At 35.0% G+C, this 72,089-nt stretch overlaps 3 protein-coding genes across 5 annotated transcripts in view; 1 reads left to right on the plus strand and 2 right to left on the minus strand.

Annotated features, from left to right (window-relative positions):
* The first annotated feature begins 15,720 nt into the window (after nt 1–15,720).
* Nucleotides 15,721–21,939, plus strand: LOC141401020 (uncharacterized). Of its 2 annotated transcripts, none has more exons than XM_073980856.1 (10): nt 15,721–15,950; nt 16,009–16,336; nt 16,403–16,556; nt 16,622–16,870; nt 16,939–17,049; nt 17,115–18,633; nt 18,695–19,630; nt 19,695–20,285; nt 20,342–21,196; nt 21,256–21,939. In XM_073980856.1, the coding sequence occupies exons 1-9, from the start codon at nt 15,825–15,827 to the stop codon at nt 21,182–21,184; spliced, it is 4,857 nt and encodes a 1,618-aa protein (XP_073836957.1). In that variant the 5' UTR covers nt 15,721–15,824; the 3' UTR covers nt 21,185–21,196; nt 21,256–21,939. The 2 variants fall into 2 exon arrangements, with proteins under 2 accessions (XP_073836957.1, XP_073837032.1); XM_073980931.1 differs by having other exon boundaries at nt 15,724–15,950; nt 20,342–21,200; nt 21,256–21,362.
* A 3,647-nt stretch (nt 21,940–25,586) lies between these two features.
* Nucleotides 25,587–31,624, minus strand: LOC141401133 (uncharacterized). Of its 2 annotated transcripts, none has more exons than XM_073981144.1 (4): nt 30,416–31,624; nt 30,051–30,355; nt 29,797–29,996; nt 25,587–28,699 (listed from the first exon to the last, which is right to left on the minus strand). In XM_073981144.1, exons 1-4 carry the CDS (start codon nt 30,481–30,483, stop codon nt 25,856–25,858), a joined length of 3,417 nt encoding a protein of 1,138 aa, XP_073837245.1. In that variant the 5' UTR covers nt 30,484–31,624; the 3' UTR covers nt 25,587–25,855. The 2 variants fall into 2 exon arrangements, with proteins under 2 accessions (XP_073837245.1, XP_073837165.1); XM_073981064.1 differs by having other exon boundaries at nt 30,051–30,361; nt 30,416–30,668.
* A 24,557-nt stretch (nt 31,625–56,181) lies between these two features.
* tx (Helix-loop-helix protein delilah taxi) overlaps nt 56,182–72,089 on the minus strand; it is a 21,805-nt gene continuing 5,897 nt past the window's right edge. Inside the window, exon 2 of the mRNA XM_073981488.1 lies at nt 56,182–58,564. Within this exon, the coding sequence (XP_073837589.1) occupies nt 57,475–58,545 (1,071 nt within the window). The 5' untranslated portion in view covers nt 58,546–58,564 and the 3' untranslated portion in view covers nt 56,182–57,474. The remainder of the gene's footprint in view (nt 58,565–72,089) is intronic.

Genomic DNA, 72,089 nt, shown 5'->3' on the forward strand with positions numbered 1-72,089 from the left:
AATTTTCGGCATTCAAAATGGCCATAAAAATCCACGTTTTCGTATATCCCCATATAACGGTACCACTCGGCTAAGTGTATTTTAAAAGAAGAACAAATCTTTATTGTGCAATTCTCTTTAAATTTGGACCTTGAATACTCAGAGGATATAAAAGTTTAATTTAAAAAATGTCCACTTCAATCCACGTTTATTAGAAGAGATATTTTGAAGATTTAGAGTATTTTGACGATTTTCTGCACATTTTCCAACCGAAATTCGGAATTTGTGGCATGAAAGGTTAGAAAAACTTTTTTACAAAAAATTGTACTTAATGTGCACGGGTATGTCAACCGTATATAACAGAAAATTAGTTTGGAGGCATTTCAATTTAGGCTTTATTTAAATAACATCTAGTTAACAAAATTGTCGCATTGGACCACGTTTTCAAATTAACATACCAAAGCGGTCAGAACAAAAAACATTTTTGAAAAGATACTTCACGTTTGACTACTTAATTTCAGTACATTATTTAGAAACGCCTTGGCGTTAACATCAAATCAATAGAACAATATTCAGTACAATTTTTCACACTCAGGACTTTGTCTCAAATTTTAAAGTGATCTTCATAACAAATATTTTTCCATTTCGTATTTTTTGTACAAATAGCGTATTTCCAAATTATATAATCCCAGCTTTAGTACCTTAACCGCTTACACAATACCAAAATGGTTTTGGTACCAACATGTTACCCATCTCTTCTTATACATAGGTAAACGTTTCAAAAATTACTTCCTTATATTCAACATATGTATATCCTAACCCCAATGCACTTTTCCAGCTTTATCTGTTCCCCTGAAACCCATTACAGTACTATTTAGTACTTTTTGTATAAATAAGTACGAAATTTCAAAACCTCCTCCCTACCTCCACTCTAAACACCAATTGCTAATCTAATACCGAATTTCACAATTCCAGTTCTACCCTTTACAAAATCACAAATTGTACAAAATTCTATACCATATAGCAAATACCAAAAGGTACAATTTAGCACTTTTCGTACACGATTTTCCAAAATGTACTTTCATATCTCAGCTCTATCCGTTCACCTAAACCCAATTTATAGCCAATGTAGTTCCATTTAGCACTTTTCCATAAGTACGAATTTCCAAAACTACCTCAATCCTACACTCACGCAAATAAAAATTGTAGCGAATTCCGTACCATTTTATACTGCTTCGTGCAAATTAGTACGATTTTCCAATGCTACCTCCATATCTCAATTCTATATTGCAACAGTAATCTTAATTCCAAATTTCAGGATTCCAGCTCTTCAAATGCAAATCCAAATCATACTAAACTCACTACCATTTAGGACTTTTCGACCTTTGGTACATCTTTCTTACTCTTCATCAGTGACCACCAATCCAAATTTCAGGATTCCGGCTCTATTCGTTAACCCATATCCAAATTGTACTATATTTAGTACTATTTAGTACTTTTCGTATACTTTTAATTCTCTCCATCAGTGACCTTCATTCCAAATTTTAGGATTCCAGCTCTATTCGTTCACCCAAACCCAAATTGTACTAAATATGGTACCATTTATTACTTCTCCTACTCTTATAGTTCGAATTTCAGAAACCTTTAATTTTTACTCTTCATTAGTGACTCTCATTACAAATTTCAGGATTCAAGCTCAATCCGTTCACCCAAATCCAAATTGTACTAAATTTAGTACCATTTAGAACTTTTCGTGCACTTATAGTTCGAATTTCCAAAAACCTTTCTTTGTTACTCTCCACCAGTGACCCTAATTTCAAATTTCAGGATTCCAGCTCTATACGTTCACCCAAATCCAAATTGTACTAAATTAAGTACCATTTAGAACTTTTCGTACCCTTATAGTTAGAATTTCCAAAAACCGTTCATTGTTACTCTTCATCAGTGACCCTCATTCCAAATGCCTGTATTCCAGCTCTATCCGTTCACCCAAATCCAAATTGTACTAAATTTAGTACCATTTAGTACTTTTTGTGCACTTATAGTTCGAATTTCCAAAAACCTTTCTTTGTTACTCTCCACAAGTTACCCTAATTTCAAATTTCAGGATTACAGCTCTATCCGTTCACACAAATCCAAATTGTACTAAATTTAGTACAGCTCTATCCGTTCACCCAAATCCAAATTGTACTAAATTTAGTACCATTTAGTACTTTTTGTGCACTTATAGTTCGAATTTCCAAAAACCTTTCTTTGTTACTCTCCACAAGTTACCCTAATTTCAAATTTCAGGATTACAGCTCTATCCGTTCACACAAATCCAAATTGTACTAAATTTAGTACTTTTCGTACCCTTGTAGTTCGAAAAACCCTTTGGTACAACTTTCTAGCTCTTCATCAGTTACCCTCACTCCAAATTTCAGAATTCTAGCTCTTACCGTTTGACTAATACAAAGGGTACCATATTTAGTACCTTTTAGTACTTTTCGTACACTTCTAGGTCGAATTTCCAAAAACCCAGCCTTATCTCACCCCTACACACCAACAGCAACCTCCACCCAAAATTTCAACTTTCTAGCTTCAGCGGTTTCGTCTGGGCGCTGATGAATCAGTCAGTCAGTCACTCACATCACTACTCTTTTATATATATAGATATAAATGGTTTTACCATATACATATGCAGTATACATTTATAAGTACGTGTATATATGAGATCAATTTATTCTCAATTCAGTCAAGCTAAACAAAACTTATACAAATATTGTCTTAAGAGGTTAATTAATAAGGTAATTGTTTTTGTATTGGAATTTTGCATAATTAATTTCTTATGCTTATTAATTTCTTGGTTTACAATTAAATTCAATTTCAAAAATACATTTGCATTTGAAAACCCAAAAGTTCTAGGACAGAGAAACCATACCACAGTCGATACGTCTGAAGAGTTGCTCAACTAACAGCAAAACCAGTCACGTATTTTGGTGACTGTGTGGGTTCGAGTCCTCGGCTTTCCTTTTTCACTTGCAAAAAATTTTCGGTCATCAAGCTTAACTCTAAACGAGAAAATTAATAAAAATAAGTAAAAAAGTACCAGTCGGCTTTGCCGACAGAGATATACCCTCAGCCTGTGTATATTGAAAAAATTTTTTCCCAAAAAACGCATGTATTTTGGGCGTTTGAACTGACAAAAATGCTGATTAGGATTAGAGATCAACATTTTGCGGAGGAGATACTAAAAATAATGGATCTCCAGCCACTACATATGGTACCATAGGGGTTTTTTACAACTTCAGGGATGTTTGCTCAAGAAGTATGGACTTACCCCTGAAACAACTTTTACCACCCCAATTGAGGCAGCGAATGCAAGTTGCTTCAACAAAAATCAAAGTGATTCGAGAGCAGGTCTTAAAGTGAACATGTATCCGACATTTTGTGTGGGAGGTTCCGGATGGAGTGGACAAATATATTCCATATTTGAACCTGATCTATATCTGGTAGATATATTAGGATGTGTAAAGTATGGTCCAATTCGGCCACTCTCTTCAAGAGTTTATCGTACGCAAAATTTTTCCGAACATTTTTGAACTTTTGTGGGGGAGGTACCTGAAGGAGTGGACCGATATGGCTTATCTTCGAACTTAAACTATGTTTGGACAAAATATTACTAAGGCCAAAATTTGGACCGAATCGGTAGACCTGTTCGAGAGTTATTTTGCCCTTCAACCTCCTCACACGGTGTCATAGGGGTTTTTTTGCAACTTTCAGGCTATTTTCTCAGGAAGTATGGACTTGCCCCTGATGAAACTTATACCGTCGTATGGAGGGCAGCGAATACAAGTTGCTAAAGCAAAAATCAAAGCGATTCGAGAGATGGTCCTAAACTGAACTTTTCCAAATTTTTGTGTGGGAGGTACCCGACGGAGTGGACCGATTGAGTCCACATTAAAACCTGATCTAAGTCTGGTACACGCTCCACGATGGGCAAAGTATGGACCAAATCGGTTACTCCTTTCAAGAGTTATCGTGCGCACAAATTTTCCGAACATTTTCGAACTTTTGTGGTTCATCCGTTCGAGAGTTATCGTGCGCTCCAGCCAGACAGACAGACGGACGGACATTGCTCAATCGACTCCAAATTGTCTGAAACACATTTCGTCCAAACATACTTGGGGTCTAAAACCATTATTTCGATGAGGCACATTTTGCCCGTATGAAAGTGTATATACCCTCGTTAGCATAAATTCTGAGGGTATAATAATTAAAAATTAACCTCCGCCTAACAAGCAAAATTTCAAAAAAATCAATTTCTTTAATAAATATTTGAATTAAAGTTTTGTAACAAATCATTTTTAATGACAACATCATAACAGTTATGCTTGGTTTACATTTACGAAATCCACTCGATTTCATCTGTCAATTCCTTTATGTATAAGTCAAATGAAAACTCATCTGAAATCGATTGGATTGCATTTGACGTTTGAGCAATGGAATTGACAGTTGAAATCGAGTGGATTTCGTAGATGTAAACATAGTATTAGACTTACTTAATTTTAAGCAAATTTTATGTGAACAAGTTGCCTTAACTAAAAATCCGTTAATTTAATTTTTTCCGTTAATTTAAAAATTTGAATTGTAACGTAAAGTTTTTATTACGCAGTTACTTTATTTAAGCAACAACAACTACCATGTAGAATTCTCTTCATCATTCTAGTTCTTACTTTACCTTTCATTAATTGTTTGTTTTGCCATAATCATGTAATTATCGTTTATTTTGCTCTTTCTTTATTTCTTGCATTTGTTTGTTGTTGTAATTACGTCATTAGTGTGTTTGTCCACGTGTATTGATCTTCCCTTCCACGTGTATTGATCTTCCCCCATGTATGTGAGTCTGGTTGTTCGCTTATGCTTTGTTTACATTTACGAAATCCACTCGATTTCAACTGTCGATTCCTTTGCGTATACGTCAAATGAAAACTCATCTGAAATCAATTGGATTTCATTTGACGTTTAAGCAATGGATTTGACAGTTGAAATCGAGTGGATTTCGTAAATATAAACGTAGCATTAGTGCGAATGTGCGTCTGTGTGTTCGTTGTACAGATTCGAGGTGTTGCCAGACGTGTTCTAGAGGACTCTCGAACAGGGAGATTTTGGGGTATAAATACAGCGGGAACTAGCAATGACGAGTTACTTGTGTTTTAAGCGTTGAACTGAACAGATCGGTAAAAGAAGTACTGCGTGTAAACTAGAGCAACACTAGCAATGACGAGTTACTTGTGTTTTAAGCGTTGAACTGAACAGATCGGTAAAAGAAGTACTGCGTGTAAACTAGAGACAAGCTGTGTGCTTAGTAATTAAAGTCGGTTCCGAATAAGTGTAATCTATATATATAAAAGAGCTTAGTGATAAGTGAGTGAGTGAGTGAGTGAGTGAGTGACTGACAGATCATCGCCCAGACGAAACGGCTGAAGCTAGAAGCTTGAAATTTGGAGTGTAAGTTGCTGTTGGTATGTAGGCATGAGATAAGGCTCGGTTTTTGGATATTCGAACTGGAAGGGTACGAAAAGTACTAAAAGGTACTAAATATGGTACCCTTTGTATAAGGCAAACGGGAAGAGCTAGAATTCTGAAATTTGGAATGAGGGTCACTGGTGGAGAGTTAGAAAGATGTACCAAAGGGTTTTTGGAATTTCGACCTATAAGTGTACGAAAAGTACTAAAAGTTATAAAATTTAGTACCAGTTGTATATTTTGAACGGCTATAGCTAGAATCTTAAAATTTGGTATGGAAATAAAGGTTGGGAAGTGGTGTTTATGAAAGGAAATTCGTACTCATGTGTACGAAAAGTACTAAAGTGTACTAAATTTAGTACAATTTGGATTTGGGTGAACGGATAAAGATGAAAACTTGAATTTTGGAATTAAGACTACTGTTGAAGAGTAGGATTGAGATACGAGGGTTATTTTTGGAAATTCGTACTTATGTGTACGAAAAGTACTAAATTTGGTACAATTTGGATTTGGGTGAACGGATAGAGCTGGAATCCTGAAATTTGGAATTTAATTACTTTTGGAGTGTAGGATTGAGTTAGTCTTGGAAATTTTTACTTATGGGTACGGATAGTACTAAATGGTACTAAATTTGGTACAATTTAAATTTAGTTGAACGGATAGAGTTGGAATCCTGAAATTTCGAATTAAGGTTACTGATGGAGTGTAGGATTGAAGTAGTTTTGAAAATTCATACTTATGGGAACGGAAAGTACTAAAAGTACTAAATTTGGTACAATTTGTATTTGGGTGAACGGATAGAGTTAGAATCCTGAAATTTGGAAATAAGATTACTTATGGAGTGTAGGATTGAGGTAGTTTTGGAAATTCATACTTATGTGTACGAAAAGTACTAAATGGTACCAAATTTGATACAATTTGGATTTAGATAAACATGGAAACCTGAAATTTTGAATTAAGGTTACTGATGGAGTGTAGGATTGAGGTAGTTTTGGAAATTCATACTTATGGGAACGGAAAGTACTAAATGTACTAAATTTGGTACAATTTATATTTGGGTGAACGGATAGAACTGGAATCCAGAAATTTGGAATTAAATTACTTTTGGAGTGTAGGATTGAGTTAGTCTTGGAAATTTATACTTATCGGTACTGAAAGTACCAAATGGTACTAAATTTGGTACAATTTAAATTTAGTTGAACGGATAGAGTTGGAATCCTAAAATTTCGAATTAAGGTTACTGATGGAGTGTAGTTTTGAGGTAGTTTTGGAAATTCATACTTATGGGAACGGAAAGTACTAAATGTACTAAATTTGGTACAATTTATATTTGGGTGACCGGATAGAGTTGGAATCCTGAAATTTCGAATTAAGGTTACTGTTGGAGTGTAGGATTGAGGAAGTTTTGGAAATTCCTACTTATGGGCACGAAAAGTACTAAATTTGGTACAATTTGGATGTGAGTGAACGCATAGAGATGGAATACTGAAATTTGGAATTAAAACTACTTTTGAAGTGTATGATTGCGGTAATTCTAAAATTCGTACTTATAAGTACAGAAAATACTAAATTTGGTATAAATTGCATTTGTATGGAGAGATAGCGCTGGAATCCGGAAATTATAATCTATATATATAAAAGAGCTTAGTGAGTGACTGAGTTACTGAGTGACTGACATATCATCGCCCAGACGAAACCGCTGAAGCTAGAAAGCTGAAATTTTGACTGTGGGTTGCTGTCGGTGTGTTGGGGTAAGATAAGGCTGGGTTTTTGGAAATTCGACCTAGAAGTGTACGAAAAGTACTAAAAGGTACTAAATATGGTACCCTTTGTATTATGCAAACGGGAAGAGCTGGAATTCTGAAATTTGGAATGAGGGTAACTGATGGAGAGTTAAAAAGGTGTACTAAAGGGTTTTTGGAAATTCAAGCTCTAAGTGTACGAAAAGTACTAAAATTTACAAAATTTATTACCAATTATATATTTTGAACGGATATAGCTAGAATCATGGAATTTGGTATGAAAATCAAGGTTGGGAAGTGATGGTGCTTCTAAAAGGAAATGGTTTAGAAAATTCGTAATCATGTGTAAGAAAAGTACTAAATGGTACTAAATTTAGTACAATTTGGGTGAACGTATAGAGTTGGAATGTCGAAATTTAGAATTGAGATTACTGGTGGAGTGTAGGATTGAGGTAGTTTTGAAAGTTCATACTTATGGGTACGAAAAGTACTAAATGGTACTAAATTTAGTACAGTTTGGATTTGGGTGAACGTACAGAGCTGGAATCTCGAAACTTAGAATTGAAATTACTGGTGGAGTGTAGGATTGAGGTAGTTTTGAAAGTTCATATTTATGGGTACGGAAAGTACTAAATGGTACTAAATTTGGTACAATAGGGATTTAGGTGAACGGACAGAGCTGGAATCCTGAAATTTGGAATTGAGATTATTGTTGGAGTGTAGGATTGGGGAAGTTTTGGAATTTCGTACTTATGTGTATGAACAGTACTAAATTTTTGTACAATGGGGATTTGGGTGAACGGATAGAGCTGGAATCTCGAAATGTGGAATTGAAATTACTGGTGGAGTTTAGAATTGTGAAAGTTTTGGAAATTCATACTTATGGGTACCAAATAGTACTTAATTTAGTACAGTTTGGATTCGGGTGAACGGACAAAGCTTGATTCCTCAAATTTGGACTGAGGATCACTGATGATGAAGGAAACTCATAGTACCAAAGTACTAAATTGTACTAAATATAGTACAATTTGGATTTGGGTGGACGGATAGAGCTGGAATCCTGAAATTAGGAATTGATATTACTATTGGAGTGTAAGACTAAGATAGTTTTGGAAATTTATACTTATAGATACGAAAAGTACTAAATAGTACTAAATGTGATACAATTTGGATTTGGGCGACGGATAGCGCTGGAGTCCTGAAATTTGAAATTAGGGTTACTGTTGGTGTGTAGGACTGAGGTAGTTTTGGAAATTCGTAGTTATGTATACGAAAAGTACTAAGTGGTACTACCTTTGGTACAATTTGGAGATGAGGTAGTTTTTGAAATTCGTACTTGGTACGATAGGTACCAAATGGTACAATTTGGATTTGAGTGCACGGATAGCGCTAGATTCCTGTTATTTGGAATTACGGTTACTGTTGAAGTGAAGGGTACGAAGAGTACTTAATGGTACTAAGTTTGGTAATTTTTTTATTGGACGAACGGAAATTAATATTACTGTTATTATTTTGTATAAATGTCAGCGTAGGTTTGATACATATATGTGGTTTTCGAAATACGTATCATATGTATACGAAAATTACGAAATGACACACAATTTGTTTTTGGAGTCAGGGAGAGTGTTGGTGTGTAGCGTTGGTATATGGAGGTGGTTTAAGAAATACGTGTATACCATAAATATACGAAAAGTACTAAATCGTTCTAAATTTGTGCTGGAATTCTACAATTTGTTCTTAGAGCCACTGTTTGTGTGTGGGGTTAATATATGCAGATAGATGACTTTGGAAATACGTACTATGAAAAGTACTAAGTGGTACAGAATTTGGTACAATTTGTTTTTGTGTAAAGGGATTTTTGCAAATTCGTTCTTGAAAGGTACGAAAAAAACTAAAGGGTGCTAAATTCTGAAATTTTGAACGAGGGGTCACTGATGGAAAGTTATAGAGATGTACCAAAGGGTTTTTTGAAATTCGACCGATAAGTGTACGAAAAGTACTAAAAGTTTATAAATTTGGTACTAATTGTACATTTTAAACGGATATAGCTACAATCTTCAAATTTGGTATGGGAATCAAAGTTGGGAAGTGGCGTTGAAATAAGGCAATGGTTTTGGAAGTTCGTATTTATGAGTACGAGCAGTACAACTGCTGTAGAATTGAGGTAGATTTGGAAATTGGTGCTTATGGGTACGGAAAGCACTAAATTTGTACAATTTGGATTTTAGTAAACGGATAGAGTTGGAATTGGGAATAAGGATTACTGTTGTAGTGAAGGATTGAGGAAAAGTCGTACGTATGGATACGATGGTACAATATGGATTTGGGTGAACGGATAGAGCTGGAATCCTGAAGTTTGGAATTAATATTACTGTATAAGTGTAGGATTCAGGTAGTATCGGAAATTTGTACTTATGGGTACGAAAAGTACTGAATAGTACTAAATTCTGTGTAATTTGGATTTGGATGAACTACTGGAGCTGGAATCCTGTCGAAGGGTAGAATTCCGGTAGTTTTGAAAAATCATACTTATAGGTACGAAAAGTACTAAATGATACTAAATTTAGTACAATTTGGATCTAGGTGAACGGATAGCGGTGGAGTCCTGCAATATGAAATTTTGATTATTATAGCCCTGTTGCATTAAGGAAGTTTTGAAAATTCGTATTTACGGGTACGAAAGTTCTAAATTGTTCTAAATTTGGTACAATTTGGATTTGGTTCTATCCGTTAGATACAGCTGGAATCCTGAAATTTTGAATTAAAATTGTTGTTAAAATGAAGGATTGAGGTAGTTTTGGAAAATATTACTTATGGGTACGAAGAGTACGAAATGATACAGCTGGAATCTTGAGATTTGAAATTACGATTACTGTAATTATTTTGTATTAATGTCAGTGTATGGTTGAGATATGTCGTCGAAATAAGTACCATAAGTATACGAAAAGTACTTAATGGTATTCACTTTGTTTTTGAGTATAGAGACAGTGTTAGAATCTGTATTTTTTGGAGTTATGTAGGGTGAGTATTGGTGTGCAACGTTGATTGCGCTGCTAATGTGTAAGAGTGAGATACGGCTGATAATAAAAATAAATATTGATTAAAATTGGTATTAGTGCATTTTCAGTGTTTGCCATTTGCATTGTATATATTGTTTATTTGTTTTTTAAATCCTTTCCGCATACGAAGTAGCGGGCATTTTGCTAGTAAAGTAAATAAAGCATTGTAGAAACGTAATCTAAAACGAACCCTGTTTTATTTGGTACAAATCGTACTGGGGAATAAAACAACGCCTACACGGAGATTAGTTAAATCTAAAGCTAGAAACACATACAACGTTTGGGTAAAGTTTTGTGTCGATTTGGCCGTTTTTACACTGTTGGGCATGATGCCGAAAAATTCAAATTCATTTGAAATATATGCCGACAAACAGATAAACGCTGGGCTTTGGCATCGTCGTAACAATCCGTCCGTAACAATATGGCCTGTTCCAGAACCTGCAAGAAGCTACTAATTTTAACAACGATAAAGCTGAAAACAGATACAACGTTTGATTAAAGTTTTGCGTTGGGCGTCGAGAAAAAAACAACAACAACAGGGCGACGACGATACCAAAGTCCAGCGTTTATCTGTTTGTCGGCATATATTTCAAATGAATTTGAATTTTTCGGCATCATGCCCAACAGTGTAAAAACGGCCAAAACGACACAAAACTTTACTCAAACGTTGTATCTGTTTTCAGCTTAAGTCGATGGTTAGACTAGCAAGGTTTCTTGAAACCAATTTCGTTATAGCCCGTCGTTCGTTTTCTTTTCGTTGTTCGACCCATAACTACGAATAAATTACTTATTTCCCTACACAAAATTCTATGAACGAACGACGATTTTTCTACGTTGTTCGATTAGAAATACTCTCTGAACGACGAATAAGTATGTCCCATCCCTAACAAATGAGAGAATTTATCGAAAAAATTAATTATGACATGTCTAAATTCAAAATTGAAAAATTTGTTGAAAACACAAAAATTGTTAGAAAAAAGGAAAAAAATGAATAAAAATCAATGAACTAGACATTTTATATATATGCAGAAGGAAGATGATTGTGTTTCCTTCTTAATTCCACACACATTTCTTGTCCATTAGTTCAAAATCGCGTAAAAAATAAGAAACAAAAAGGAAACAAATAACTGAAAGACTGTATACACAAACATTGTTTTGACATGTCCCTCTCTCTTTAATTTTGAAAATAGAAACATATAAAAATATATAGAAAATACAAAATTATTCAGAATTTATGGAAAAATGAATGAAATGTGTATAGTTAAATATAGAAAATACATTTGAAGGAAAGTCTATTGCTTTTCCTATTCATTTAATGTATATTTTATGTGTGTTTCGGGTCAAATTTTTGTGAAAATAAGGAAACAAAAATGAAGGCAATTTTGTTTATGTTTCTGTTAATTACGAATGGTGTCGTGGGAACGAGTTAATTCGTGTACGTATTTCGATAGGCGAACGACGTAATTCAAGCGCTCGTGGGAACATTTTATAAAGTGGGGTACACACGATCAGTTTTGACTGTCAGTTTTGCTCAAATAATCGGTTGCTTGTCAGTGTGACCGTTCATTTTTGTCAGTCATCAGGCAACCATAAAATATTTTGTGGTTGCTGCACAGTTTGACACTCATCGATATTTCCGAAAAATCGATAAAAAATCGAGTAGCTATGGCATAAAGAAGAAAATATTGGCTGTACCGATGATATTTTTGAAAATTCTATATTAATTCTTACCTATTTTATAATATGTTGATAATATACATATGAGTAGTTATGATGCATGGTAGAATCATTACAAGGTAGGGCATAGCAAACAGCTGATTACAATTTTTTCCTGTTGGTTTGCTTATTCTTTCAAATCAGTATACACAAATAGTGTATGTATGTTTATGGTTTTGAAAAATATGACAAACTATTTTATACATATTATAATTCAGTCGAAATGAAAACTGTTATTACAACATTTATTATTTGTATTTATTACAACATTGTGATAAAACAAACTTTTGAACATATAGAGAAGCTGACTCTGTAAAGAAAACTTATCCTCCCATTCATTTTTCGCGTTTTTAGTTAATGATCTAAAATATCAAATAAACAGTACAACCTGTTGCATATTCAGTTATGGCAATTCTGACAGAATAAGCAAATACACCCAGGCCTTGTTTTTCACAATTTGTTCGAACCTGACCTACCTTCCAAATTATTGTACCATGGTTATGATGTAAAGGAGGCAAATTATAACACTGATAACAAAATTGAAAAAGTTGAATGTTTCAGACGAAGTTGCAGTTGTTTCTAGATGAAATCGGCGAGTTATTTTCAAATCCGGTCCCGGTTTTTCTCCATCAGCTCTTGTTTTTGAGATATAGCTCAAAATCGGTTTTTACGAGTTTAACCCAGGCTTTCGTTATTTTCGGATACAAACAAATATTTTTTGTGGGTTTTTCGACATTAATATATTAAGGAGATGTTGTACGCTCGATACAAATCATTTTTGGAATAGTTATGGCGAGTATATATCAAAAAATATAGAAAATATACGACGGACCTTGTAAAAATTGCTTATTTTGAGTATTTTAAGCTGTAATTACGTCATCGGGGGAAGTCATAGGATCTTCATATGGTAATGGGGATATGTTTAGGGTGTCTACTACAGCTTAAAGTACTCAAAATATGCAATTTTTACAAGGTCCGTCGTATATTTTCTATATTTTTTTGATATATACTCACCATAACTAATTCAAAAACGATTTGTATCGAGCGTACAACATCTCCTTAATATATTAATGTCGAAAACCCCACAAAAAAATATTTGTTTGTATCCGAAAATAACGAAAGTCTGGGTTAAACTCGTAAAAACCGATTTTGAGCTATATCTCAAAAACAAGAGCTGATGGAGAAAAAGGGGTACCGGATTTGAAAATAACTCGCCGATTTCATCTAGAAACAACTGCAACTTTGGTTGAAACAAAAGTCCTGTGGACCAGTGTAATCAATGCAATCATTTTTTTTTTTAATTTTTATGTATAGTTTGTAAAAACAGTAATGTTTAATATTTTATTTTTAGAGTAGCTATGAAGTAAGGTGGAATCTTTGTAATTATATCTGAATTGGCCATTGAATTATCCATATGGCTTCGATTGCAAAGTAATGAAAAAAAAATGTCAAACAGTCCAGCAACCACAAAATATTTTCTGGTTGCCTGATGACTGACAAAAATGAACGGCCACACTGGCAAGCATCCGATTATTTGAGCAAAACTGACAGTCAAAAATGATCGTGTCCCAGCAAAAAAATTTGGAAGTAGTGCAATGCAGAGTTATGATTTCAATACATCTTTCGATGCAGTCCACACGGAGTTATGAAAAATGAACTCCACTCGATACATTTTAGAAGCACTCGCTTATAGATCCCTAGCCAAGCAAGCCAATTTTTTGATCCCTACAGTCGCAGTCTTTTTTTCTGAACACAAGAAAGGGTGTCTAAAATTATAAGAATTTGTTTAAAAAATAAAGAAATGCAAACTAAAGATACGAACATTGCTGTAATTCACGAGACGCAAATTTTTTTTGAAGAGGAGTTAGAGTTCTTTTGGAAATCTGAACTGGAGTTGGAGGAAAAATGAACAACCATTTGGATGATGAAGCAATATCAGTTGCGGTGTCACAAAAAGCAGAGCAGAGGAAGTAAACTCAGTTATCATCACATTTAATGGAGAGTTTTTATAATTTGTATAAGTGTAATAAAGTTAATATTCTTGTTTACACGAATAAGCAATGTATTTTATTTATTTTGGGATATTTGCAATGGCTTGCATTTTATAGCATCTTAATGCTTAGTTTACATTTGGCGTCGTTTCGTGATTTCGAAGGCGTTTCGTGATTTCGCGCGGAATCAAGCAAAATTTTTAATGATTTCGCATACAAAAATGAAATCATCTCATTTCGTGATTTCAGCGAAATCAACATCGAAATCACAGTACACCCTGCTTTTGCCTAAAAAAGTACCAAAAGTTGCAACACTTTTCACGTATCACAATAAACAAGGTAGATGGTCAATTGCTGCAACCACAGTTTATACAGTTGGCCATTCAGAGTTCTGTTAACAACATTTGACAACAAACATAATAGATTGTTCATTATTGTGATTTGATTTCCTTTGTATTTTATGTATTTGACAGCAAACTAAATAGTCAGGGCTAACTAGTTTGGGCTGAATGGCCAACTGTATAAACTGTGGCTGCAACAAAAAATTTTAGTGTCAAAATTTGTAAACAATGTGAAAAAAATATTAAATTACTTTGTTACAATGCTATTTTTCATTGTGTTCCCGTACTTTTTTAATGATAATGTTAGAAAAAGAGCAAATTGTCAAAAATTGCTTCCCCATACAAACTTCTTAAAAAATACGGGAACGAAAAAATGACGGAAATTGCAAAAACTCCATCATAAACGTCAAAATTAACGTATCAGCTATCATATTAGATGCCAATGAACATGCTTGCTGCTAGTTTCTACTAGGCCAAAATTGTATGGCAGAAAACAGGAGAAGAGGGTGTTATTCAGCGCTATTTTTGTTTAGTTTCTACTAGGCCAAAATTGTATGGCAGAAAACAGGAGAAGAGGGTGTTATTCGGCGCTATTTTTGTTTAGTTTCTACTAGGCCAAAATTGTATGGCAGAAAAGAGGAGAAGAGGGTGTTATTCGGCGCTATTTTTGTTTAAAGGTAAGTGCAAGTCTTGCTAGATTTCGGAGTACGGGAACGCATTTTTAGCACTAAACGGGAAAACTACTTCAAGTACTAATATTGTGCAGGTTCTGAGCACAACTTTTACCTATCAAAATTTATTATAACGATGTCTCAACAATAAAATCATTTTTTTTATTTTTGCATTTGTTAGTACTATACACAATTAATACGATATATAGATAATTTTACGATAAGTTTCCAAATAAAGTTGTAAAGTTCTATATTGTCGTATATTTTTGATGATTAATTCAATTTACAACAACTTGTTTTGAAATTTCGTGTTCGATCAGCTGCGCATATGCATCTACCTTAATCATTGTGATATGTTTGAAATCAACAAAAAATAAATGTAAACATCGGGGTGTATTTCAGGATTTCGTGAAATCCAGTGGATTTTGGAGCGCAAGTGTAAACTTGGCATAAGACTGCATTTAAATTCAATCCAAAACACTACATCAAAGGCCGTGATTTGGATCGAAAATGGAGTGCATCCTAGCTGCGCGCTCTCTTGTAAAATTCATAGGTGAATTCATAGGAAAAGATGTACTCCAGCGGCAATTGTTCTAGTGATTTAACTGCATCCGCGGATGCAAACTTTTTACTGTGGTGTACCTCACTTAATGGTGATGACAAATATCGATTGCTATCGAAATGATATATCGAAAATATTTAATGTTGAGAATATCGATAGTTTGCCAGCTCTAGTGTGTACCCAGTTAGCATATCTCTTAAAACAGAAAAGTATATAAATTCGTTCGGATTGACTTTATAGAATTTTATAAATACCATGAATCGAAATTTATGCCGGACATGTTTCGATCCTGGAGACAAGGAACTATTCGCTCTGGCAGATGAATTCGGAAGAGAGTCAAAGAGTTTACTGGAGCTGTTAGTTGAGGTCGTGAAGATGCAGGTAATGATGCTGCCCAGAAATGAATGTAGATAGAGACAACATTTTGCATGGATTTCAGATTTCATTGGATGAGAATGATCCATTACCAAAAACTATCTGTGCCGATTGCTTGAAAAGTCTTAAAGATGCCTATGATTTTATAACTCGGGTTCACGATGTAAATGAAAAATATTTGAAGTTATTTACCAGTGACCAAGAAGATGCCGCTGCCGCCGACCCCCTTCTAGGTTGTGATATTGGCAATTCACTTTCTGACTGTTTAGAGGAGTCAGCAATTGATATGCCTGTCGTCCATTATTTGAGAGATGTCAAATTGGAGGTGGTAGGCGATCCATATGGTATTTTGTTAATGGACAAAAGTATGTCTGATGAACCGGAAAAGAAAGGTAAGGAAGTATGCAGTTTGATAATGATTGCAATAAAAAGTGTAAAATGAATTTTAAAATGTGCAGAAAAAACTGATTCCGTAAGTGTAAAGGAGGTGTTCGATGAAAGTGCTGATGACGGTACTGGCGGCGCTGGCTATGAAAGTAATACTTATGAACAGGATTCGTCCGATGACGATTATGAACCAACTAAAAGAATAAAAACCGAAGAGGACTGTGGGTGAGGAATTGCATTTTTTCTATGCTGCTTAGAATGTGCCTTTGATGTATTACACTTTTGAGTAGCAACAATATTTCGAAAAGAAAAAGACTAAGGAGACCTCTTCCGGATCATCATAACATAAGATATGTTGGGGATCATTACGGTTGCTTTATGTGTGATAAGACGTTTTCCCAGCGCAAAGACTGTGGGCGTCACATTGCTACAATTCATCTGAAGAAGAATATCTTTCTCTGTGAGTATTGCCCTGAAATATTTAACCGAAAAGACAAAGTTCGTTTGCATATGAAACGTGCACATCCCGACAAGCCAAGGTAAGTACGTATTTTTATTTTTGGAATCAGATATTTGATTAACTGACTGATGATTTAACACTGCACAGAACATCCGATATAGAGGAAATCTCACATATTACCAATAACTCAGAGAAATCGTCATCGGAGGATGACGATTGCCAAAAACGTACTAAAAACAATAAATCGGAAAAACAGAGGTTCGTTACGGCATTAATATGTAAGATGTATATTATATCCGAATAATAATTTTTCACTTATCTAGCAAACGAAGGGTAGGTCGCCAAGCGCCCGATTATTTCGACAAAATAAAACAGGTGAATGATAGATTCGCCTGTACTATTTGTGAGAAAACGTTCTCTTTGCGAAAAGACTGTGGGCGACATATTGCATCTATACATTTAAAGGAAATAACCTTTCCCTGTGAGTATTGCGGTCAGCATTTCAGTCGAAAAGATAAGGTAAGACATCACATCAAGCGCATGCACTGTGACAAATCGGCTTATCCCAAGGCCGAACGCAAGGAGTGGATGTTTGGGGATCGATTATATAGTAGGCCCACAGAATGGTTAATGGTGGAGTGCAAACTTTGCAGCATCCGCTTCAATTCAACGAAAGAATTGAGGGCTCATATGGAAACACATAACAGAATAGATTCGTTGATACATCTCAGAATGGATAGTGAAGTTATCAGTCACTTGTTTCCAAATGAATTCAGCTTGAGTAGTGTTAAAGAAGTAATATGTAAGGACATTGAAGAGGGGCGGTGGTTTCAATACTACGCAATCTTAAACGAGTTTTCTTTTGAAATGTCCATCAGCGACACTGAACCGGAGGACTTAAACATAGATACAACCATTCCCAAATATAAGTGCGAAGTGTGCCGTGTTGAGTGTCGCTTTAAATTCGAGGCGTTCAACCATTTGAAAGAGGATCATGAAAACGATGAAATGCCTTTGAAATGTGGACTATGTAAATTGGAGTTTATGTCGTCAAAAATGTTTGACCGTCATTCTCGGGTTCATTGTCGAAACAGGAGTAAAGTTTTGTTATGTACCAGGTGCCCTGCCAAATTTGTTTGGCCGGAAAATATGAGGAACCACAACTGTGCATCTAAACCAGAGATTAGCAGCGAGGACAGAGAAATCTTTAAATGTGAAATTTGTAATCGACCGTTCGAGGTCAAAACTAAATTCTTGAAACATTTAGAGAGACATCGATTGGAAGAAAGTTCTAATAAAGCTATCATTCGCTGTGGCCTCTGCCCACAATCCTTCGAAAAGTTAAGAAATCTTCGAGATCACATAACGCAGCATGCAGACGGTCTAACCGGCATTGACTTTCATAACGGTATTTATTTCAAGCGTTTTGAACGGTCCAAGACCTACGATCGCGCTCTAATACAACAAGAAATCCAAAATGCATTCGAGAAGTCTCAAATAAGCAGATTTTATAGGGCTTTAGACAAGGAAGGCATGGAAATGGACCTAATGGATTCTGACAGCGGCTCCGAACCAGCATCATTGATATACAAATGCGAATTATGTCTTGCCATGTTTGGCAAACGGAAAAATTTATTGAGACACCAAAACGAACAACATATAGGCGTCCCCTTACCATATGCATGCAAAGACTGCACAAAGGAATTCGTCAGTGACGATTTGTTACAGCAACACAAATTCAGGGAGTGTTGGAACGAATTTCGCCGCGTCGCACAACAATGTGAATATTGCAACGCTCGTTTTATATGGCCAAATAATTTGGTGAAACACAAGGAAATCAGGGTGAGTGTCTGACAGTATAGTTAGCAATTATACAAAATTCTACAGAGTTTTTATCTTTCAGCACAAACATCAAAAACAGCCGCGGCCTAAACGTGCGAGTACTTTGAAGTGCGAATACTGTGAGAAGGTTTTCATATGGCCAAAAGATTTGGTTCGACATCGGAAAACTCACACAGAAGGCAAGAAATTTGCTTGTCCTCATTGCGATCGTAAATTTCAGCGAAAGGATAATCTGCTCGCCCACATACGTACTCACGACCCCGGCAGTCTCCCACTAATCACAAATTCCAGTAAAGCAATTGACCACATTTTACCATATTTGGCTAAACCGCACGGCTGTAAGCGCATTCGTTGCATGATTTGTTTTTCAGAACACGCTCACATACGTGATTTGCGATCACATTTAAGATCCCACCAGTACGCTATAAACTTTGAAAAGCGAAAGGAGGTGGAGAGTTTAGAGCTCATATCGAAGCAAATATATCCTGAAGAAGGGCCAATGTGCGAGGAGGATTTATTCAGAAAAATTTCCGCCGATATAGTGGCTGAACGTAACTTGGAAAGGTTCTACTCGATAACAAACGAATACGGATACGAAGTGAGTCTGGACAGTTCCGAAACAGAGAGTGGAGACTCCGAAGATGGTGAAGATGGTAAATCAGAAAGGAGTGAAAGAAATGAAGACCAAAAGCAAACTAATTTTACAAAATCCAATCGAGTCTACACATGCGTCATTTGTCCGCAGTTAACTTTTGATAGAAAATACAAGGTTTACGAACATCATCAGACGGTGCACAAATGGGAGGATGGTCGACACGTTTGCATACATTGCAATGGGCGCTTTTTGTCATCTCTCATGCTGCAGCTACACCATAAAACTCAATGCAAAAATTCTAAAAAGCGGCATACTTGTCGGCGTTGTCCTCTTCGCTTCATGTGGAAGGAAAACCTCAAGACGCACATTGCAATGGAGCATCCAAGTGAAACCACAAAAGAGGTGCTGAGTATATATAATGAACCCATTACTGAACATTTAATTCTTATTTTTTTCCAACATTTAGGTGGATATGTGTCGCACTTTGATGAAAATTTGTCCGTTGTGTCAGGCAAAGTTTTGTACTCAAAAAGAATTGACCCAACATATGACTTTAAGTCACCCAGCCGAATCTGAATTACGCTACTGTTTCTTATGTCCCAAAACTTTTTACACTAATGAACACCTTAAGGAGCACTTGGCCCAACAGCATTACTTGGCACACGAGGATATTAGTTGTGTCGAAAGCATTGCACCCTTACTCTGTGCCAATGGAAAGAAGTCTGTGAAATGTAAAATCTGTATTTTGGAATTTCAAACTATGGCCGAACTAACCAATCATTATTCGCTAAACATTTGCACGGTTCAACCAACGCCTGCCAGCTATTCCATAACGAACCAGAGAGGGTTTGAGTTGCATTTGGAATTGGACTCTGAAACAGAGCCAGAAGATAACCTCGAGAAGGAAAGCGGAGATATCGAACAGCGCTACACCTGTTCATTGTGTAGTTTGTCATTTGCCCGAAAATTTCAAATGGCTCAGCATCAGCGATCAATGCACTTCTACGAACATTTGCCACTCAAATGCGAAAAATGCGTCTTTAGAACGTCGTGTCAGGTAAAACATTCCTGGATGACGAATATAATAACTATTCCTAATGTCGTTATTTTCAGAAATTATTGGACTACCATACGGCGACTCAGTGTTTAAATATAGACAAGTTGTACCATTGCAACATTTGCAAATTCAAGTTCATGTGGCAAGAAAATCTTGATCGTCATATTGGGGTGTTTCACAGGCAAACTGAAGAACAACTCGACGACCAAGAAATGGTCAAAACCAGCCACTGGGTCCAAGCAGACTTGCAAAAAGGCGAAACCAATATATTTGAATGCATGCAGTGTCATCGCCGTTACAATCGTAGAGATCGCTACAAGGCACATTTCAGAAAGTTCCATAACAATGAGTCTCTCAGCCAGGACGAGTCTCCAAAAATAAGGGAGCGCGGGAAAGCTTCTCCAAATAAAACGAAAAACTTTTTATGTGCCTTTTGTGGCGTATCTTTTTCAAACAACTCTAATCTTACAGTCCATATGAGGCGTCATACGGGTGAGAAACCTTTCAAATGCGACCTCTGCGAAATGGCTTTTCCTCGGTCTTCCGACCTACAATCTCACCGTCGTACTCATACCGGTGAACGGCCATATAAATGTTCTCATTGCGAGAAGTCGTTTTCCAGACAATACAAATTGAACGTTCATATGAGAATTCATACAGGCGAAAGGCCCTATTCATGCACGTACTGTGCGAAAAGTTTTACTCAATCCAACGATCTGACTTTGCATCATCGTCGTCACACTGGCGAAAGGCCCTATTTATGTATCGTTTGCGGCGAGGGCTTTATTTGTGCAACATCCCTAAAGCAGCATAAAAACTCCAAAGGTCACTTCGAACACAATGGGGATGCAGAAGACGATCATACACCAAACACTTCAAATTTTGAGATGAACTTCTGAATTATAATTCATGTATGTATACATATACATTCATTTTGACTTTCAATCATAAATCCGGTTTCTTTTTGCAGTTTCAATAAGGAAATGGACGACATGGTATTGTAAACAAAAATATATTAGGAACTTAAGGATTAAAATATCGAAACAAAACAAAATATAATCAGTGTACGAAAATAAACAAGATTAAATTGTTTCATCGGAATAGCACATTTTTTAATAACTTGAGTTTGAATGCTACTGTTACGATTCTTTAAAATTGGAATAAATAGAAAGGACCTCGTTTTTTTCTTGATAGTATGTTGGCTCAGACTCAGAGCAATAACAATCACCTGATATTTTAATGAATAACTTAATGCCATCATTGACCAGTTTTATGGAATAGAAGTCGTAAGAATTTGAAATTTCTCGATCAAAAATACCCAATTTTCAGTAGAATTTCAAGTTTATTTTGCACTATCTCTCTTCATTCCTTCGTTTTTTTAGTTTTTTATAAAACTAAGAAGAAATTGTCATTTTATGCCAAATTGTTAACGTATTATAGACAGATAAAGTCCACAGCTTTCATAAGGTCTTATTTCCCCGGTATTAAAGTCATAGTTCGATCAATTTTAGCGTTTTAAACTTGAAATAGCTTTTATTAATTCCAATTTTAAAAAATTTACATTTTTACTCAAGTTATTAAAAAATGTGCTATTCCGATGAAACAATTTAAAGAAAATTAAAAAAAAATATAACGGTACGTTATCGAAGCCAAACTTTCTGTTGAAAGATACTTCATAAAATTACAAACCAAGAAATATAAACTTTCCCGAGGTTATTCCACGGATATCGACTAAACTGAAGTAACAAAAAGCAATTTGAAATGTGCTATTGACATGAAACAGAGTGTATATCCGGTACCCCCAATACATTTTTATTTGGTTCTCAATTGTTTTCTTCCCACTGAAAAATCAACCACATATTAGGTGGTTTTCTTGCCTTTTGTTTCCTGTTGTACTTCTGGAGAGTACAAAGCGAAAGCAATTGAAAGTGCGACTGATTTCTGAAACGTCTGTTGCTTTGCAATAGTCGGAAGTATTGCTTATCGCAACGCCGCAATACTTAAGCAGCTATCAGACCATCTGTTTTTTTTTTTCATTCACGAATCGAATACCGTAATTAGGCCCCTGAATATGCTTTCTGGGCGATTCGATCGAGAATTTGTTCGTGAATAAGTTTTCGACGCGATAAAAAACGGGATGACAAGACTCGATCGACAACGTTCAAGCAATGTTATCGCTTTTTTCGATAGTAGCCGGTAATCGATCAGATAATCTTCAGGGAATATTATGAAGGGAAAAAAACTGATGAAGATCTGTGGCGAGATCCGAAACTATAGTCTTCCCTGCCTTACCCCTTGGTAAACATCACCAATTTTTCCACTAATAAATTAAAGTTGTTTTAATAAAATATTAAAACAAAGACTATGGGACTAAGTCTGACTATTTTGAAAAGCAAAATTTTTCCGTGCGGAAAAGTCCGAGGGAAATATTCATGATTGCCCTGATTAAAAACAGATGGTCAGATATCAGCTTTAACAACTTCGAAGCTATGTATTTCAAAACGTCACAATTTCGCAATTTTAATGTATTTAAAAAGCAAACATGTATCACGTTTATTTCTGATGCATTCAATTAGTGTGCAACTGGAATATTTTGACGAAATCTAAAAATTGTAAAGCAACTGACGTTTCGGAAGTAAGCCATTTCCGTTTATTTTTATTCATTCTATTTAAATATTTGCAATTGAAAAATTCCAAGAATATTTAGATTATTCCTCGGGCAATAGAACCAGCATAAGAGGTCAAGCCGATTGCCTATGGTTAAAATATCCGGTGATGTATTTGGAAAATGAAATTGTCAGCCCAATTATGAACGGCATCTCACCGTGAGTTTTCTCTTTCTCGCCTCCTCCCCTATTATAAACATCATATCGCCGTGAGTGCTGTTATGTTCTCACTCTTCCCTTATTATAAACAACAAGAGGGTAAGCAAAACTCACGTTCGTGAAAAAATTAGCTATTACAAACGTAAAAAAAGTGAGAAAAAGAGGCAAATTTGTGCTGAAATTTCTCACTACCGAAATCAAAGTGAGTTGAACAAAAAAATTTAAGTGTGGTCATTTATTTTAAAAAATACGAATATTTTGTATCTGTAATGATAATTAATTGTATTTTAGGTTGAAAGCAACAAAAAATAATTAGAATTTTTTTATGTTTTGAGGTTATTGTTGACCTTTGGTTTTAATTTTGGCTTGAGGTCAACTTAAGAATTAAAATTTTTTTGTTTTTATTCTTATAAAAAGAAAGAAATATCATTGTTATTATAAATTTCTACCATATTGTTTATAGTTGCATAAAACAAATGTTCTTGTTTTTGAAAGCCAATCCCTGAGGATGACCATCAAAGATGGTTGAAATATTGGAAATGGAATAGATTCTAGCTTATTGTGATAAGAGTTTGTTTATATTTTTAATCGCAATATGTTTTCGACAAAAACAAATATTAGGACATTTACCGCTAACATTTTTTCAGAGTTCTTTACGAATTCGGTCTGAATCTCTGAATTCTTTCAGAATTTGGTACAAAATTGGGTCTAACTTCAGTTCCAAGAATGGGATGTAACTATCAACTGAAGTTAAATGACTAGGTTTGGCATCGCACCTTTAAAAGACGAAGAGTGCTATGCATGGTGCTATCAACATTTGCCCTATAAGAATTTAGACGACTGCAATATCCCGAGTATAGTTGAGCAAAAACTACTCTGGTTTGTGGTGGACTTTATTCACACTATATTTGTTTACATTAGAAACTGCGACTATGTGAAAGCTATACAAACCTACTTGAAATGCTTGTTGAGCAAGGGGTTCTCTCCTGTATCGTTGGGCTTTCCTCTCTAGAAAGTGAAGATCATTCTTGATGGACCTAGTGTGTCGGGCCAACCTACTAGATGGTGATTGGGATGGCTCTCACGGTAACGCCCAAGCAAGTACTGTAACTAAAGCGTTCCCCGTTTTCAGGTGTGGACAGATCAAAAAGGTGCATACTGTATAAAGCGGTTCACAAATATACAAGGACCCAATCTGGAGCAACCCATGTCTGCGATTGTTGTTCCTAGAGAGAGTAATGTACACGATTTGGAACTTTTGGGGTCGCAGTCTTGGAAAAAATGGGTGCTAGTGCTAAAAAGATGACATGTCCAATCACTTGCCCTCAAGCTTGAATATAATCAAATATTTTGATGGAATATAAGTCCAGACCGTTGCCCCAAAAAGATCCAAACCATTTTGAGATCTTAATCACGTCATCGTCGATAACCCAGTGGAATGGTATCTACACCAAGCAATGTCCTGGAATAGTATTTTAAGTACCGGTTGTTATATGCCATGAACAAAAAAAAATTGGAATTACAATTGAAATTTATTGAAATTGTATTTAAAATTCATTAAATTGGTTTAAGTGTTGAAGAAAGCATTAGGAATTATACTTAGCATTCATAGAATTGGTTCTTATACTGGAGAAAATATCGGATGTTTCACGAATTGTATTTATAATTCTTGGAATTGGCTAAATGCTGAACCTCATTTGAACCAATCATTGATCTCCTGTGATGTGCTAACATCGCTGGTACAGCTTCCACTCCATTTCCTTGGTATTCCTCAGAACTTGCCATTTCTGTTATCACCCAAAATGCAACATTAAACATTTACTTATTGTAGCCATTTAATGAAGTTTTTAAACGACATTTGTTCACTTTTTTACGATTTTCCAATAAATTTCACGAATTCTTCAGTGTAAATAAACAATTTTCACATATCTGTCAAAACAAAAGAACAGCTGTTACAGATGTTGCCATGTTGTTTCAATGTTGTATTTTCTTTTACCAATATTCATGTTCTTTTACAGTGGATTTTTAATAACCGACATTTTTCTTGCTAGAAATGTTTATTAATTTGAAAATTTATTTACTTTTTATGCAAAAAATAAGAATTTAATAATCCCAAAGTTATTTGTGCAAAAAATGACGGTATGGTAACACAAATTATTATTTCAAGGGCATGGTACAAATACACAGGTAGCCGCATCGGCAATTGTTGGTAACATAAGGTGTCAAAATTTGACATCAATTCAATGCAGTTGACACATTATGTTACCATCAGCTGGCATGATAATGCTACCTGTATTATTGTACCATGTTCAAGGGTTCACAAGTCGCGCCATTATTTTCCATTTTCCGACTTGTCAACCCTTGTTCACTTTTTGTGCTCCTCCCTGCCCAATCGTAATAGCTCGAGCAGGTGAAAGTGAACTGCAACTCACTTGTGAGTAGCTCCCTACGTGAAGATTCATAATCGCTATGTGTATTTATTCAGAACAAAGTTAATATATTAATAAAAATAAATCGGTCTCTACATACATTTTTTTGTCAATTTTCTACTCTATTGCTGTTTAGCGTACCATCTTTATAATTCATTTTTAAAATCATTTAGTACTTTCAATCATGCTGGCAACATTTTACTTCCAATTTGAGAAAAGTGAGTTTCGTGGGTTATTACATGTAATGTTTGAAGTAAATAAATCAGGATTGTCTCAAAAGTTAGTTGTGGGGAGGCATTCATATTATAGTTCCTGGTCATTTTTGTAAACGTCTAGTGGCCCGTCGAATTGGTCGATCTGTTGATCCTGTAGATGCGTTCTGTGGTATGGCGAATATATTACTTGTCACACTTGGTGCTGTTGTCGCTTGGATATTCGTAGGGGAAGTTGCACCAAAGTTAAAAGCGGCTGTGGATCCACTGCTGGCAGACAGACTCGGTGACTCCGTTGACTGAACATTGGTTGATGGTGAAGCACCAAAGTTAAATGTGGGCTTCGAGCCTAGTGTTCCCATTGATTGTGCGTTGTTAGATGTCGACAACGATGAACCGCCAAAGTTGAATACAGGTTTGGTGCCATTGGCGGTATTTATTGCTGTTGGTTGTGTATTCGTCGGAGTTGTTCCGAATGTAAATGTCGACGTAGATTCCTTGGCAATGGTTGACGTATTGCCAGCGGTTGTTGAAGAGGCTGACCCAAAGCTGAAAGCTGCAGAAGTTATGTTACCATTTGATGTGCTGGCTGATGGCAAGTTATTTGTTGATGGTGACGAGGTTCCAAAATTGAATGTTGAGCTGTGTGCATTGGTAGCCGGCGATGGGGCGTTGCTATGTGGGGATGCAGTAAAACTAAATGAAGAGCCTGTGCCACTTCCAAATATGTTTGTAGACGTTTGGTTGCTATTGTTATTGGAGGCTGCTATCAACGGATTCGTGTTGGACGACTGTACGGTACCAAAGCTAAAGGGCTTATTTTCCGTAATATTCCCCATTGTTGCAGACTTATTCGTAGATGACGAGAATGAAAAGCCTCCTGCGTTAAGTGGTGTCGTTGATTTTTGATTTGTTGGTGAGGGTTCACTTTTGGAACCGAAGGTAAAAGCCGATGAAATATTTGTTTTGTCCGAATTATTTGTACTAGAACCAAACGCAAAACCCCCGGAAGTGGAATTAGACGATGAGGAAGCTCCAAATACATTCGTTGTAGTTTTCTGATCCGATGCAATACTGGAGGAAAATGTAAAATTTTTACTGGGTGCTACGGGAGTAGTTGTAGAACTAGCGACATTATTTGTAGTCCCAGATGAGCAATCTGTACTACCAAATGTAAACGCTCCGGTGGAAAGTGGTTTGCACATTTGCATCCCAAAGGAAAATCCTCCTACAGATTTGGATCCGTCTCCTTTTTCGGTATTTTCATTAGATTTGGATTGAGAAAGTAGGGAATTTGAATTATTGTTTGTAGCTGTAGTTGTTCCAAATGACAATGACGGTTTGTTTGTGGTCTCAGATGAAGTGAATATATTCGACGTTGAACTAAGCACCGGAAGTGGTGGCCCAGCATTCTTGTTTTCGGACGAAGAAGCAACATTTTTGTTAGCGTTTGTCGCATTACTGAAACTAAATGCATTACTCGTCGACGATTGGACGTTGCTAGTTGATACTACGGACGAATTGAAAGACATTTTTTCATTCGCCGTGGAGGATGGTTTTGACATAGGACCGCTGGGTAAACCAAATGAGAATGGAGCAGACGAAGCAGACGCAGTCGATAAACTTGAGTTCGAGGCGAGTTTAAGCGTTTCAGGAGGCGTGTTTAAGGATATAGATTTATTTGTGTTGGTATTATCAGCAATTTCCTTTGCGTTGGATGAATTAAGAATAGGAGTTACACTGGTCATTGTTGTCGTATTTGTTTCAGCAGAAGTTAATCCAGTTTTTAAGGAAACTTGTGTAGAGGGCTTTATTTCACATTTTCCTGTTTGCACAGAGGTGGTTATGCCAAACGTGTTTAACGTGCTGCTTGTGGAGGTAGAACTTAATGCTGGAATTTTGTTTATTTCAGGAATGTTTCCTAATGTTGGAACACCGGATTCCTTATTTTGTTCCACATTCTGCGTCAATGTAGATGGTTGACTTATGGTTTTCGATGTTATTTTTAGTCCAACCAAGGGCGATGTGGTTTTGGGTGTGGAATTCGGATTTGTGGCTGTCGAGGTTCCGGAAATATTGTTCAATAGTGACCCATTGGTTTTAGGAGTAATGGTAGTTTTCTGGGGAACTGTTTGACCAATACCCTCCACAGCTTCGATCTTCTTGGAAGAATCAACCTCGTCGTTATCCTGATACAATTCTCCCCGAAGACCGGACAACATTAAGGCTAACTTCGACTTTTGTGTTCGCTCAATTATTGGATTTTTTAGCCCAGAGCTTGCCGACGTCAGTTTCTTAGGTTTCACAAAATTAATTCCCGAGCATTCGCTACTTTCGTCCAAATTATCATCGTTTTCTAAATCACTACTAATCTTCTCATTACCAATGTCGTAGTTTTTGTTGAAAAGTGTTAAGCGTGGCTTCGGGGCGATCTGATATGTTGCCGTTGGAGCACAACCTTCCGATTGACTGCGTTGTGGCACACATCCGTATGCCACTGCCTGGCTCAAAACGTTGGCTGGTATAACGATTCGTCCACTCGCATTTGCCTCGCATTCTTTGCTCGAGTTTTTTTCTAGAACTGTGTGGTCGTGTCGTTTCTGCATTTTAAGTTTCGGTGTCTCATATGGCTCTAAGTATGCTGGCAACGTCTGATTAAGTTGACAGGAGGTTCGTTTGATCTCATTAGGTTTACGTTTCGCACTTGAACTCAATGAACTGGTAATGTCATTATTGTAACTGCAAACGCGCTTCTTAATTTGTTCCGGTGATTTATTACAGTCCTGATTTTTGAAGTTGGAATTTAAATCTACTTTGTTTTGCACATTTATATCTCTCTGCCTCTTGAAACTAGTAGATGGAGCTGATATATTTGTTAAGTTGGTACCAGAGTCTGTTACATCGTTCCCAACTCTATTCTTTTTAGTTGTGTCCAAAGTGTCTAAATCCTAGAATAGAAATTGGTAGGAAATACATTTGAATTATTAAACACAAACAACATTCCCTAACATTTTGTTTCCTATAACTAACCCGAATCTACATATGTATACATATATGATTATTAAAACAGAGTTTAGATCCTCCTTAAACTTTTAATGCAAAATTGAGCGGTACTCTTATTTCGTAATCAGGCAAAAATTAATAAAAAAATCATGTGGAATTTGTTCCCTTTCCCCAATTTCTAGTAGTTTCCCACGTTTTAACATTAGGCCTGTGCGATAACTTCGCAAGCAAAAGTATTTGCAAGTTCTTGCAGCTACTTCAGCTACTTCCCATTTCTCAATCCCACGGCAGCGGGTTCTTTCGTACCGGATTGACCCGGATAGTGTTTCGGCCAGCGGCTGCCAACCCAGCATTAAACTTATGCTTCTACGTAGGTTTAAATGCTGCTACAACAACAACTTCGCATTTCTCTTTTATTGAACAACTTTGTTATCGAACAGCATTTTGTAAAAGTTTGTACAAACTTTTGGGTTATCGAACAGACCTATTTTGATTTTTAAAGAATTTTACGTTTTTTAATTATTTTCCGTGTGGAAAATTTGATGATTTCCCTGAATATGAACCGTGGACTGTTAACCAACCAACCAATTCTTCGAACAAAATGATTTAAGGGAACAAATTTACTATTCTCCCAGCTGACGAAAAAATCTGAAATTTTTTTAAATTGTAAATTTTTTCCAAATGGGCGGCCTTCGGCCGGGTATTTATTAAGACTTTCTCCTATGGACAGGCGCAAATCTCGCGCAGGGGAACAAAATTTTCTTTCCCTTCTTTCGTAAGATACAGGAAGTAATATCATGTCGTATGTAAACATTATTCTATGTTTATACTTCCTAATAATTTCCATTAATATGTATTGTATTTCCTTGTTGTCGAATAGCAGGCCGACATGTCCTTATAATAGTCTTATGGTCTGTTCCAGAATTGCAAGAATCTACTAATTTTTACTATTTTGTTCGATAACATGAAGGAAAAATTGCTATCGTAGCTAAAATTTGTAGATTCTTGCAGGTTCTGGAACTGGCATTTAATTTATACTTACATCACTATTTATTCTTTTTCGGGAAATCTCTTTGAGAACATCTAAAACACTACGTGTTGGTGCCATGTCACTTTCCGTTGGAGGCGGGTGAATAATTGGCCTGTTTTCTCGTGATATGTCCTCGTCACTCTTTTGTAGTCCAACGACGGAATTTGATCGCAGTAGACCAGACAATGTATTACCGCAGAAGACTGATTTGTCTAAAATAGTGAGCGAATTAAATTCCAGCACATAGAAAAAGTTATTTAGTTTACCTGGAGGGGCTATTCTAGTCATGGATACATTTTGTTTCGTAGCTCGAAATGGCAATTCGGTCTTCTGTAGAGTTACAATTGGAAATTGTCCCGGCTTAGAGAACAGGCAGTTTGTCGACATACTCCGGTTTAAACGACTTTCATTCTCGTGGTACTTTACAATTCTTGAAGTCAATCCTTTGCTTTGGACGTCAGCGAAAACTCTCGGTTCGATTTTGCTAACAACATTACTACTGTCCAAATTAATTAAATTAATGCTGGAATTGCTACGTTGTTTGCTGCTGGAAAAAGGAGATGCTCCCCATCTAAAACTAAAAAAACGAAACTTATTACACATTCTATTAAAATGTTTCTTGCTTTACAACCTGTTTCCGGAGCTGTTGAGCTTTGTTGACTCCGCCACTGGCAAACTGAAACGTCCATCATCTCCCATCACAGTTTGAGAGAAAGAAATCACAGAATGTAAAAGAAATTCAAAATTTCACAATTCGGGTCAGTCCAGCCACACTTATTAACACCACAGATGGAAGCGAGTGGATTTTCAGTCGGCGGCGCACCACCGCCGCCGATGTAAGCTGAAAATCGTCGCTGTCAACTAGGGTTGTGTAGTTCATGAACGAACTAGTTCAATTGAACGATTCATTGAAAAGAGCGTATGAACTAGATCGGTCGATATCGTTCAGTAACCCACTGAGCGCTAACCGCAAGATCCGCGAAGAACAATTAACGAACGAACGATTTACATGCATTTATCGAACGGAGTGCATTTTTTATAACTCCGTGTGGACTGCATCGAAAGATGTTGTGAAATCATAACTCTGCATTGTACTACTTCCAAACTTTTTTGCTGGGTCAAAGACATAGAACTGTGAACTGTTATGCGGGGCATACACTATACTGCCAAACTGCACTGCCAAATGAACCCTTGTGTACGTGTGTGATTGAATAGTGTGTGGCATTCCTTCAATCCATATTCCAAAAATGATGAATGTTCCTCCAAAACTCGATTTTGGGTTGGAGTTTTCCAATTTTTTTAATTTCCTCACAAATAATATTTGTTGTTTTCAAAAATTATTTGTTGGTTACTTGGAAAACAAACAAAATTCATCGGATTGAAAGGGGTTCATTTACAAAATCAAAACTATTTTGATTTCAATCCTGCCAAAACTACTCCCAAATACATTGACAAAAACTTCAAAATTTACTAATACTATTACAAATGCTGTCCTGCATGCCCATAGTGTATGCCCGGCATTAGAGTTGTATAGTTTATTAACGAACTAGTTCAATTGAACGATTCATTGAAAAGAGCGTAGTCGATGAAGTTCATTATAGTTCAACAGCTCACTGAGCGTCGACCGAAAGATCTACGAAAAACGATGAACAAACGATTCCCAATCTAGTTCAGCATGTCATTCACATACAAATGAATAAAGCGACGCCGTCTTCTGTGCTAAGAGATGCCTTCGTAATGTAATGAGTCTTGTTTATGTTTTGGATCAACATCATGGTACAAATACACAGGTAGCCGCATCGGCAATTGTTGGTAACATAAGGTGTCAAAATTTGACATCAATTCAATGCAGTTGACACATTATGTTACCATCAGCTGGCATGATAATGCTACCTGTATTATTGTACCATGATCAAAATGAAGTGTCAACCCCCATTGTAATAAAAGTACCCAGCAAAAAAGTTTGGAAGTAGTGCAAAGCAGAGTTATCATTTCACAACACCTTTCGCACTCCCTCCGATACATTTTAGCTTAAAGATCCCAACAAGCAAGCCAATTTGTTGATCCCTACAGATGTCGCAGGCTTTTTTCCAAATACAAAAAAATCTAATTCTAATGTTTGGTTTACATTCGGCATCGTTTCGTGATCGAAATCAAGCACAATTTACCATGATTTCGCATACAAAAACGAAATCATCTCATTTCGTGATTTCAACGAAATCAACTCGAAATCACAGTACTTATGATATACAACCCTGTTTTTGCCTAAAAAAGTACAAAAAATTGGAAGGTAGATGTGTGAATTGCTGCAACAAAAAACTTTAGCTCTGTTCCAGAACTAAAAAGTTTTTACAATTTTTACCACTTTTACGCATTTTGCGTTCCCGTACACAAAATTTATATGAAAATCGTTTACGACTTTTACAACTTTTACGATTTTTACCACTTTATAAAGTACGGGAACAGGCCATTTAATATCAAAATCTTGTAAACAAGGTGAACAAATTGAATTATGCCATGTTCCCAGCAAAATGTTCGATGACAGATCATGAGTTGAATCATAGGTGCAAGTGAATTGTCATAGGTGCAAATTTAGGTGAATCACCGATGAAATTTACAAGGGAGTGACACCTGATTTCACCTGTTCATTGTCATGGCATTTTGCACCAGTTCATTGTCACGGCATTTTGCACCAGTTCATTGTCACGGCATTTTGCACCAGTTCATTGTCATGACATTTTGCACCAGTTCATTGTCATGGCATTTTGCACCAGTTCATTGTCAAGGCATCTTGCACCAGTTCATTGTCATGGCTTCTTGCACCAGTTCATCGTAATGGCTTCTTGCACCAATGCTTTGGATCCGGATTTTTGCCAATCAGAAATAAAATTCGCAATACAATTATGTAATTTGTTGAATTAATAATACAATGCGCAGATGATTTGTATCGCCAGATGTTATTTTTCTTTATTTTGTATGTAATTTTCAAAATTATATATTATATTAATCTGCAATATCATATTTATCTCTTCCGATGGCTGCAAGATACTTCTTTCAACTTGGGGGTTCCGTTTTTCCAATATTCGATAAATTATGTGTCAATCTCTGAACCAAGCTCATCGTTTGGGAAATCTAGTATAAATTTGAATTCTGTTATTTTATTTCAAAAGAAAAAGCTTATCCTGTAATAGTTACCACTCTATAGTCTCTTTTATACTTATTTTACCGATCTCCTACTTTGCTTCTCTCACTTTGCATGCCATGCTTGTGATATCGTGATCTTTCCATTGGAGTTTTGTTCCCTCGGGTCGCATAACGTCAAATGGCTCGTATTCATATGCCGGTGGCATCTTTATCCATCCTGTTAACATGGCCCAACCAACCCAATAATTGCAGCTCGATATGTTTTACTATATCGGTGTTGGTCGGCTGGGGAAGCTCGTGGTTTATAGACCGGGTCTTTTTCATACTTCTTTTTAATATCCACAAAACGAAACAGGTTTCCAAACACAAAATATATTTTTCTTTTGTTTTATATCAATTTACATTGTATTTTTAATTAAAATATATAAATTTTGCCACTATCGACCACTTTCATCTGACTTTTATTTTCATTTTAACAATTACTTTTGCAAGTACACAATTATTCGGGTATATGAGTATTTGATAATTTATTGTGCGGTTACTTATTAATTTATTTGAACTCATGATAATATTGTGACAAAGATCGGATCTTTCACGACTTCAATTGCACTCATGAAAATTCGATGAAAAAAATCGGATCTTTCATGACTTCGATTGCACTCATGAAAATTCGATGAAAAACATCGGACCTTTCACGACTTCAATTGCACTCATGAAAATTCGATGAAAAAGATGGGATCTTTCACGACTCCTTTCGCACTCATGCAAAAGAACCAGTGAAATCATGATTTCACATGGAATCACTTCCATTTAATTTTGCTGGGTTCATACCAACATTTGAATCACGTTGTTCGCTCTCATAATTGTGTACACGAATTAACCCGTTCATACGACATGGTATATTATTCACTGAAACATGATTCATATTTTCATACTTTTAATTTCAACCCAAAGACTAGTAAAATTAATTGATATGAACTGAAAAAATATTTGTCCTTCTTTCAGTAGTGGGATTCTGTAACTCATTTTTGCTGTTACCGACAAAAATCGGTAAAATTAAATCGCAAAATTATGACTAAAAACATAAAGAAAAGTTGGCATCACTGTTTGTGTCGGTAGAGGCTAGCGACTACTTTTTATTTATCGTTAACTTACCGAAAAATTTCGTTAATTATCGAAATTATAAGCATTTTAATTTTACCGACAATTATCGATAACAGCAAAAATGAGTTACAGAATCCCACTACAGATATCTATTTAATATTAGCTTCGTTCCCGTACTTTTTAATAGTAAAACTCGTAAAAGAGAGAAAGAGAGAAAAATTGTTGTCACAAAAAAGTTTCTTCAAAAAGTTCGGGAACGGAAAAATGGAAAATACGTCAAAAAAACTGGAACAAATGTCAAAGTCGGCGTATCAGCCAATCAGACGCCGGCAACCATGTTACTATTTTTTTACTCGCCCAAATTTGTCGTGTAAAAAGTTTTTAAAGAGAGCGTCATTCAGCGCCATTTTTGTTTAAAGAGAAGCAAACATTTTACAACTTTTTTGTGTACGGGAACGTTTTTTCGAGTAAAATGTGTAAAAGTCGTAAAAATTGTAAAAACTTTTTAGTTCTGGAACACAGCTATTAAATAATATTATTTTCATTCATCTTTTCTATTTTTCCTCACAATCTTGGTGTTTTCAGCACATTTTTTAATTTTTCTATTTTCAAAATTATCGTGAGAGAGACCTGCCAAAATAACTTTTTGGTATACAGACTTTCTGGCAGGCATTTGGTTTTTGTTTCTAAGTTTGTACGCGAATTTGAAACGATGGACAAGAAATGCAGCTGTAGTAAAAGAGTAGAGAAAATTTGCTATGATTTGAATCTATACTAGTCGTTAAACCGTTAACTTCTCATTCACGTTTTGCAGTTTTTCTAAAAATACCTATTTGGGTTTTTAATGAATTTTTAAATTTTATATTTTTTCTGTCATAATTAATTTATTTCGATAAATTCTCTCATTTGTTAGAGATAAGACATATTTCATCGTCGTTCTGAGAGTAATTTAAATTGAACAAAGCACAAAAATCGTTGTTCGTTCATAAAATTTTGTATGGGAAATGAAGTAATTATATCGTAATTTGGGGTAGAACAACGAATAGAGAGCGAATTACCGTCGGTCTTAACAAGGCATTAGTTTGTTACAATAGCTGTGTCTGGTTACCCTAAAATTTGCAACAATTTGTACCAATTGTTGCTGGATGTCGTCTGTTAACACAAAAACCAGCAAAAGAGAGCGATTTGATAGAGACATTTTAACAGTTCTTTCACTGAGAGCTTGCAAATTCTTGCTGGACAAATTTCTTCTAGCAAGCACTTGCAAGCTCTTCTTCTTCCTGAAAACAATCAATCATCTCCCAGCGAAAAGTTTGCCTCCAAAGAGGCAGTTAAATGATATGTACAAGTGATTTGGAAGTGCATCAAATTATGCATTTTCACTCATGATTTTTACAAGGGAGTGACCCCGGAAAGAGGCACTCCATTGCACCGCATTTTAACTGACCCTTTGGCATTGCATTTTAACTGAACCTTTGGCACTGCATTTTAACTGACCCTTTGGCATTGCATTTTAACTGACCCTTTGGAGTAGAATAGGAGGCAGTCCAGAGCACGTGTTTTGAATAACAAAATAAAATGCAATGTGTAAAACAAAAATATTAATAACTTTATTAAATTAACACAAATTATGAAAATTCTCTATTGAATTCAATCGCAAACATGTGTGTTTCCTCCGCTCTTCATTTAATCCAAGCTTAAGTGCTTTTGCTGTATCTGCTAAATGGGTTTGATATTGTCTTTCCATCACCAGTTAAGATTTCTACATGTACTCCAACAGAACTCCATTGGGAAATTTTCTTCTCGTGAGTTACCGGAAAAATGTTCACAAATTAAATATTATTTAGTTTGTATTAACAAATGTTTGGGAATGTTAACACGATCATCACTTTTTGGAAATGTATTCCGCTGCCTGTAGAGATGTACAAACTGATTTATGTACATGTAGGGATCTCTAACAACTGCTAATAAAATGTAGTGAACGGAGTGCCTTTTTCACGACACCGTTTGCACTGCATCCGGATGCTGTTAAATTGTGAGGAATTGGAGCGCCTTTTTCACGACTCCGTTGAATTGCCTCCGGATGTTGTTAAAATGTGACAAATGGATGTGATTGTTTGGATTGCATCCAAATGCGGTTAAAATGTGAGGAATGGAGTGCCTTTTTCACGACTCTGTTTGAACTGCATAAAAACATGCTGTGAAATAACTAGTCTACATTTCACTACTTCCAATTTATTTTGCTGGGCTGTTTTTAATTTGTTGTTGATTTATGTGTGTGAAAATTAAAAACCATTTTATTGTGGAAATAACATAGTCTTACCCCCATTATTATAAGTCCTCTTTTGTTATAGTTTGGATTTACCGAACAGATTTATAGCGTTCCGGTTAACATAAAGTTAAAAGTTATGATTGAATTTCAAGGAGGAGCTTCAAGTCATTAACTTTCAATGTGAAAATTATATTTTTAATGCCTCCAAATTAGTTTATTTTGCATTTTCAAATCCATCAGATAGTAAAAGAACACATTTAATAATGGCCCTAATTGTATTGTTTTATGGAAAACAAATTTGTAAAGTGGAAAAATGCTTTTTTCTTTCATTTTTTTTTTATTTTTAATAAAATACAACGTGTTAGCTTCCTTTGTTTTCGGACAAATTGTCTGTTTTGGCAAGCCAGCTGATTGCTTGCTGGTTTTTGCTGGGAAGATGTCTGTTTACTTTTTACAATTTTCTAGCAAAAGAAAATAAAAATCACTTACTCTCTGAGAAAGTTCTTGCTGGACAATTCTTGCTGGGAAAGTAACCAGACAGACTTAATATCAGGTGTGTCTTTTTACGTGATAATTTGTAATAATTACAGTCAACCAAAAAAGTCTACATACACCCTATAAATCTCGGGTTTTAAGGGTAAGAAAGCATATATATGAAAATCCAAGTACATAGATCTATTTCATATCCCTAATAAACAATATTACATACAACAAAAATATATTCCATAATACAGATAACGGTAAATTCTATAAAAATTAAAAAAATTAATAGGGAAAAAGTGTACATACACCCAATGAAATATTAAGATTACCGTAAAATTTATGGAATAAGCAACACAAATTTTACATTTTATTGCTTTATCGAAAGTCTCTGGTTGTCTATGATATATTTTAGAAAAAATGGGAACATATTTGTGGGTTATTGCGTATAGTTCGTTAAGGCGAACCCTTGCAGATTTCTTTGAGTTTTTCAGTCTAGAGTTTATGAAACCCCACAAAATACAGTGGGACTAATAATTTTGGGATCCAAGAGCGCTATGAAGTTTTTCTTGTGGATAATATATGCCCCTGAGCTTCGCTAAATATACGAATTCCTGAGTTTTCTCATAAATTTTATAGTTTTCACAACATCCCAAGGGGCAAATTAGGTTTCTGAAGAAGCTATATACGGAATCAGTTGTGGAATTATGGTTATTTTGTCTCCAAAGAGCAAGAGAGTGCAGTTGTTGCTATAAAAAACCCAACGATTTAGCTTAGACTTTATTTTTGTAGGCGGTGCGTGTACTTATCTATGTCATTATATGCTGCATTTATATTTAAAATATAAAATGTTGCCAATTATTTCATATTCCATTTCCAAAAAATTGAATTTTTTTTCTTTTCGCGCTACATCAACGATTTTTGGTACATAGGTTAAGAAAAATTCCCCAGTACAAATCCGCTCGCGAGCAAATTTTTGTTCGCTGCGGACAAAAGTTACGGCGGTTTTATTTCGTCTTGAAAGATAAAAATATTATAAAAACGGTACTTATTTTAATGAACACAATTGTTACTAAAAAGTTCTCTCGAAGTGACTTCAGCGAGTAGATTGCATAATACATGTAAAATGTTACTCATGATTCGCGGAATGTAGATAAAATTGATAAATTATAGAATTTAAGTCAATTTTTTCAAAATAAAAGCCCATTTAGCGGTCATAAAATTAGATAAAATTTTTTTGTGGATCAAAACTTCACGGCGAATCAAATGAGACTAAAATCATACAGATTGGAACTAGAATGTGAAGGCATTAATTTTTGTTTTTAATTAAATAAAAAACAAATAAAAGAACTCTATTACATTAACACAAATTTAAAGATTCTCCATTAAATTTAATCCTGGCTGAGTTTACTTCCTCTGCTCTGTATTTTACGCCACCGCAATTGATTTTGATGCATCATCCAAAGGGTTTTTTATACTGTCCTCCCACTCCAGTTCCTATGATGCTATTGTCAGGATAAGAGAACAGCTCCATCTCTTGGCTCCCTTATAAGACAAAAACAAAAGAAACAACTCAATTCGAAATATAAAATATATTTTGTTCTATGTATGTACACATGGTAGAACAAACAAAGTAAAGTAAATACTACAGCAAATACAACTCAACAACAACCACATATAATTTTTTAGAAATTTGTTTTTGTTTGTAATGTTAGTGTCATCGGTACATGTAAACAAAACAAGGAAATGTGTATAAATTATTGGGATTTAAAAAACTAATATTTTTACTTTTTTTTGAATATTTTGAAAAACATGAATGAAAATTCGTTCCGTTTTTAATTTGCATGTTTCCATATCATTGCACTAAGTGGATAATTTATCGCAGAAAGTAGAATTCTTGCAAATATGTTTGAGGTCGCTGGAAATTCATTAAAAAGGAGAAGTTGTTTCAATCTTTTGTTGTTGAAATTAAAAATCATATGTTTATTAGGGCTTTATTTTTTTTTTCAAATTTATCAAAATACCACGCACATTAACAAATGTTGTACCGCCTCTATAAGCGGTGTTATAGTGTACGGCACGTTGTTCGGACATGGAAGATGTTTCATATCATTGATATGAAGAAGTCTTTACGGGAAATAGTTTTTTTCTGAATGATATACTTTTTCCTCCAATAATATATATCCCTAATTAACATCGAAAATATAAATAAAAATAAAAAATGAAGTATGGAATTTGACACCAACATTACAGCCCACTTCAATCAGCTGGGTATTGCTGTTACCTTATTTTGTTCTAACATGATTTAGGCCATGTTTATAATATAGCCTTTTGCAGGGTTAACCTTAATGAGGATTAATTTGACGTATACGCAAAGGAGTTGACATTTGAAACCCAGTGGGGTTTGTTAAATCCGGTTATATATAAACGTACTATAACAAATGTACAAATAAAAAATTTTTCATCATTGAAGCATTATAATCAGAATTTTTGATTGATAAATTTGTGGACTTACACAAATTTTTCCTATTTTGTGCTACAAATGCGTTTCAGTACTAAAGTCGCACTTCTCTTTAACCAAAAATGGAGCAAAAAGAATTTTCTGCTATACAAATTTGGCCGAGTTGAAGCTAGCTGCTTGTGTGCTGACATCTGATTGCCAGATAAGTTGATTTTACATTTCTGCTAGAGTTTTGCAGTTTCCACGCTGTTTGAACAAATTTTCAATAGGAAAGTGACATTTCACTCTTTTGCCAATTTTACCATGAAAAATGTACAGGAACACAATGAAATATTATTAGTTGTGTCTTTTTACTTTTTCAGTAATAATTATTCAGTAACTTCTTTTCAGAGAGTAAGAGAGATTTTACTCTTTGATACGAAAATATAAAAAAATTAAAAAGACAGTATTTAGTAAATTTTAGCAAGATAACAGTTGATAACCAAAACAAAAACATTGGCGCCAATGCATGAAAGAAAAACTAACTCCAAAGCAATGAAAGAGTTCTTCAATTTTAAGCTAAATAAATAAAAAAATTATATATTAATAAAACAATCAAAAAATATAGCTGAATCGTAATATTTATAGCATTTTTCCACAAAAATAAGATAAACATTGAACAGCTGACCATTAGCAGGTGGTTAAAAAACAGCTGATTGAACTTGCTAAATGTTGCTGGAAAAAATTCTTTCAGCAACTTTTAGCAATTTCTCAGCAAACAACTGTCAAAATTGTTCTCTCACTTCGATCTCTTTTACTGAACTTTTGTGTAAAAAGACAGCATTTAGTAACATTTCGTAATACAGTCAACCAAAAAAGTCTACATACACCTTTAAAACTCAAGCTTTAAGGGTAAGGAAGCATTTTTATGAAAATCCAAGTACATAGTTATATTTCATATCCCTAATAAACAATATTACATAAAACAAAAATATATTCCTTCTTCTTCTTCTTTATTTGCATATTCGATCTCTAATATAAGCGACCAATATAATTATATCGTCTGCTCCGTCGGAAAAGGTCGTAAGTCCACTTTTTTTGGAAATCGCGTTTTTGTTACAGGATGATAGTAGAAGTCAAAACACGTCGTATGATACAAAGAAAATGGTAGTATGTCGCGTTTTTCTATATGTTTTGCCCTTGTCGGAAAAGGTCGTAAGTCCACAATACGTACAAATTTGAGTACGAAAAGGTCGTAAGTCCACAGGAAAATGTATACTTTAAAAGAATACTACAGCTAATTTAGTTCAGATATAATGTTTAACGTCATCCATGGTGGAGGTACAATGTAAAGAACTAGCCTACACCTTTCGATGATAATCGGATGATATTTGGCGGAGCCTGTGGAGCAAACTTTTGAACAAAAATGTGATAATTTCTATATTGCAACGAAAATTTACATTTGAAATCTATTTTTCCCTATAAGCGAACTGATTATGAAAGATGGACTTGTGGCCTTTTCTTTGATACAAATTGGGATGCTGTATGTGTTCAAATACCTCATATAATGAAAAATTTGTAAAAAATCAAAATTGTTACTGTCGTATATCTTACATAACTTTATCAACTGGTAATTTGAGGTTTCTCTAGGGACATTTATTCTCATACAAATGAGATTAGTTTGTATTCTGAATTCAATAAAGTAATACCTTCTAACGGACAAAAGTGCAATGTTTATATTATTAAATGATTCTAAAATAATAATTGATTGAAATGATATTAAACTAAGAAGGCATCATGATTTTTGCTAACAAAGAGCAGTATGAATTTGTAATGGAATTAGACGATGGTGTCATGGGTCTAGTTCCCTATGCTTTTCACGGTGATTCTGAAAGCTCTGATGATAAACTTCCTAAACGCAGGAATACATTACATTCTACATGGTTTGCAGACCAAACAAAAGATGCAGGGAGTTGCGGCAGAAATACTTGGGAAGACAAAAAAGAACACTATTTGGGATTACAATGTAGCTAAGACACCACGTACATTAACGGAATTAATCATGAAATTTAATTGAAGGAAAAAGTCATATAGCAAAAATACAAGGTCGCAAGTACAACATGTCATGTTTTATATTAAATATTAGCCGAACCGGTCCACTTTGCTGGTCCTTGAAACAGTTTATGTTACCTTTTCTTATGTCATCAATTATATATTTTTGCATCGCAAATTAGTTGGGATATGCAAGTGACTATCAACAACAAGTAAGAACGTCGTTAAATTCGGTCAAGCAGAACTTGTTATACCCTCCACCATGAGTTGTATTAAATTTTACTTCAATTAGTTTCCTTTCGTTTATGAAGTAGACTAAATACCAAATTTCAGCAATTTCCGTAAAACAATGTGGCTAACCTTCAAAATACCGAAATTCGGGAGGCACCGTTCTATGGGGCTATATGAAGGCGTGGTCTTATATAGACAAATTTATGGGAGAAAGTTTTATACGCCAAACGAAGAATAAATACCAAATTTCAGTCATTTCGGAGGAATATTGAGGCCACACCTTCAAAATACCGGAAATCGGGAGGTACCGTTCTATGGGGGCTATATGAAGGCGTCAATACCAAACATCCTAAAAGTAATAGAAACTTCTATACCAAATCACGAAGATCTATCTTAAAAATTGCGAGCTGTATCTTAATTTCAAAAGACGGACAGACGGTCATGGTTATACCGACTTAGAATTTTACTCTGATCAAGAATATATATAATTTATAGGGTCTCCGCTGAAAATATCGATATGTTACAAACTGAATGACAAATTTAATTATACCCTCTATATTATGGTGGAGGGTATAAAAATCTTCACAAATGTTGGTGTCGATATGCAATTTTGACATACGGCCAAATAACTGATGACTTGAGGGATGCCGACTGTGTCCACCTTCTTATAATGAATCTTATATACCTGATGAAACTATAGCTATCGATATGTTGCCTTCTAATCTAAAAACTTGCTTTCCAATAAGACCAAAGCATCGTTATGCCTAACATCTAGTATTTCAATTGATTTGTAGCTTATTTAAAAAAGTGGGAGTGGTCGGGTCTTATTGCTAAAATATGTACCCAGGATTGGGGAAACGGAATAGTTTGTAAGTTTTATATATAGCACATTTAAAAAATAGGGCACAGGTGTAACCCGCTCCCTCCGAAATTCAAAAAAATATAAAGCCTATTTTCAGCTCGGTTGTTCCTTGTACATTCTCTGAAATTTTCAAAAAATCGGTTCAGCCGTTTTTGAGTCTATGCGGAACATTCACACAAAAGTTTTGGTCCATTAAACCCGCTAATAATTATCTCATCACCATGTTAAATTGCAAGCTTATTCTTTGTCTTAAACTCAGATCATTCTTAAAATTTAGCTCCGATCGGAATATTACTGTGATCTACAGGACAGCTACAAAGTAAAAAATGTAAAAATTGCAGGTTTGGTCCATTTCACACCTTTCGATCATAACCAACATCTAATGGGGTTACTTCTGGTCGGAACCCGACCTCTCCACAAAATTTCGTGACGATCGGTGCAAAATTGAGGCCTGGAGTTTTATTGCAATTGTTAATGGATGGACGGACACACATAGCTAGATCGCTTTATCTCGTCAAGATATGAAAAAATGGCAAGGGGAGGGGGTCTACGACGAATACTTCGCGATGTTACACGAATATTAGACAAAACAAACTTATAATAGCCTTTCCACATTGTTTTCTAAAGTATAAATATTTTATTTAAAAACGTCCGTAAATTGTAGGAAAAGGTCGTAAGTCCCTACAAAAATACAAAACTGTAAAAGGAAAAGGTCGTAAGTCCAAAGACATCCAATTATCTCCCAAACGCGACGGAATTTTATCAAACAAAGTACAGGTATTGAAGCGGAATAAATAAACGAAAAATACTGCCTTTACCACCATAATAAAATCTTTAATACAGACAGCGCTGGAATGTTTTTCTTTCTCCTGAAAAATTTATTGAGAGGGACTTACGACCTTTTCCGACGGAGCAGACGATATATCATTATTTGTTACAAATTTTAAGGTATATTCATATATTATTAGTGATCTCCATAAAAGCTTCTCTATTTCTGGCTTCACTCAGTGGCTTGAGAGATTTCCAATGCCGGTCCATTTCAGTATATTTTCAATCCATGATGTTTCTTTCCGTCCTCTGGATGTCTTCCCTTCTATCGTTCCACCGATTATGGTTTGAAGTTTTAACAAATCGAATTTTTGTTTCCATGTTTATGTCAGGACTACATAAGACATTTTTGTATTTGAAAAATATAGCTCTTGCCATTTCTATTCTGCATCGTATTTCTTTTGTGTTGTCCCAGTTTTCATTTATTTTGACGCCGAGATATTTAAAGGTCTGTACTTTATCTATATGTACATTATTTATTTGCAATTCGGATGTTTCTTGGTTTCTGCACTTGGATATAACCATATATTTAGTTTTGGGGATGTTGATCTTTAACCCATACTTTTCGCTACATATATTTAGACGATTCAGAAGGAATTGTAATTCTGACAGGCTACTTGCAATTAACGTGGTATCATCTGCATATCTGATGTTGTTGACGAATGTTCCACCAATATATATGTATGCCTTTACGAACGTTAGAGACAGATTCTTGAAAAATTCTTTCGGCGTAAATATTAAATAGTAATGGTAATAGTATGCAGCCCTGTCTAACTCCTCTCGATATTGCAATGGAGTCGGAAAGTTCTCCATTAATGTCGACTTGTGCTGTTTGGTTCCAATATTGTTCCTTGATGTATTGTAATCCTTTCCTTGGATGCCAATAGAAATGAGGATTTCCACCATTTTGTCATGCTGTACGGTATCGAAGACTTTTTCATAATCCACGAAACAAATGTATACGTCCTTTTGTACATTTCTACATTTCTGTATTAAAACTTGTATAGAGAGTAGGGTTCTCTCGTACCCATGCCTTCTTTAAATCCAAATTGCGATAGCCCCATGTATTCTTCACATTTTTTATATATTCTGGAATGTACAATTCTTAGAAATATTTTGAGAGCGTGGCTCATCAAACTTATTAGTCTGTAATCGGTACATTGTCTAGGGTGGTTTTTCTTCGGAATCGTGATGAAAGTAGATTTCAGCCAGTCTTGGGGGTATCTGCCTGAGTCGTAGATGTAGTTAAAAAGCAATACTAAAAGCTGTATGTTTTCGTCGTCTATTAATTTTATTAATTCGGAAGGAATTTCGTCTGGCCCACAAGATTTTTTATTACGTAATAATTTTATTGCAGATTCCACCTCAGTTTTAGATATTGGATTCCCTGTGAGTGGTTGTTGGTTAGCCGAAACGTTGTTTGATCGGTTACTGTCGGTAAATGTTTGTTTTATGTATTCACTCCATATTATTTTTTCATTTGTCTCAAAAACAGCTTTGTTGTTAATATATAGTATTTTCGGTATTGATTTGTAATATACTCCTGAGGCTTCTTTAAGTCGTTTATGTAAATTGTAGTCGTCATGAAGCTCCTGCAGACGTCCAATTTCCTGACATTGCTTGTTTAAATACTCAATTTTTGCGGTTCGTATTGCCGATTGAATTTCTCTTTTAAGCTCAAAATATATTTCATAATTTGTGTGTTTATATTTTCGGCGCTCTTCCATCAGTTTAAGTATGTCGTTTGTCATCCATTCTTTATTTTTAGGTTTTTTTGTAGTTTCCTAGGTTATTGCTGGCAATATTTTTTAATGTATTTTTGATAGAACTCCATATGTTCTCTACTTCCTCCCTGTTTATTTGGTCTAATTCACGATTTATACGTTGTTTCACAACTGCGAGTGTATTATGGTTATCAAGTTTCTCCACAGCAAATTTCGTTCGCCGAACCGTTTTCCTTGCTAGGGATATTCGCAACACATATTCGCTAATAAAAGATTATGGTCGGATGGCACGTCAGCTCCTGGATAAGTGGATGTTTTCTTTATGCATGAGAAAAGCCGTTTATTTATGATTATATAATCTATTTGATTTCTCACAATGTTGTCTTTTCGATCTTGTGGAGATTTCCAAGTATACAGTCTTCTTTTGGGAAGACAGAAAAATGTGTTTGTTATTTTCATTTTATATTCTTGGCAGAATTGAATCAGTCTGTCCCCTCTTTCATTTCGATCTCCAAGTCCGTATTTTCCCGTTACACTAGGTACAGCTTTTTCTCCAACTTTTGCGTTAAAGTCACCTTGGATAATATTTATCTCATGGGATTTTGTAGTTTTCAATAAATATGTGATTTCGTCATAGAATGCTTAAATTTCTTCATCACTTTTATCGGCAGTTGGCGCGTATGCTTGTATTATGTTTATATTCATAGGCTTTGCTTCTATTTTTATGAGCATTGTTCTATCTGATTTTGGTATAAATCCAATTACAGAATTCGCAATATTCTTTTTTACTATGGTTGTTATTTTGATTGCCAGAGTGGTATACCTTTGTGTTGTTAGATGTAAACTAGCTATTATCAGGCCACCATGTTTCATTTACACCCAATATGTCTATGTTGTAATGGTTCATTTCGTTTATTGTGTTGGCTAGTTTTCCTGGTTCGTAGAGACTTCTTACATTCCAGGTACCGATATTTAGTTTTATTTTTTTTACCTCCGGGGATTCTTAGCACCCTTGTATTGCCGGAGACTAAGGGCCGTGTATTTGATTCATTGTTCATAATTGTATGGTTTTCTAGGGAGGGAATACATCAGTGGTTTCCCCTTGCCTTCTGATGGGTTTATAGTTTTCCGTCGACATATATATTCCATAATACGAATAACGGTAAATTATATCAAAATTAAAAAAAAAATAATAGAAAAAAAGTGTACATACACCCAATGAAATATTAAGATTACCGTAAAATTTATGGAATAAGCAACACAAATTTTACATTTTATTGCTTTATCGAAAGTCTCTGGTTGTCTATGATATATTTTAGAAAAAATTGGAACATATTTGTGGGTTAATTGCCGTTATTTAATGTCAGACTTCGCGTATAGTTCGTTAAGGCGAACCCTTGCAGATTTCTTTGAGTTTTTCAGTCTAGTAGTTTATGAAACCCCACAAAATACAGTGGGACTAATTATTTTGAGATCCTAGAGCGCTAAATATGCGAATTCCTGAGTTTTTCATAAATGTTATAGTTTTCACAGCATTCCAAGGGTCAAATTACAAGCAAGAACCTTGGAATTACCTTGTAATAAATTTTTGGACCTTAACTCAATCAAACCAGCTCCTAAAGTTACCAAAGCATCAAAGTAAAAGCACCACCAAAGAATGCATGAAATTTGTATGAAATTTACACTGTTAACTAGTATGCTCTCGTATTATGATCGTTAGGGTCACTTGAAGCGCTATAAATGTCGGATACTTTTACACTGCTGATTCAATGGATGCTCGAGGATTGTACCAGACCTTATTACAAGGTAACTCGAAGGCTTCTGCATGACAATTGCCTCAATTTGTTTCAAGAGTAGAATAGTTCGAGATAGTTATTCCATCATTCCGAAGGCATTCATTGTTTGCTTGGGCATCGAAAATTAACGGACTTAGCAGTAAGGTGAGATTTTTTAGTATTCAGCGATCTTTGTTTGAAGAACATTTTTTCTATATACTATAAATTAACACGATTTATTACTCCAGCCGGCAAGTATATGTATGTCGAAAATAAACAATATGAGTCCTTTAAATGTGAACTTTCCATGAAGATCTATAGTTAGTAGCAAATCGCTTTCAAGCGGACCTGAGCGGGGAAATGTCATCCCCTGTCATGTAGAATACCTATAAACTTGTCTATTCTGTGAAAAATGCATTAAATGCACTTAATACAAAACAAATGAACATATCCCAATATGTTTCCTTAAGTTAGTTTTACTAAAATACAAATAGTTTTAAGGGGAACGTATACTTTTCTGTGTTATGAAATTGAATTTCTTTAATTGTAATAATAATAATTTATTTTGTTAAGACTTTGTCTTATCGGGCTTTGAGGTCCTTAAGTGTCAATGAAAATAAAGATTATTTATTATTTATACGACTCGTATTTCGTCGTATTTTTATTTTTCTGTGATCAACTAGCATTAAGAACCACTGTGATATTTACATATTTTATTAATTATTTTTGCATTTATTTATCGATTTAATTGTTTGTGTCGTTTTTATGAAAAAAAACCCTTCAATTTAACAAAACTAAATGTAAAACCTGACGAAAGATTATATATTTAATAAAAAATTATCCCTGAAGATGTTGGTAGATACCAACGAAACGTCGGATAAAAAATGGAATAAATAATCTTAATTTTCATTGATACATTAAGGACCTCAAAGCCCGATAAGACAAAGTCTTAACAAAATAAATAAAAAATAGAAGGTCGAAAAACAAAATTAAAAATAATAATAATAATAATTGTTCCACAAACATACCCATACGGGGCAAGGGAGACTTCTCTCATATCAATGTGTGCACCCCGATTCATATTAGCTCAATCATATGGGACCTTCTCTTTATTGCCGAGTCCGAACGGCGTGTCTTGACACCACCTCAAGAAATGTCGACAACATTACTGAGGGGTATTTTTGGCCACCGTTGAAATTTTTGATGTTGCCTGGCTGGGGAATCAAACCCACGACCTTCAGCGTGCGTGTAATAAATATACGTATTATATAAAAAACAAGTATGAAAGTATCAGTCAGCTGAGCCGACAGAGATATACCCTCAGCCACGTACCCGAAGAAAAAAAGTTAACACAATTTAGCTGTTGGGAAAATTTTCCAGGATGGAAAGAGCCGCAAAAAACTACATGACCCAAGACGATGTGGTATCCGATGGAATTGCAATTTTCGAATTTCGAAAAAAGATGAGTTGTGCTGAATTGTGCTAGGTTTGTGCCCATTTGTGCCGAAAAAATTTTTTCGAAATTCGAAAAAATGGCTGAGATATTCGACAAAACATTTTTTTCGAAAAAATGTTGCCAGAATTGCAATTTTCGAATTTCGAAAAAATTTAAGTTGTGCTGAATTGTGCTCAGTTTGTGCCCATTTGTGCCGCAAAAATTTTTTCGATATCTCGTACCATTTTCGAAAAAACCGATATTTTCGAATACATCACAGAATTGCAATTTTCGAATTTCGAAAAAACAAAAGTTGTGCTGAATTGTGCTCAGTTTGTGCTCATTTGTGCCGCAAAAATTTTTTCGATATCTCCTACCATTTTCGAAAAAAACGATATTTTCGAAAATACGATAGAATTGCAATTTTCGAATTTCGAAAAAACAAAAGTTGTGCTGAATTCTACTCAATTTGTGCCAACTTGTGCCGTTCAAATTTTTTCAATATCTCTAACCGTTTTCAAGAAATGGTAATTTTGAAAATCCAGTATTTTGTATGAAAAATCACTGTAATTTCTGCAATAATGCAAATATCGAGATGATCTTTTTTGTGCTGAGTTCGACTCGCTGAACACAATTTTTCGTCCATACATTGGAAATTTCCAACTTTACTCGTTACTCGCTCAAAATGAAAAAATCCTATCACTTCCGTTTAAATAGGAATTTTTTAATTCTGCAAATTGTGCTGAATTGTGCTCGTCTAGCACACATTTTTCGCCTTACATTGCAAAATTCCATCTCTACTCGTTACTCGTTAAAATCGCAAATAGTGTTTATCAACGAAAAATCACTGTATTTTTCCCAAAAATGCAAATATCGAGACGATTTTTTTTGTGCTGAGTTGGATTCACCGAGCACAATTTTTCGTCCATACATTGGAAATTTCCAACTTTACTCGTTACTCGCTGAAAATGAAAAAACCTTATCACTTCCGTTTAAATAGGAATTTTTTAATTCTGTAAATTGTGCTGAATTGTGCTCGCCAAGCACACATTTTTCGCTTTACATTGCAAATTTCCATCTCTACTCGTTACTCGTTAAAATAGCAAATAATGTTTTTCAACGAAAAATCATTGTAATTTTTGCAAAAATGCAAATATCGAGATTAACTTTTTTGTGCTGAGTTGGATTTACCGAGCACAATTTTTCGTCCATACATTTGAAATTTCCAACTTTACTCGTTACTCGCTGAAAATGAAAAAACCTTATCACTTCCGTTTAAATAGGAATTTTTTAATTCTGTAAATTGTGCTGAATTGTGCTCGCCTAGCACACATTTTTCGCCTTACATTGCAAAATTCCATCTCTACTCGTTACCGTTAAAATCGCAAATAATTCTTTTCAAAGAAAAATCACTGTAATTTTTGCAAAAATGCAAATATCGAGATGATCTTTTTTGTGCTGAGTTGGTTGTACCGAGCACAATTTTTCGTCCATACATTTGAAATTTCCAACTTTACTCGTTACTCGCTGAAAATGAAAAAACCTTATCACTTCCGTTTAAATAGGAATTTTTTAATTCTGTAAATTGTGCTGAATTGTGCTCGCCTAGCACACATTTTTCGCCTTACATTGCAAAATTCCATCTCTACTCGTTAAAATCGCTAATAATTCTTTTCAAAGAAAAATCACAGTAATTTTTGCAAAAATGCAAATATCCAGATGATCTTTTTTGTGCTGAGTTGGTTTTACACAAGCACTTTTTTGTTGGGTAGACATTTTAAATATGTTTAATTTAATATATACGTTTAGGTATTTTGTTTTTATAAAACTATATTTTCCACACACTTTTTATATTCGATTTTAACGGTATATTTTGGAAAAAATATTGTTATACGTTCACTATGAAGTTTAAAACTGCACTGACAATCAGATATTGATTACACGAAAGGTCGATTCTCAAAGCTGCCCACACGCCTATCTGCCTTTAATTAACAGGCAAAAAATTCTTTATAAAAAAGGAATGAATTATTACGCAAAAACCCCAACTCATCATTCACCTTACGCTAAAAAACCCAACTCATTCACCTCTTCGCGGAAAGGATTCACACTTCATACAATTATTATCTGGTTTTCCCATTGATATGTGTTACCACAGGTCAATTTTGTGACATGAAATGAAATCTCGTATATAACGTGTAAAACCCAACTATCACTTTTAAACAGGTAGATTTTTTCCTGGAAATGTGGTATGAATGAAGTCGAATGTTCCCCTTAATATTTTACGTCCTAATGAACCTTAATTTTACCTGTATATATGCGTCCGTTCAAATGAGGTTTTTCCTAAAACGAGCAAGTTTTTATTTTTTCTGAAGATTCAGCACAAAATAGAAAATCTCGATATTTGCATATTTACAGAAATCACAGTGACTTTCCGTTGAAACGCATTATTTGCGATTTTAGTGAGTAACGAGTGGAAATAAAAATTTGCGAATTACACTGTGCAACTGACGATTTTTGAAGTATTAAGAGTAACGAGTAAAGTTGGAAATTTCCAAAGTATGGACGAAAAATTGTGCTCGGTGAATCCAACTCAGCACGAAAAAGATCATCTCTACATTTGCATTTATGAAAAATTACAGTGATTTTTCTTTGAAAAAAAAAAATATTTGCGATTTTAACGAGTAACGAGTAGAGATGGAATTTTGCAATGTAAGGCGAAAAATGTGTGCTAGACGAGCACAATTCAGCACAATTTACAGAATTAAAAAATTCCTATTTAAACGGAAGTGATAGGATTTTTTCATTTTGAGCGAGTAACGAGTAAAGTTGGAAATTTCCAATGTATGGACGAAAAATTGTGTTCAGCGAGTCGAACTCAGCACAAAAAAGATCATCTCGATATTTGCATTATTGCAGAAATTACAGTGATTTTTCATACAAAATACTGGTTTTTCGAAATTACCATATCTTGAAAACGGTTAGAGATATTGAAAAAATTTAAACGGCACAAGTTGGCACAAATTGAGTAGAATTCAGCACAACTTTTGTTTTTTCGAAATTCGAAAATTGCAATTCTATCGTATTTTCGAAAATATCGGTTTTTTTCGAAAATGGTAGGAGATATCGAAGAAATTTTTGCGGCACAAATGAGCACAAACTGAGCACAATTCAGCACAACTTTTGTTTTTTCGAAATTCGAAAATTGCAATTCTGTGATGTATTCGAAAATATCGGTTTTTTCGAAAATGGTACGAGATATCGAAAAAATTTTTGCGGCACAAATGGGCACAAACCGAGCACAATTCAGCACAACTTAAATTTTTCGAAATTCGAAAATTGCAATTCTGGCAACATTTTTTTGAAAAAAATGTTTTGTCGAATATCTCAGCCATTTTTTCGAATTTCGAAAAAAAATTTTCGGCACAAATGGGCACAAACCTAGCACAATTCAGCACAACTCATCTTTTTTCGAAATTCGAAAATTGCAATTCCATCGGATACCACATCCCAAGACGAGTGAATTTTTTCCAAACTTTGGGGGTGTACCCATAGGAGTAATCCGATGTAGTACATATTCGGACCTAATACAAATCTGTAGGAAATATTTAAATTTTAAGAATTTAAGAATTTAAATATATTACAATTTTACTTTTCAATTTACAAAGTTTGAGCTAAATCGATTTCTCTCTTAAAGGGCTATTTTACACATTAGCCAGTTTAGGTGGTGCCGGTAGGATTTTCTGGACTTTTTGGGTCATTATCTCAGGAAGTATGGACTTTCCCACGAAAAGAAAAATTAGAACTCGATCTATGCCTGAAAGTAATATTACCAGTAGCAAAGTTTGGCTCAATTCGGTTATTCCCTCCTAGAGTTATCATGCCCACAATCTTGGCGAAAAATTTTGAACCTTTGTGGGGGAGGTACCGGAAGGAGTGGACCGATATGGTCTATCTTCGAATTTAAACTAAGTTTGGACAAAATATTGAAAGACCCAAAATAATAACTAAATATGTTGATCCGTTCGAGAGTTATCGTGCACTCCAACTACGACACATGGTATTATATAGGTTGTTTGCAGTTTTTGTGCTGATTTCTGAGGATATATGGACTTGCTCCGGAAAAAAATTATATCGTCGTAATGGGGGTAGTGAATACAAGTGGCTGCAACAAAAAATCAAAGCGATTCGAGAGCAGGCCTTAAACTGCACTTAAGCAAAATTTTGTGTGGGAGGTACTCGAAAGAGTGAACCAATAGGGTCCATATTGGAACCTCATATATGTCTGGTAGAAATGTCACGATGTGCAAAGTATGGACTAATTCGGTTACCCCCTTCAAGAGTTATCGTGCGAACAATTTTTCCGTACATTTTTGAACTTTTGTGGGGGAGGTACCTGAAGGTGTGGACCGATATGGCCCATATTCGAACTTAAATCAAATCTGGACAAAATATTTCGATACCCAAAATTTGAACCGAATCGATTGATCCGTTCGAGAGTTATCGTGCGCACCAGCCAGCCAGACAGACAGACGGACGGACATTTCTAGATCGACTCAAAATTGTCTAAAACGAATATCGTACAAACATACTTGGGGTCTAAAACCATTATTTCGATGAGGCACATTTTTGGCCGTATCAAAGTGTAAATACCCTCTTTAGCCTAAAGGCTGAGGGTATAAAAATTGTGGAATTATGGTTATTTTGTCTCCAAGGAGCAACACAGTGCAGTTGTTGCTACAAAAAAACACAACGATTTAGCCTAGACTTAATTTTTGTAGGGTGTACGTATATGTATATACTTATCTATGTATGTCAGTGTATGCTGCATTTATATTTAAACCAGGGTTTCGGAGTCGAGGTATTTTTGGCTCGACTCCGACTCCAGACGAGTTTTTTTCACGACTCCGGCTCCGACTCCGGGTCGACTCCGAGAGTGAATTCCTATACCACTAAAAATGAATAAAATGTGGACAAATATTTAACTTGTTCCATACATATTCTTTAGAAAGGGCATTCTTTCGAATACATTCGAACATATCAATATTGTTTCTGCCGAATCTTACATTGAAAAATAGCAAAGTTAGAAAGTTTTTGTCGGTTTTCCTTTTTTGCACGAGTATATTCTGGACGGAATTCTTCCGCGTTAGAAAATCTTAAAGCTTTCAAAATATGTGAAAATGAAGGGGCAATACAAATCATAAGGGCTACATGCATTTATAAGCAATTCATCACCAAGTTTCAAACTGGATGTAAGCCAACATTTTAGTGTGCTTAACCTTGAAAGGAGACACCCAGTTGTAAAGCTCAATAAAAGCCATTTTTCATGATTTTTTTTCCGAGAAAACTACGTAACTTTTTGGCTGATTTTTTCCTTCATCTAAAAGAGAAAAATATTACCAAGGTTTAAGGCCGTCCACTAAACGCTTTTTTATTAAAGCATTTGCGGTGCCAACTCTAGGCCGAAAGCTAATCAATCAATTGTCATATATTTTTATGGCCGATTTTGAGAAAAACGAAGTTTATATGCTGCATACAAAATAAAATAAATTGTTCCCATCCAACGCTCAATATTGGCAATATTGTTCCGATCGACTTAAAAATTTTACCACATATTCTATGCTTTATATACTTTCTACTTTTTCTGATATTTATAAGTAGGAATCACTCCTTAAACTAAAATTCAGCGCTCACATTTTGAACTTTGGTGTGGAGTGGATAATTTTATTGAAATATTTGCGATATATTGTGTACACCACCCAGCACGTAGGCAGATGGATGTTTTCTGGAACTGAAAAATTAGTACACGATGAGATTTCGTGCATGAAAATATTCTACAAAAATGTTGCTAGGAAAATTTTATGTAGGGTCAGTCCACTTATCACTTTTATCCGATCCTTTCTCATGAAAACTCTATGATTATGTATTTCAATGAAGTTCGTATATGCTATTCATTGTGTAGAAAACTCGGATACACATGAACAGATTCGGTTATTTGAATGTCTACATCTAAAGCCCTCATTAAGTATATATGGAATCCTAGAAGAAAGATTCGCCGTTTGTCAGCCTACTGAGTTATGGCGGGATAAATCTGTCGTTGTCCAACAACGAATTTATGATACTCTAATTCAGAACCGTAACCATCCGAATTTCATATATAGTTAATAGATTATTCGAAAATTACCGAAATACATAAACATATGTACGTTTTTTTTTTTTTGAGAAAGTAACGGGTTAAACTGATAAAGGACAATGAAGACGTGACAATATCGATTTCTTGGATATGGGAAACCTAAATATAATTTTCGGTGGAACATTTTTGTAGAAAATTTCATTCTGTTTAACTTTTTGAGTTCAAGAACAAAAAGGACATGGGAGGAACTTTGCTAGAAGGACAGCATATTCGACAGAAAATGATGAAACAATATCTCCAAACACAGATATAAAGCTATTTTCTCAATGGTTGATGTGGGTCAATCAAAAAATTCATTATGTCATAACTCAGCTATTTCAGCTATGGGATCCTCTGGGGTTCTCAATTGGGGCTTTCATTCCGAAAAGGAATTTTTCCACCCCAAGATCTTGACTTTCATTTTGTGTCACAGGGTGTTAAGTAAGATTTCCCATAGAAACCACAATGTCTTTAATAGACTTCTCATAAAAAAAAACAAGATGAGAATACCAATAGACCTTTGTGAGAAGACCAGTAAGACTTCTGACGAAAGAGGTTAAAGGTCCAAGAAAGAGGTTAAAGGTCATAGAACTTTACTTTTGTTTGCAAAAATGTAAAGAATCAATTGGATCAACAACATAGGGATGAATAGACTACACTTCAGAGGATAGTAAATATCCTGTTAATTGTCCTTTAACTTAGTATAATATACGGTTTGCATATATGTTTTCTTTTACCTTTCTCTTAAAATAAATAATGACTTTAAAAAATGTTCTTGTTTCAAATTTAATGTTATATTTCTATAACGTGGAAAAACAAGCATTTACAATACAGAGAAGCATTCTCGGATGTCCGGAGTGGAAATTTATTACGATTTAATAAACTTTTATACACTTCAAGTCGTCAAAAATTTAAAATTTTCAGAAGAAATGCGGATATCCTGTAGCGGCCGTCATACTCTCCAGTGGTAAATATTCTCTTAAATGTATGGGAATGGTTAATGCGCAATATCCACGACTCTAGTACACAGTGCGCTTCCAAAAATTAAGAAGTTGAAGGAATAAGGCAAGCCTAGCTAAACATTATACATGATTATAGAAAGAATCCTTTCCAAACCAGGATATACCGGTGTATCCTTAATCAGGAGGGATATACTTATCTTAAATATTACTTAAAGTACTTCGTTTTCAGTATAGAGTATACATGCATCGATATTGTAATACAATATTTCTATATACCCAAGTTTTAAAGGGTGGTTCTATTCAAATGAGCCAATTTTTACTTGAATTTTTGATTTTCTTTTGTTTTTCATGTGTAATTCTTAAGTTAATTGGATTTGAATACAAATGAATGACTAAGTTTACTCAAAACACATGAAACAAAATATAAAAAAACTTAAACACTTCATATCTTGTATAAATCGGAAAAAAATTAGGTTTGGAAAAAAGTGGGGGGGGGGGGGGGGTGGTTCTATTCAAGTGAGCGGCAGTGTATTTTCTAATATGTGTTGATCATGTTTGCTGCAAAATATGAGTATGTTTGTTTGGTGCTATTTTATTATAGCAACAATATCAAATAGCATTAGCTTCGCTAGCGTCATTTATGTGTAATTTGGTGCTACGTGCTGCAGTTGTTCAAAAAAAAAAATCATTTTATTAACCTATCGTCAAAATAAAATCTATGAAAATTGCTTTATTGGTACTTCACACGATATGTTATTTTACACATCTGCTGTCACTTTGCATATACATTTTGTATATAAAAAGTGACAACCCATATGTAAAAAACATATCGTGTAAAGTACCCATTAGATTGACATAGGATTATGTTTGTTTCAGGTAGTTATTTCTCGGCAATTTCGAGAACTACACAAGCTCGAAATAATTTTGTTCACTTTTATTGAATTCATATAAAGAAAAATGTTAATAATTACATAAACAAAAATGTTAAGAAGTTTCTATTGAGGTTAGATCTTACATTGTATATCATATACACGAGTATTCGAGTTATTTGGCTAATATAAACGTTGATGAAATATGACCAATTTTGTCACTTACTTTATGAATGAGGACAATGCACAGTGGGTCCACTTGTATGGAGAAAGTGGCCAAAAATATTTAGTGTGTAAAAAATCAAGCCAATGCGCCGGTTACAGCTTTGTGCTGCTGCGAAGAGTCTTTTAAGAAACCACGAGCGTAAAATTCTCCCCCCTTTCCCCTCTGGAGGGGGTATACGGCAAGAATTGTTTTATGCTCTTAATACAAAATGACATGAACAAAGGTCCCGATTATCTTATGATGCAAAAATAGGCTTGCGGAAACAAAACAATCTCCAAAACAACATAAGATCCAACCAATTTAGAATTTTTAATATAAATCTTATAGCGTTCTTCCTGGAAGGCACGTACCGCCAACGTAAGAAAAATTTAGAAGAAGATTTCTTCATCTTGCCACTGATGCCAATTATGTTAATGTACGTGGTCAGATAACAGAGTTATACGCTAATATATCCATAGAAACCCTATTCTAGGGCAGCTTTAGTCAGCGTCCCACCATTTATAGTCTGGCACTAGATTGCAGCTGATTTTTGTACTGAATAATCTTAAACCCATGACCTACTTTGGGAAATTATTCCCGAGGTGGGCACTGGTATTCCCGAGGTGGGCACATGACTAAAACTTTAGGTGAAAGTATATGATCGAATTGGCATTACAAAATACACTAAGAAAATATGCAGGTAACTGGAATGCCACAAGACTCTAAAACACTATTTTTTTAATGAAAATTAAGCTATTACCTCCTTCTTCAAAATCCACTATAATATTTTGCTATACGTATTAGTTTCGCGATGTTTTGAATATATTTACTTGCACTTAAGATATAGGTTGTACTCACAACAAAAAATATTTGTCAAATGTTCCGACTTTTGAAGCTATTCTTAAGAAGATCGCGTTTGAATGAAACAAAAAATAATATATTTTTAAAAAGGTCCATGTCATAGCTGTCAGAGTTGCCAGATGTTGTACCAAAATTTTGACATTATTTTTTTTTATTTTTGGCCAATGGGTGGATCCACTGTGCAATGATGAGAACAATAACCATTAATAAAATAACAAACAATTTGATAATTTTTACTAAAGACTGATGTTAACTTATAATATGTTTGAGGTGTTAGTTACGTTAGAAATAGGTCGAGGGCAGACTGTTCACCGAAGTCGTCCGAATGGAATAGGTCGAACGAATTAAATGTTTCCAGGTTCATAAGAGGCGTCAGGCAGGGAGATTGTGAGCCGGAAACATGACTGGGTGAGAGAGCTAGTGAATCGATGGGCGGCTCCATTAGACGTAAACTTAGTTCAAGGGGATTTTCTAATGTATGCATATCGCTCGCCGAACATTGAAATAGATCGTTCGACATTGAAGACACGTTATGGACTCCGCGTAACGGACTTGGCCATGTTTCGGAGAGATTCATGGATTCGCCATCCGATTCCAGCACAAAATTACTTAGATCGGACATAGAAAGGCGGCAGTTTTTATTTAAGCTATTTCCCTCACAACGATAAGAACAGTTCGACGTAGGAGAAGCAGACGAATCTGAGAAAGAAGATAGCGATGCATATGCAGAAGAGCTATTTGAGGCAGGCGATGTTTCATAAAAATTGGGAATGGGCGATGATTCGTTTGTGTATCTTTGGGAGGATTTCCCTTTTCTATGGTGTCTTTTCATCGATGAAACATTTGCTTTTCCAGCATTAGACCTAGGGTCTGTTGCTTTTTCTGCTTCCAGACATGGACTGTCCTCCGGAGCACTCGAATTGGGGTTACAAGCTATGGAATCAAATAGGAATCGGTAGTCAGGTTTTTTCGGATCGACCAGAGCGTCCGAGAGGACTCTTATGTATTTCATAGCCAGACGCAGTGTTGTAATTTTTGTTAGTTTTTCACTACTTGGACCCACATCTTCGTTGGCGATGCAAGCTGGTACACAATGTCTTAGATTTTCGAATGCTGAATTGATTTCTCTCATTCTAGTCCGCTCTCGGGCATTTGCAGTTTTCCGTCGATATTTGCTTAAAGGCGCTGCTTTAGTCTTTGATTTGGTGCTGCCGCCAGTTGATGTCTTCTTGCAAAGTAATATATTGTGGAGAGATTCATTAGAGTTATCGCTGTTATACCCTTGCGAGTCAATATTTGTATACTTTCTCTTTTGCCGCTGCCGTAGAGAATATTTCTCATTGTCCATATTTTGGCAATAGTTGTATCTGCAAGAAGTAAAGAAAAATGTTTACTATAATCGTAATTGTGTTTTCGATATTTGATTTTTAGTGTTACTAAAAACAGTGACCCTATGCAACATTTCAGAGACCAGTCAGTCAGGTCTACCATAGACTAAAGAAAGTATAGACGAAGAAATACTTTCACTGAGTATGTTCGAATTGAGTCAGTCGACGGCGAACTCAATTTCTTTTCATTTCTTAAAATGGCAATAACTATAAATTTTAGGCTATTTATTCTGATAAAAGAAAATATCTGGGTAGTCTTTGGCCAGATCTATATATAAAAATATGCAACAAAATCGTGCAATTTTGTTCGAACCGTACAGGTCGCATCTATTACCCGATTCGGCTAAAAATTGGGGAAGATCATTTTCTTAGCCGTAGGAAGAACGCTATTGCTTTTGGGGACAATCGGTTCAGATTTGTATATAGCTCCCATATATATTTTCGGTCCATTTCATTAATTTGATTCACGAAACACATTATATACATATGTCCGATTTCAATGAAATTTGGAATGTGTGAAATCGGTTCAGTTTTGTCCCATATATATTTTCGGCCGACTTGAAGTAATTGAGGAGCTATTTCTTCATGTATTTTCTACCGATTCGAGGTATTTGATGCACCAAAACCGCTGTCTAATTTCGATGAAATTTTGAATGTGTGACCGTATATGGTTTAGAAATAAATGTGCCAAATTATATTGAAATCTGTCCAGATTTGGATATAGCTTTCATAAATATTTTACATATCGTCACTATAAATGCCCGAAGACGTAATCCACACGCAAATAGAAATTAGTTTTTTGAGGGAATCTGATACATAAAGCTAAAATAATACTGTGGAAATTTCACGCTTCTGCCTTTAAAAATAACGATCTTATTCAAGAAATGCCAAAAGTCGTAACAGTATACTGTAATTTTCATAAAACTCAAAAGGCGTAACCCAGATTATAGGTCTGTTCCAGAACCTGCAAGAACCTACTATTTTTTTCGGAAAAAATAGTAAAATTTAGTAGATTCTTGCAATTCTGGAACATACCATATTTGAAACTTAAACACCAGAACAAACAATGTTGTCTTTGTTTTGTTGTCTTTGATTATAATGCCAGAGGGAGGGTTTATTGAGCTGATTACGGAAATGTATAATTTCAATTTGGTCGGGGTGGGATCCGGTTATTTCACTAGAAAGTCCAGTGCAGTGGTGTTGGGTATCATGTCATCCTCCTTTTTGCATTCATAATAAGAGAGTAAACACTCCGAAACAACAGAAACAAAGTCTGTTTGTACTAGATTTGCGTTTATCGTTAAACGAGAAGTTGTCAAAGTTGAGATTTATTTACTGTGTTTTAATACCCCGTTTGCACTTATCCGTATTTAATAAACCCTCTGTGTTTCAAATGTCAATTCCATAGCGCAAACGTCAAATTAATCCTCATAAAGAAGGTTAACCCGGCAAAAATCTCTAATGCAAATGCCGCTTTATGGAGTTGTATCTGCACTATAATATGATAATTTCTGTAGCAATAAAATCAAATTAAGAATAAAATAAAATTAATTAAGAATAAAACTCAAATTTGGAAATGAAAGATAAAAGTAGCTTCATTTTCCAAATGTTAGGATGAAAAATTCGGTATAAGAACCTAGTTTTCAACAAATTTTTTGAAACCTCTTAAATTATTCGGGTATGTTCTGAGATACACTTCACCTCTCAATTCAAGCCTCACGCATTTTGTTTGTAATTCGAGTGACCAGAGAACTTGAATATAGCCCCCATATAAGGGTACAAACAATTTAAGGTATTTTGAAGGTTTTAGTCACATTTTTAACCCGATTCTGCTGAAATTTTACATTTTGACTTCTTAACTTCGGACCAAAAATGATCGTCATAGTTCAAAGTTTTAGTTTAGACAATTAAAATGGAATCACATTGTCACATTTTTTAAATTTTAGCTGAAAAAAATTCTGAATCAATATTTTGTGACAATTATTATGGAAAATAAAAAATGTAAATACAAAAATTACATATTAATATTTTTGACCAACAAATGGGATTTGTGACCATAGTGTGATTTTAAGCACACCAACATCAACATATGTACATGAGTGAAAAACAAACAAACAAACAAACGCGTGGAAAATGGGTTAAAACCAAGGTGTTTTTACATCACCATCGAGGGTATATGGTAAAAAACAAATTACTTTTGCAAATCTATTTGAAAAGAATTATTTTTTTGCGAATACATCTACGATTTTTGGTATATAAAATGTAAGGTTAACCCAGAAATCGGAAGGGAACATAAAAAAATTGTTGGATTCACCCATCTTTACCCAATTTTCTACATTCATGGTCGACATTATGGGATCCCTCATAAAACACTTCATTTTAAAGAATTTCAGTCATACTATAGAATATGTTAACAGTTCCCGCATTCTGTAATGTTCCGAAAAATTGTGCGCACGATAATTCCTGAAGGGAATCTCAACGGGACATAGATCAGGTTCGAATATGGATTATATAGGTCCATTCCTTCGATTACTTCCCACACAAAATTTGTGAATAGTGCAATTTAATGTCTTCTCTCAAATCGCTTTGCATCTTTTTGTAACAACTTGTATTCGCTGCCTCCGTTTCCAGGGGAGAGTCCATATTTCCTAACAAAATAGTCCGAAAGGTTTAAAATACCCCTATGGCATTATGTGTAGTGGCTGGAGCGCACGATAACTCTCGAACGGATCAGCACAATCGGTCAAAAATTTGGACTTCGAATTCCTGTGCTTGTTGTATATATAAAATAGAAAAATATTTGTACGTTTGTTTGTAATTTATGGACTCGAAAACCGCTGAACCGATCTTCCTGAAAAGTTAAGGGTATATTGAAAGTAAAATAGGCTATATGAAATTTTGAAATTCTGCGTCGATCTGGAGATATAGCCTCAATATCGGAGGTAGCTCCAAAAAATTTAGATTGTGCATGCTGATATCTAACGAACGGTTACGGTTACATATACAGTCTCCAAATTTGAAATTTGGTCTAGAAATAAATTTTCCAAACTATATTGAAGTCGCTTCAGATTTGGATATAGCTCCCATATATTTTCGGCCGATTTCGTGTATTTTAGGCAAAAAATAAATATATAATAAGAAATAAGTATGCCAAATTATATTGAAATCGGTTCAAATTTGGATATTTTGGATATATATTTTCGGCCGATTTCATGTTTTTATGCACCAAACTCTCTATGTATGTGCAATTTCCATGAAAATTGGAATATGTGACTGAATTTGGTCTGGAAATAAGTATGCCAAATTATATTGAAATCGGCTCAGATTTGGATATAGCTCCCATATATATTTTCGGTCGATTTCGTGCACCATACACAGCACTGAACGGGTAGAGAACACTTTCTTATATCCTTTATTTGTTCAGTAACACGTTCGCGGACGTGAATGATATAGCATTAATTTTAATGGTGAGGTAGGATGACGTGAATGCTTAATCTTTAGTCATTTACTTATATACAATCGCGTGGTTTTGGGATTATTGTACATAATACGACTAATTTCATACATATCCATAATATAATAACTAAAAATTATAATAATATTAACAATTAATAAACTATTAATGTATCGACAAATTATCCTTCTGAAGAAATATCATCACCCTTAAATGATGATATTGAAATAATTGCCGTAAAAGTTCATCTTAAGCACATAACTATATATCACTTGTTCTTACATACCCCCTGGATCAAGTATTGATGTATACGAAAAACATAACTCCCGTATTCTTCTGTCTTTTGAAACATCAAAAGCAAATGATATTTTGATAGCCCTTGGGGATTTTAACTTGCCTCACATTAAATGGATAGAAAATTCTGAATCCAGTGACCTTGTACCTACAACTATAAATGATAATACAAACCAATTTATTGGTCCTCTATTTCCGGAGGATTATCACAAATTAATGGAATTCGTAACTCTCTTGGTAAATTGCTTGACCTAATATTTGTTAACCAGCCTTCTGATATTCTACCAGCTTATTGCGATCCTTTAGTGCGCCCGGAAGACAAGTATCATCCAACCATATTAATACCACTCCTTTTATCTTCTCGATCTAATAATGTCACAAATGAACTAAACAAAACAGCATTGGTCTATACTTCAATCTTTTGACTTGCTTGATGAGATGTTACATATCTTCTATTCTACTTTTGAAAATGGCATATCTAAAGCTGTCCCAAAAATTAAAATCGCCAAAAGTTCAGGTCCACCATGGAATCCCACATCGTTATCTAGGCTAAAGAACTAGAAAAAAAGCTTTACAAGAAATATATAAAAGTGGTTCCCCTTCCGATTTTGCAATTTACGCAATCATCAGATCCAAATATACCCTTCTTAACAATCGACAATATAGAAAGTATATATCGAAAACCAAGGATGAATTGATTACTAACCCTAAAACCTCTTATGGATTTATTAAATCAAAACGCCAGTCGCGCACATTCCCAAAAATCCTAAAATTTAAAACCATTGTTGCAGAGGATGACATCACCATTTCAAATACGTTTGCATCATTTTTTAAAACTACCTACTATCTACAAATCTTCCCTTATTAACCGTTTCCGAAGTATTGTCCAATCTAAAATCTCTAAAAAATACAACAAGCTCAGGTCCCGGTGGAATACCTTCTTGCATTCTGAAAAACTGTGCCGAATATCTTGCACTTCCTCTTTGTGAAATGTTTAACAAATCGATTCACACTGGTTATTTTCCCTTATTGTGGAAACAATCATTCATTGTTCCTTTATTTAAATCAGGTAGTAGAACTGAAGTTTCTAATTATAGGGGCATTGCTAAATTGAACACAATCCAAAAATTGTTTAAAAAGATGGTTACTAAACTACTGTCCTTTCATGTTTCTTCTATTCTGTCAAATCGTCAACATGGTTTCCGGAAAAGTCGGTCTACCATAACAAATTTGCTTGAACTACTTCAATTGTAAATGAAGCCTTCAGCAATAGTTGCCGAACAGATTGCATTTACAGCGATTTTAGTAAGGCTTTTGACAAAGTAAATCATGAAATATTGTTACTCAAATTAAAATCTATTGGGTTTTCAAATTCATTATTGAAATGGATTAAATCTTATCTATGTAATAGAGAGCAAATGGTTAAATTTGGTGCTGCAATATCCAATAAAATAAATGTCTCATCTGGGGTTTCACAAGGGAGCCATCTTGGACCGGTATTATTTACATTGTTTATAAATGCCCCACCCAATTGTTATACAAAACTCTAATGTTCTTATGTTTGCCGACAATGTCAACATATTCAGTTCTTTTTTTAAAGAAAAACATAGAAAATTCAAATTGAATGGGAAATGTTTGTTATCATTTGAAAGAACATTCTTTGGCATTTACTTTTTACGTTTATGCCTATCAAATGTTGACCGCGTCTACGTCCTAGACGGTATGTCTGTAGAGTATAAATTTCGACAATTCGTTCAAACATTTCGGCAGGTAACTGACGGTTGACACGCGTGATGTTGTGCCCAAAGGCCTGAATCGAAGAGGGGTTGTCCGCATACACTTTAGACTTTACATATCACCACGTAAAAAGTCTAACGGTGTGATAAATCCCATGATTGAAGACATGTAGGGGAAGTTGGGACGTCTTGTTGAAACCTTAAGGTTTCTCTTAACCCAAATATGGCTATTTTCCTTGTCGCATTTAGCCAGAAATGGGCCTCCTCGCTAAAAAAATTAGCTTGAAACACATCCCCCAATAAACGTGAATTTTCGTAATAATGTTGAACGACTAGTAAACGTTGTTTAGGCGTAAGTCTTTCCATGATGAAAAGCCAAACAATACTAAACAGAAATAATATTAGAGCACGGCACGACTCACATGTGATCTGCCAAAGAGAGCCCATTGAAAAAAGTACCCCAAGTTGGATCACCCGTTATTAATAATGTTATTTTTTGATACCAATAAAACGTTTTAATTGAAATTTTGTGATAATTATGTTTTTGCAATAATTTAGTTGACTAACTGTATGTCAAATAAATCGAGATAATGCACTTAATCATCATATAAGTGCATCGTCTAAACCAAATTTTATCCTCCAAATTAAATTATGAAAAATATATACAAATTTACGTGCCCGGACATAACTCCCAAAATGATTTTGAGCGTTATGTCCGTTGGGAGTTATGTCTGTGAAGCAAAGCGGACATTGTGTCTAAAAACGTTGGGGAAACTTTAAAATAATGTGAAAGGAACTTCCAAGACGTAGTTGTGGCTTTTTTTCCGATATACGCCCTAGATGTGTTCGCAGAAGAAGTTTTAAAAACTATTTAAAATTTTTATATTTAAATTTTAATTTTTATATAAGGGACAATTTTTGATTTGAGGGTATTACGATATTTCCCCCAGACTATGGGGGACCTGTAGGGATAAGAAAATTTTAAAATTTTACAAATTTGTTTTTTTTTTCAAAATAGTCTGGCTTAATCCCATTGTTGTTGTTCTATTATTTTAAAACAACTAATTTATTAGTGGAAAAAGGTTGGCATTGTTCGCCAAGGGGTAAGGCAGGGAAGAATAGTTTCGATCCACGCCACTGGATTTCAACAGTTCCCTTGTTTCTTGTTTGTGGATATTCTCCACCGAAGTTATATTTCAATAACTTCTTCTATAAGAAACTTTTTATACCCAAACAAGTATAAAGGTGAACAAAGAAAAAACTTCAATAAGAAGTTTTTCTTTGGCAACCTAACACAACTCCGACGAAAGTGTTTGCGAAACAAACCAAACCTTTTCCCACTGCTATGTGTCGTCGAATTTCGACGAATGCACATAACAAAATGTAGTTGGTAGCTTGCCAACCATACAAACGGTGCCAGTGTTTCTTAAATCGAACATTTTACTAAGATGCCCCAATACAACTAATTTAAGTCGTACTTTTTACTAATTAAAACCGATGAGACAACTATTGTTAATAATATTCCGTTGTTGCTTTGGTTTTGCACTCCTCATTCTCAAGGATCAGTCAATATTGTGGTTGCTGTTATCCCATCCAACTACAAAGTGCAGAAAGTACTTGTTGAACGCTATCTGTACATAAAAAAGAACAACTGGACACAAAATATTACATTTTAAGACATTTTAACGAATCCAAAAATTGAATTAATGCGTAATCCTGAATTTTGTTGCTTTTGATATGCGCAACACTGTAAATGGTATCCCATAAATAAAGTTTAATCAACATTTGTCCAATTTGGGGTTCGATTCTGTATTGGGCAGGGCAGATGTATGATTGGGCCTTTAAGGAGGTGTGAAAAATAATAGAGCTAACGCAAGTTAACAAGAATATTTCTTAAGAAAATTTTAATTTTACCATTAAAATCTTAGCAGAAAATTTAGTTATCCTTCCTAGCATTATTTTCCAGGATGAATTCCGCATCACTAATTACAATTTAGAACCCGGAAGGGACTGAACCCACATGCGGGCCCAGAAATACAGAAAATACCCAATAAGGATCGTGAATATGCGGCAAATAAGAAAACAATATTTGTAATTGTGAATGGAATTGGCTAAACTTCTAACAAAAAATAATAATCTTGGCTGAAATGAACTCTAATAGAACTTTTGTATTGTTTAAGAATAGTGTAAAAGTATTTATTGGAAGAAAAAACAAGAGATTTTGAAGTAAAGACAGGATATGTTTATGCATGTCCCCAGATGACCATGTGATTTAGCCTATGGCTGAACATTTCCTTGACAGATGGTAAAAAAGTTCGTTTAATTTGAATAGATAAAAATTATGTAACAAATTGAGACCATTTTCATTCAACTCTGATAATTCCACTCATCTTCAATGTTTTGAAAGGTCAGAAGTGCTGAGCAATTCAGGTTCTAGGCACAGATGAGTTTCCTACGAGAACATGGATAAACATATCCTGTCTTTACTAAAAAGTTTCGTGATTTTTCTTGCAATAAATACTTTGAGACTATTTTTAAACAACACGTACTATGTTATACCCTACACCACTACCCCTGTGCATAAGCTTTTGACTGGTAAAATCCAAAGTATTAAAATTGGGATAGCTTAGCGCCTTTGCTCTGAATGTCTTCATTAATACAGGTCAATTTTGTTGAAACGCATTTAAGTGCATCGCCAGTACAACTCAAATAAAACAAGTAAGAAAGTATCAGTCCGCTTTGTCGACAGAGATATACCCTCAGCATATGTTAATACAAACGTTGAACTTTTGTGGGGGAGGTACCCGAAGGAGAGGATATGATATGGGCCATTTTATAAGTTAAATTAAATTTGGAGAAAATATTAAGAGATCAAAAGTTTGGACCAAATTGGTTGCCCCGTTCAAGAGATATCGTGCATACCATTTTTGTGACATTTTGATAAATATTGGGGGGAAGTACCGGAAGTTGTGGGCCAAATTTTGGACCAAATCGGTTGACAAAATATTAAGAGATCAAAAGTTTGGACCAAATTGGTTGCCCCGTTCAAGAGATATCGTGCATACCATTTTTGTGACATTTTGATAAATATTGGGGGGAAGTACCGGAAGTTGTGGGCCAAATTTTGGACCAAATCGGTTGACAAAATATTAAGAGATCAAAAGTTTGGACCAAATTGGTTGCCCCGTTCAAGAGATATCGTGCATACCATTTTTGTGACATTTTGATAAATATTGGGGGGAAGTACCAGAAGTTGTGGGCCAAATTTTGGACCAAATCGGTTGATCAGTTCGCTGTGATATTCGTTATTATTATTGAAATCGCAAAAATGAAATGTTGGGTTCTATTAGCGGCTAACGGCTATACTTTACATCGTTGCGAAGGTGATTTTTTCTACTTTCTTTTGCAGGCTTGCTTTTGATATAACACATATAGAAGCGGAGATATTCGCTTTGAAATAAAATGTTTCTCCAAATAAGTTTTTTGCCCATTCCGACCCCTGAATATTATCCGACCATCACCAAAATGTATAGGCTTCTTCCTCTCCGGGACCTTTATCAACATCCAAAATTGATGATTGGATTAAAATTGCGACCTGTATCGTGATTACAAGGTTTAGATTGACAGACGGGCGGACGGACGGACATTCATTTTGGTATATATATGTATGGGTCTTCGACCATTATTTCGATGCGTTACAAACTTTTTGGCCAGAACCAATTTAAAATACCCTCCCCACATAGTGGTGTAGGGTATAAAAAGACCAATATTTCGAGGTACTATTACATTATTTTTTACCAAAGGTATCACAAAAACTTTAAGACCCCGTACAGCATTGTAATTTGTTACAATTTAAAAATCTGGGAATACTTTCTTTCACTTTTCTGTCATGATTGCGACATTTTGTAACATGGAATGTAAATGTAGTTCTATGGAAGAAAATCACCACAATAAAAAAAAACACTTATATGTTAGGCAGTAGTAGTTCAGATATCTAATAGTATGTTTAGATTTATAAGTCCACTCGATTTCAAATGTCAATTCCATAGCATATACGTCAAATAAAATCGAGTGGATTTGAAACTAGGATTTATTTGACATATACGCTATGAAATTGAGATTTGAAATCGAGTGGATTTATAAATTTGAACATACTCTAACTGCTATATTCATGTTGGTTTTCAAGTTAATTTTCGTAAATTGCCGAAATATTTCTCCTAGAAATAAAATATAGACCAAAAATTTCATTTGGATATATTCCCCACAAAAGTTCACACGCTGAGAACTATCTCCTCATTATCCAAAATTATTGGCATCTTACTTGACCACAATTCTTACCTCGTATAAAAATGTTTCAGTCTTAAACTATAACTGCGAACTCTAGCGTGGTTATGGTAACTATGCACACAATTGTAACTGTGGAATTTCTGTATATACTACTAGGCTGTAACTGTGTTATCTGAGCACGTACATCAACGTAATTGGCATCTATGGAAAGGTCAAGAGATCGTCTTTCAAAAATAACTCAAGTGGGCGGAATGTGTCTACTAGGAATATAGGTGACGATCCGGTCAAAATTGCGACCTGCACAAGCACATCTTTCAGCCATAGAGGATACTAAATTATTAATTATTGCAGGCGATATTGCTTCACAGGCTATTTTTGCGGCTTCCAATAAATCTTCTTTGGTTTTGCATTTTTATACCCTACACCACTATGTGGGGAGGGTATTATAAGTTGGTTTTGGCCAAAAAGTTTGTAACGCATCGAAATAATGGTCGTAGACCCATACTTATATATACCAAAATGAATGTCTCGACGAGCTGAGTCGATCTGGCTATGTGTGTCCGTCCGTCAGTCCGTCCGTCCGTCCGTCTGTCCGTCTGTCCGTCTGTCCATCTAAACCTTGTAATCACGCTACAGGTCGCAATTTTGATCGGATCTTCACGAAATTTTGCATGTTGATGGGGGTCCCGGAGGGGAAGAAGCCTATTGATTTTGGTGATGGTCGGATAATATTTAGGGGTCGGAAAGGGCAAAAAACTTAGGTGGATAAAAAGACAACGTTTTTTTCCAAAGCGAATATCTCAGCTTCTATATGGGGTATACCAAAAGCAAAACCTGACAATTAAAGTAGAAAATATCACCTTTCTAATGATGTAAAGTAAGTGCTCGTAGGTGATCAAACAACGAAGATATCACAATATTAGCAAATAAAACCCCAATTTTCATTTTTGCGATTTTAATTATATTGACGAATATCACAGCTTTAGTTGTAAAATTTCCAAAAGCAAAGCCTGACTATGAAAGTAGAAGATCCCGTCTTTACAATGATGCAAACTAGGTCGGCGTAGGTAACCAAATGACGGAGATATCGCAATAGTCGATAATGCATCCCATTTTCCGATTTTTTTGTAATCACGCTACAGGTCGCAATTTTGATCGGATCGTCACGAAATTTTGGGGGTTAATGGATGTCCCAAAGAGAAAGAAGCCTATTGATTTTGATGATGGTCGGATAATATTCTGGGGTTGAAATGGGCAAACACTTATTTGGGGAAAGGTCAACGTTTTATTTCAAAGCCAATATCTCTGTTTCTTTTAGAGGTATATCTAAAGCAAAACCTGGCAAGGAAAGTAGAAAATATCACCTTTACAACAATGTAAAGTAGGTTGTCCTAGGTAGTCAAATAGCAGAGATATGGCAATAGTCGATAATGCATCCCATTTTCCGATTTTTTTGTAATCACGCTACAGGTCGCAATTTTGATCGGATCGTCACGAAATTTTGGGGGTTAATGGGAGTCCCACAGAGGAAGAAGCCTACTGAATTTAATGATAATCGGATAATATTCAGGGGTCGGAATGGGCAAAAACTTATTTAGAGAAAAGGTCTACGTTTTATTTCAAATCCAATATCTCTGTTTTTTAAGAGGTATATCAAAAGCAAAACCTGGCAAGGAAAGTAGAAAATATCAACTTTACAACGATGTAAAGTAGGTTGTCATAGCTGCTCAAACAACAGAGATATCGCAATAGTCGGTAATGCATCCCATTTTCTGATTTGCTTGTAGTCACGCTACAGGTCGCAATTTTGATCGGATCGTCACGAGTTTTTTGGGAGTGGATGCGGGTCCCACAGAGGAAGAAGCCAATTTAGTTTGGTGATGGTCGGATAATATTCAGGAGTCGGAATAAGCGAAAAGTTTATGTGGAGGAAAGTCAACGTTTTTTTCTTATGCGAATATCTCCGCTTCTGGTTGGAGTATTCCAACAGGAATACCCGTCAATGGAAGAAGAAAAGATCTCGTTTATATTGATGCAAAGTATGTTGGCGTAAGTGAGCAAACCGAGATATTGCAAAATTCAGTAATAAACCCAATTTTTCCATTTTTTGTAATCACGCTACAAGTTGGAATTTTGATCGGATGGTTACGAAATTTAGGGGGTAGATGGGGGCCCCACAGAGGAAGAAGCCTATTGATTTTGGCGATAGTCGGATAATATTTAGGGATCGGAATGGGGAAAAACTCATTTGGAGACAAATTCAAAGTTTTATTCTTTGTGAATATATCGGCTTCTAGTAGTGGTATTCCAACGGCAAAGCCTGTAAATGGAAGAAGAAAATATTACGTTTACATTGGTGTAAAGTAGGTTGGCGAAGGTGGTCAAACAAGGGAGATACAACAATAGTCGATAATGCATCGAATTCTTCAATTTTTTGCAATCAAGCTACAGGTCGTAATTTTGATCGGATGGTCACGAAATTTTGGTTGCTTATAGGGGTCCCAGAGAGAAAGAGGCATATTATTTTTGGTGGTAGTCGGATTATATTCCCTAAAAGAAATGTTTAGCAGTGAAAAGCTTATGCACAGGGGTAGTGGTGTAGGGTATCACATGGTCGGCCCAATCCCGACTATAGCCTTTGCTCACTTGTTTGTTGTTGATTTTTTGAGTTAACTATCTCCACCAAGTCCAAATCAAGAGCTTAGATAAGGGGATTGGGCAGGTCAACGGAGAACTTCTGTCGAATGGTTTTGGAATCACTCCTTAACCACTTTCGATACATGTTTTGGCTCGTTGTCTTCCTGGAATGTCCATTTAAGTGGCATCTCTTCTTCAGCATAAGGCAACATCACGCCTTTTAATACGTTAGGATACTTGAAAAAATCCATAATACCATTAATTTTATGAATTGGTCCAATCCCTTGGGCCTAGAAAAAATCTCAGATCATTATTTTCCGCCTCCATGGTTTACAGTGCCTTTGCAATATTGAGGTTTAACCTTTGCCCATTTGGTCCACGCCTTATGCCCTCTAAATATTTTAAATTAAACTATTGGATACTGCTGTTCAGATGGGTTTTGGCAAAATCCAGTCTGGCTTTTTCATTTATTGTCGTAAGAAGACGTGAGAAAGAAGAAGATGCAGTAGCATTATTTTTGGATGAATATCAACACTATCGGATAATGTTTTGGTATAGCCCCCATATGGCGGTGCCTCCCGATTTTCAGTATTTTGATGGATTTTGGATACATTTTCCGAAAACTAATTATTTCGCCTGCAATAATTAATAATGTAATATCCTCCACCGTGGTGCAATGGTATGGCAACCGGCCTGGCAACATCAAACATTTTTCAGCGGTGGCAAAATACCCCTCAGTAATGTTGGCGACATTTCCTGAGTATTTCAGCCATGTAAAACTTCTCTATAAAATTGTGTCTTAAGACATGCCGTTCGGACTCCCATATCATTGAGCTAAATATGAATCGGGGTGCACTCATTGATATGAGAGAAGCCTCCCTTGTCCCTTCAGGGATGTTTGTGGAACAATTTATTTATATATTTTAATATCCTCTATGCCTAAAAGATGTGCTTGTGTCATTCAGAATAAAGGATACGCAATAAAATATAGATTTCAAATTGGGGAGTTCTTTAGTTTTGTACGCTTATATTTGTGACTTAAAATGTTTTTTGAATTTTAACTTTTGTTTACTAAATTCTGAAGTCCTTATGTTTG

The sequence above is a fragment of the Musca autumnalis genome, unplaced genomic scaffold (genome assembly GCF_047663935.1).
Source record: "Musca autumnalis isolate F117 unplaced genomic scaffold, ASM4766393v1 scaffold_1, whole genome shotgun sequence".
Classification (NCBI taxonomy): Eukaryota; Metazoa; Arthropoda; class Insecta; order Diptera; family Muscidae; genus Musca; species Musca autumnalis.

Excerpts from the sequence above, each read along its gene's own strand:
- LOC141401020 (XM_073980856.1), top strand. The coding sequence starts at position 15,825 with ATGAATCGAAATTTATGCCGGACATGTTTCGATCCTGGAGACAAGGAA. Across the intron at positions 15,951-16,008 it reads TTGAGGTCGTGAAGATGCAG|ATTTCATTGGATGAGAATGA; the intron begins GTAATGATGCTG and ends CATGGATTTCAG. Across the intron at positions 16,871-16,938 it reads GCACATCCCGACAAGCCAAG|AACATCCGATATAGAGGAAA; the intron begins GTAAGTACGTAT and ends AACACTGCACAG.
- LOC141401133 (XM_073981064.1), bottom strand. The coding sequence starts at position 30,483 with ATGGGAGATGATGGACGTTTCAGTTTGCCAGTGGCGGAGTCAACAAAG. Across the intron at positions 30,362-30,415 it reads CTCAACAGCTCCGGAAACAG|TTTTAGATGGGGAGCATCTC; the intron begins GTTGTAAAGCAA and ends TCGTTTTTTTAG. Across the intron at positions 28,700-29,796 it reads GAAAAAGAATAAATAGTGAT|GATTTAGACACTTTGGACAC; the intron begins GTAAGTATAAAT and ends TTTCTATTCTAG.